We start from the raw sequence: 54,040 nt of genomic DNA on the forward strand, positions 1-54,040 counted from the left end.
ACGTCCAACACAGTAGTATACATAGCCAAGGGTTGGTTAGTACTTTTTTTAAAGAATGTACAGATAAAGAAAAAGGACAAATAGAGAATGATAGTAAGTCCTATATTAAGAAGTGAGGTAATGGCAGAAAAGATGGGCTTTTGGCCGATTCTTAAAGACAGCTACAGAGTCAGCAAATCATATCGCGACCGGCAGATCATTCCACAGTTGTGGAACAGCTCAAGAAGGTACTACGCACTAATGTTTTTTTAAAGGGGTCATAGCATGAAAATCTGACTTTTTTCATGTTTAAGTGCTATAATTGGGTCCCCAGTGCTTCTATCAACCTAAAAAATGTGATAAATATCAACCCAGTAACTTTGTTTGGGTAAGCCATTTACTGCAAGCATGTGAAAAATCGTTCAGATTTCACCTGTTTTGTGAGGTAGGTAGCAAGGCGAAATACAATAATACCGCCCCCTTTATATGCAATATCCAACCACAGGACTGTCATTTAGTGCAGAGAAAAATAGGGAAAAAGAAGGAATTGACAGCACATTTGAGTTTCAATTACAACAAACCACCATCATTGTGATTTGGATTTCATCAGCTCATTTGCATTTTAAATAACATACCCACAAATGGCACACTTTTGCTCAGGCCTACAAATTTGATAATTTTAACATGCTATAATAAATTTTCTTTGGAGTATTTTAAGTTAAAGACTTCACATACACACTCAACAAATGGGGACAACAAATACTTATTTTACATCTTAAAAAATCTCATAATATGACTCCTTTAATGTTTATCAATAGTTCTATTAATCAATATTTCTATTAAGCTTGTAGGGGCAGTTGAATTTGTGAATTGCTATACAGCACCAACACATCCTTTCAGTGTAAAGAAGATCCAAACTATTCATCACTTCTCAGCTCCTGCTTTAACTCCAACAGAGCGTTTCTTTTATGTTTAATATTAAAGATAACTGTACTGAAGCATTGATTACTATAAAAAAATGTAATGCTATAAAAAAAGAAAAAGAAGAACCCCTATATGATTGGCTTATTTTGCAGGCTGTAGTCATGTACTCATCATGTCACTACAATTGTATGTTTAAAGATATAATTAAGCTCCGATAGCTGTGATAAATCTGGCCACCACTATCGCAACACCAGCCCACAGTCCATGATTGCGTAATATGACACTATGGATTTGTGTTATTGAAAGAGTGTGCTGTGTTGCAAAACCACCAGTGACTCACTATGTCTATGCTTGTAAGCGAGTAACATGGACTAACAAGAGTGCAGAGCCAGCACGAGAGGCATATATATTTTGTGACTGATATGGGCCCTGAATACTCTACACCCATATGGATTACTGTGATTCACGTGCTTATGTGTGCTCAAGGCTGAAGTGATAGCACACATGAGTCAGAGCAAAATGCCATCTGAGTGTTGGAAATAATCAGCAAGCGCTGACTAGTACGTCTATAGGTGACAATGTCTCTGTCACGTGCCATGTTGGCCTGTCATTTGGATTTGACGGAGTTATAGAGACACTAATTAGTTTAGCTCGGAGGAAAGTGTTTCACGTGTGCCCCAGATGTTTAGACAGCCAAACAACTGTAGATTAATTTAATGCACAGATAGTAGGCATTTACCAGCAGCAATTGTGCATTTAAAATACGTCTAATAGTCGCCCAAACGCAGCACAGACGTCTACGCTGAAACAAGGCAAAATAGACTGTCAGTCTAACCAGCCCAAAAATGAATGAAATAAAATAAATAAAACCCCTGTCCTGCAAAGTTTAGTTCCAACCGTAACCAAACACACCGAAAAAATCTAATCACCCTACTGAAAAATTCAGAAAGATCAGCATAAGCTGGTTTTAGCTGGTTTAAGGTGGCAGTAGCTGGTCTAAGCTGGTCCTTCCAGCCTGGCAAAGTTGGTCAAGCTGGTGGGTCAGCTGGTCTTCCAGCCTGACTAGCTAAGTCCAGCTAGATCAGCTTAAAAAGTGACCAAAACACACCTAGACCAGCTTGCTACACCAGCAATACCAGCTAAAACCAAGCTCACGCTGGTCTTAGCTGGATTTTTCAGTAGGGCAAAGACTGAAGGATGACTTGAAAATGGCATTCAGGTGTGTTTGATTAGGGTTGGAGATAAACTTTGCAGGACAGTGGCCCTCCAGGACCAGGAATGCCCACCCCTATAGGGTAAAATGACGGCTATATGCTGGGTTACTATTGAGCGCCACCTGGTGGCGAAGACTTGCGATTGCGATTGATTGATAAATTCTATCTATATCTATCTATGTATCTATATATCTATCTAAATATCTATCTATCTTGGTGCTTCGATTTTACAATAAACTATTAGATGAAATGAACAGACACAAAACATTAATTATTGTTTAATAAACATACATAATATGTGGTTTAGTGACATTTGAAGTAGGCTACCAGTAAAAGCCATTTGTGCTTCATAAAAGTGAGTGTACAATGTACAATGGAGTTCAATTTTCTACATGCCGCCTTGTCACAGCGAGTTTACTGTAATATGAGGTGATGCAGGGCTTAACTTTGCTGTGGTGCTGTTGGGTGGGGTCTGAAAAGGAGTGGTCCAAGAAGGGTATTGAAGCTACAAGCACCCTTTAATCCACAGTTAAAACATTTTAAAACAAGTTTTGTGTACTATGAAAACTCTAAATATCCTATAAGGAAATAAGAAATGTAAAAATATAACTTAAGCAAACATGGTGGCTGAACAGTTTAGTCTATATGTATAAACACCTTACAGAGAACCTGAGGCAGACTACCACAGGATAGCATTGCTTTTATTTACACAAACATTAAACAATATGATTTTTGTGTCCGTATGATTTACTAAAAGAAAGAATTATCAGATATACGCTGAGGCAAAAGACTACAAGGCCTGTGGCTTGAAAATATTAATCATGGTTAGGCAGCGTTTATAAAACTGTGGAAACATTTCCAGTGTCTGCTAGTATAATTTAAGAGATTAAACAATACAGCACAGTTATAAATCACTAATGTATCACACAGCTATTTGGGCCGAGCTCCAACTCCTCATGAATGGAAGCAGAAACGGCAAAGGAAAACATCTGAGGTTGCTTGGCTCCAATGAGCGTTCACATCTATGTGTCTTCCAGGAAAATATTGACTAGCTGCGTGGCCGGTAGCCAAAATACTATGCCAGAGGATTGTCTTGCTCCTTTCAAGAGGTTATTACTGACATGCTGTTTGTTCAGACACCGCTAGGTGGCGGCAAGTGCCGACAATTGATGACAACCAAAGGTTAAACTCTCCCACCACTAAAAAGTCACAATATTTCCAATAATTAATCCAATATTACTAAAAGTAAAAAATTGAACATTTAACATCTTATCGTGCAACCTGTTAATGCAATCACACAGAAATAACATAATGAAGAAGTATAATCTTGACGTGTTGAGATCTTAATCATATGGAGCCACTTATTTCGGTAGTTATGATACTTTATCCTTGAGGGACTCTATGACAGGCCTGACATATTGCTTCAATAACACGACAGGATGAGAAAGAGGAACAGGGATCCATTTTAAGAAGGAATGCCCCCCACTCTGGTTTCACTGTGAGAGAGATGATGATGATGTAGCAGGTGATGATGAGAGATACATGGACGTGACAGGGCATGAGAATGGGGTTTAAAATTAGCTTTCAAATAGTGGGGTTCACACAGGGATGCAGTTTCAGGGGTGGGTGGGGAGGCGGTAACCCCACAATAATCAAAAGTAGTATTTACAACACACCTTATATTTATAAAAAAAATAATAATGAAAACATTGGTGCATTTGAGACTTCAACCCTTCATGTTCAAACCAATCTATGCCCTTGGGCTCGAATCTCATTAGTAAGTCATAAAACTGGATTTGGCATTAATTAAAGGTAATGAACCTTATTTAAATAATAGTTTAATTAATTACTTTTTTTTTAAACAACTTTGTATGTTCATCTTAAAGGATGTTTCATATTCTCAAGGACAACTTCACTCGTGCATATGATTTAATATTACACTACATCTTTTATATGTTAGCTTTGCATTGATGGATGCTGAAGTTTCATTCAATCATATCCATCAATATAATGCTCATATATTTCCTTTAAACCAAAAGTGAATTACAGTAGCCTATGTATTGATTTTTTTGGTCTTTGGGAAGAACTATATAGGTGATGATAATGCATATTTTCCAATGGAACATCATTTGTATCAACTTTATCAACTCAGTATATAACAATAATAAAAGTTAAAAAAAAAATCTCCAACAAGATACCAAACGTGTCTGTGTGTGCATATGAATGTATATGTGAGAATGTTTAGTAGCAACAAGGATGTTCAGCTGAGGTTGGTGAAAGTAAAACTGATGAGAAAATGTCTGGCTGTGTGTAGATGCCCAGTCATGGAGCCAGTCCGTCTGCCGGCCGACTGCCCTCCTGGAGGCTCGAGAACATCCGATCCTCCTGTGGAGAGAAAGAGAGAGAGAGAGTGAGTGAGACCAAAGGTGAGAAAATAGAGAGGGTACGGGCTGGGGGTGGATTGCATTCATAACACTTGCTGTATTTGGGATATTGCATTAAAACGAGACATGAATCACAATTCTTTAAATGTAAACATGCAAAGGAAAAATGAAATATTGGCATACTTTGAATAATGCATGTGCTAAAAATCATTTAAATAATGTATATTATTCAACGCAAACTTTAAAATAAAAGTAAAAATTCAACAATAAACATAAAACTACCAGATTTTGACAGTTAATAATCACTTTACTCATACATATGTACCTATTAGAAATAAACAATGGATTGTCTTTATTTTACTGTGGTCTGTCTGAGACAAAGTCTGATAAAGGCTGGAGCTGAACAGCAGGACTGTGTCTGGCTCAGTGGGGACCATATTGATTTCTCTGCTGCAGAGCTATTGACAGGAAATGCTGAACCGACTTCAGTGGCTTATTTCTGCACAAAATACACAACTCTTACTTGGAAAAATAAAGCTTAAGAAATGTAATGCTTAAAAATTATATGATAAAGCAAAAGCAAATATATAAAGGCAAAAAAGAAACCACCTTCACTTATCCAGCGGGTATGCTTTCAAATTTAAAATGGAGCAGGAAAAGATCTGCAGATAGGAGAGCAGAATAAGCAGAGAAGAGATGAGAAGAAGTGAAAGGGTAGGGAAATGGGTTTGAGTCACACAGGATTTGGGTCTAGCAGTGTTGCGTCTGAAGGATGTTTAAGGAGAGGTCTGTTCTGAACCAGCCTTTCATTCTCACTATAATTACTACAGTGGCTGACAGACATAGTGCTTAGAGAAACAAAACAGAGACAGGATTAGGAATAAACACCAATATGTCTACACGCCAAGGACTGGACACACAGAAACGTATACATCACAGACAGAAGAGAATTACATGCTTAGATACATGGACTTGAAATAATCGAATAGTTATACCGACTGGTGAGAGATTTAAATGGAAGGAAAAAGAGTGAAAGAAAATGAAGCCTAAATATTATATTTAGATAATTGCGTGGTGACAGAATGATTTATGTCACTGTCTATCCTAATTTCACCTAATATACTTCATATTTTTTAGACTATATGTGGAGAAATAAATCAGCTGTGATATGTACATAAATGTCCCATGAAGAAAGTCATAATAGTGGTAATTTGTTGGTATAGTGTGCTTTTGTTTTATTCCATTGAAAATTATAGGTATTCAGACCACCTTTCAGTTTTGCTCAGTTGCTTTGGAGTCATTCTTTAAAAAAGTGCATTTCTCAGAACAATTTGTACAAACTGCACGACATCATGGATTTCCTGTTCAAAATATTTTGTCTCTCAAAAGGAAATTTTTACATCATTGAACATGCCAGTCCCATCGAAATGGAAAATCCTTGTGTCATTGTTTATGAATGTGTTTAGCCATGTTGTCAATATAACAAGAGTACACAATTATAGATGTCATTATTTATTGATGTCAACTTTATGGCTTCAAGACAGTCAAAAGCCACTGAAAAAAAAACTGTAATTCATTTCAACAAGTAACACTAATTATACAAACAATAGACTGCTGATTGGCACTTGAAATTGATAATAATGACTGTAAAAAAAACATGGCTGCACTTTTTCAATTTCAACAGTATGAAGTTACTCAAATACTGAGTGGAAGAGATCAGACAGAATTCACATTTACACCTTTTCCTCAGTCCCTTTGGAGAATTTCACGAATCATTCTTACAATTGGCAAAATAATGCGTGCATTTCTCACAACAATTCGTACAAATGCACAAAATTCTTAGTTCCTAGTAAATTTTTACGTAATTGTTCATGAACAAGACAGTCAAATTGTTTAGCCATGTGGTCTATATACCAACACACTAATGTGTCAGTTTTTTCGAATGTAAACTGTAGATGAAAATCATATTTTACAGAACAAATAAAAATGACAAAAGTAGAAAGGTTCATTGTACACTGTAAGAAATGTCAAATTTTCTCTAACTCAAAATTTCAAGATTCACTTGAAAGCAAATTATCAATTCAGTTCACATTTACAAAAGACTAAAAAAACTTTGGAAAGCATGCTTACAGTAACGGATTACGACACAAAGGTCAACAATTTTGCATGCTTGAGGCTATTTTGGGGATTTCCGCCTGGATTTGGCCTACCCAATTTCAAAAGCTTCCCATACCCACATGCAGAGGTGTACATACAAAAGTTTGGTATCATTTTACAGAAAACCTTTTGGAATTTTATAAAACACTGTTGAAAGTGCTAAACATGGTTGTATGTGTTGTCAGTCCTCTAATAAACACAACAATAAATAGGTGCTTTTTGATGTTTTTTTTCTAAAGTCTGTATTTAAAAGTGTATAACTCTGGCCCTGAGTGGTAACGAAACCTGCAAACAGTTTTGTTTGATTCCAGCCAATGTCAGCGTACAGAGGAAAAAGGAATTTTTTTACTCTATCATAATCTATGCAAAAGTTATTTTACTCCAACTGATGGGAGGAATAATACCCTTTTTGTATACAATTTCTGCCTAAAAACATTTGAAGTGTTCCCATAACCACATACCGTAGAATAAATGCAATATCTTTATATCATTTTACAGAAAACCCTTTTTCGTAACATAAAAAGCTGTTGTTTGTGACAAATTTGGTTATTTATGTTGTTTTCCATATGATGAAACACCAAATTGTCTTTTTTTATGTTGTAAACACTGTTTCTGAGTGCTCTAGCAGACTGCAGACAGTTCTGGCTGTTACCAGCAGCAGACTGTAAACATCCAAAAAAGAATGAACTCTTAGCATGTCGAATTCAAAAGTTATTCTTATTTTACTGAAGGGAGTGAAAATACATTTTTCATATAAAAACATTCACATTTTTTGTTTTGCACATATAATAGCAAGGGATTATTCATGCACACAACCAAAGAAAATGCTGTGAATGGACTCGTTTTTTAGAATAGGACCTAAGATAAAAGATGGTGTATCATTTGTGGTTATCTGTGCTATCTAAGGCAGTTCACACTCAAGTTTTCAATATGTTTACTAAAGACGATTTATTACCTCATTATTCATTCGACGATTGTTGGATGAATGATGTATATGGTGATAATAGGACAAAAACGATGTAGCCTTATTCCTGAGAGTGAGAGCTTTCATTTGATATAAGACTTGCTTATGTTTATCATTCTTGAAAAATATGAAATATGTGAATATTAAATGATATAAAAATATGGGGGGGGGGGTGTGATAGTGTAAATTAAGTATACATAACTTTCTTACAGTAAAATATATCTCAAAGTGATGCATATCTGCAGAAAGTAGAGATTCTAAGCTTTCAAACAGTATCTCATATGTGGTGGGTCCATGACAGACCATTACAAAAATTAAAGGAATATTTTATATTAAGTCATAATAATTAATTTTCGACCCGGTACAGGGTCCACAGAGTTAAATGTTTTCAGGTGTAAGACTATTCAACAGAAACCCGTATAATGTATTTTGATAAAAATAACAAAAGCAAGTAACTGAACAACACATATTGTAGATAATCATCTGCATGATTGTACCAAGCGTTTGCAAGTTGTCCAAAACAATAAGAATTCGCTTTTATTTTGTGCACAACTGACTTGATTATGTGTAGATTGAACAAAGTGTTTTAAAAATTCATTTCTGATCTGGAAAAGCGACTGAGAAAAACTGTAATTCATTTTTAACAAGTAACACTAAATTTACAAACAATAGAATGCTGATTGGCACTTGCTATTTCACAATGATAGTAATAATTTAGTTTATCAACAAATGACTCAATGAAAATGACTTAATGGTTCTTTGCGGAACCAAAAATGGTTCTTATGGCATCTCTGTAAAGATCCTTTTGTAGCACCCTAATTTTTCAAACAGTGTATAAATTTTAAACCATATGCCCGTTAGAAGCAAATTAGCTGAAATTTCTTAAAGTCTCTTTTTCTTAAAGAAAAGTACGATGTTTGTCATGTACAAATAAAAGCGTCAGTCATTTAAAAAAATAATTGTGGTTTCTGCATTGTGAAATCTTCGCATTGGTTCTGCATTGTGAAATATGTTTTTGAAATAATATTGTTTTGAATCATTAATCTGTCTTTATGTTCAACTTGTAGCAGATTTATAACATATCACTATCAGAATGAGTTTTTAGAAGATTCTCAAGGAAATTGACTTATATACAAAAGGTCAAAGAGTCATCAAATGAATCCCGAACTAGTATGATCTGCTGTGGTTGAAAATGAATTAGAGCAGCATTGGCTGAGCCAAAATCACCACACTGAAATCCAGTTCACTGTGAGGTCAGCCCACCATGGAGTTAAAAACACCACAACCGAAACACAGCTGAAAACTATTGTGACAGAGATGCCGCTTCTACAATATGACAAACGAGAACAATTAAGAGACAAAAAACAAACAATAATGCTGAAGTTATATAGAAAAATAGACTTTAAAGAGCACATATTATGAAAATCCGACTTTTTTCCATGTTCAAGTGCTATAATTGTGTCCCCAGTCCTTCTATCAACTTAGAAAATGTGAAAAATAACAACCCAGTAACTTAGTTTTGGTAAACCATTCTCTGCAAGCATGTGAAATAATAGGCAATTGAAATTTAGCTCCCCTGGTGATGTCAGAAAGGGATAATATCGCCCCTTAATCTGCACTATCCAATCACGGCACTGCCATTTCGTGCAGAGATTAGCTAATTTGCATTTTAAAGGACACACCCAAAAACGACAGATTTTTGCTTACACCAACAAAGTGGCAATTTGAACATGTTATAATAAATTATCTATGGGGTATTTTGAGCTAAAACTTCACATATGTGCCACCAATGATTTATTTGACATCTTAAAAAACCTTGTGAAATGTCCCCTTTAAAACCATAATTGTATATGTCGATTATGCTGTTCTGTGCTTAATCACATTTACTGCTAAACCTAATAAAATGTAACTTTAATTTTAAAAAGTAAACATTCAATCTACCCAAAACCCTAACTCTTGGGGGACAAACATCCTAATGCAAATTTTCCAGATCACAGTAGCCAGATTTTCTTTCCGTCTCCCTGCACAGATACAAATGTTCAAATGTGTGAGTTTTTCTTCTCCGTCTCCACAGTCATAATATGTCATTCACAGCGCTGAAGAATGTGTCTGGAGCAGGGCGGCCGGGGCAGCATGGTGAAGGGATAATGTCTATGTTGCTTTCTGGGAGTCCTGTTTTAAACGGGATGAGGTGGGGCCAGACAGACTGCTGAGTAAGCTGGCCACTACGCGGTCGCCCTCTAGAACAAACAACGGCATCTAAAAGAAAGCTTCCCTAGACTCCAATACAAACAGTCTTGCATCACAACGGCAGACAGAGATGTGACTTTTAATGTATTGTGTAAAGACAGCAAAGCCAATTCGGTTATTCTAAAACGAAATGTAATTAAGATGCTTTATTCTGTCTAGAGATTTTGGACAACCCTCACGTCTTGTTCCACTGGAAAATAAAGTATGTGAGCTAAAGGGAACTTACAAATTATCTTTATTCGCATAACCTCACAAGCTTGACATGTAAAATATTCCACTGTGGCTTTGTAAGTGTTTTCATACTGTCTACACTAGTATTATTTATGAAAGTCGATTAAACCTTTGTCATCAAAGTCAATAGACCTACTAGAATTTGATCATCCACAATCATCTGCATAGACATTTATCTTCTATATATACATATGCATGAAAATTGATTATGCGATGTAATGTATACTACATTTACATATCAGATTACTGGCCATCATTTAAAGTGTTTATTAGAGGACTTAGTCCTATACTCATGCTATATGCATGTAATGCACAAACAGTGTTCACGGACTGTGACATTGAAGCAACTGTAAATTAATACATTTATCTGTATATGTGTACATATCCAGCATATTTTATATTACCAACACATAAGTTTTACAATAAGCAATTGTGTAGAAAAACTAAAACCATGTTTAATGAAAATTATTTTGTAAAAATTGGACATTTAACACACAAAAATCCAAAGTGCATTTCCTTAGTTTTTATTTCCTCTCTTCATCCATAAAGACACTGCACCATACATAAATAATTATGCTGTAAAAATGACTCAGTATTTACAAGTATTCCATATAATACGTTTATATAAAACTTTATATTAAATTTAGATAGATTACATTTGGGATCGTGGTTGTGAGTGCATGTACTGTAATGAACGTGTGCAGGATGTGGTACGGATAAACGGTTTGCAGTTTGTTCGCGTGTGCACCGTATGCTATCTGTGGTTGTTGAGCAAAATCTCTAGCCAGCATGGACACGATGTAATGAACTGTCTTGAGTAGCACGGTCCCCACCCCTTGGCGAAACTAATCCTCACGCTGTTCGGGTCATAGGGCCCTTCCGGGTGTGCCGAATCGCCGGGGGGTTGAATTTGGCACGACTTCTCATAGTCAAAAATTTTTATGGAGTAGCCCGGCATGACTCTCCTGACAGTCAGTGTGAGATAGGGGTGATGCTCTAGAGTCGGTGAATTCACAAATATGGGGTGCTGACTGCGGTTGTAGGCCCAAACACCATCGGGCTCTTTGCTGAGGAGGATGCCGTGGCCGATCTTGCTTCGGGTGCGCTGGACGGAGGTGGGACGGGACGGGAGGGGGAGCAGGCCCAAGCACAGGCCTGTACCCTGAGGTAGATCATAAAAGATGCTGAGAGAAAGGTCACGAACTGGGTACAGGCGGCCTACGCGCGTGCGGAGCTCCCAGTACGCCACGTTACACCAGTGGTTTTGTGCCAGGGAGGACAGAGACAGGCTGCCATCTGAAGAGAAAAAGAAAACATGGAAGAAATGTAAATTTCAAAAATACGAGACACAAGGCTAGGAACACAAACCGCATTTTCCAAGAAATTAGCGTGTAGCGCATTGGTAAACGTTAGGACAAAAGAATGCCATGGGATGTTGTAATAACTCTTTCCTAACAATATAGCAATATAAAAATATTTTATTGCATGGTTACATCAGACCTTGTGATTCTGAAAGCCAGCGCAGTCTATTTCAGTGTATTTCAAAAGAGTTTTACTGAACTAGTAATATCAATCTTTGTGCATATTCAACAGCATTCTCATTCTTATTGATGTTACACAGAGAGCATAATAATTCCCCAAATCTTAAATCGTATCAAAAGAGGATTTGAAACTAAAGAAGCAACATCCCCCACTAAAAGGCCCAAATCTGTCATCTCTGACTCCAACACCCCCGCTCCTGCCCCAGCATTCCTCTCTTCCCGCGCGGGGCCGACTGGGGCCTCCCACTCCCCCTCCGAGGGCCAGCATTCAGCTCTCTGACCACTCAGTGAAGGCTTGCGACCCCCTGACCCCCCAGCCGCCAGCCTATCCAGTCTGATTAACTCAAACACAGACTGATGGCATTATTTTGCTTCACAGGCTCTATTGAGAGAGAAGATCTAAAGCCCTGGGTCTGTGCCCCCATTCTGCTCAGTCTCAACCCTCCATGGCCTAAACAGACAGCGCAGGACACACTCTTAATGAAATTTTTGTTTAAGGAGGGAGACGGAAATACAAATCATTATCTATGATGTAAATCATCATCGATATGTAAAAGATGTGCAATGAATGGACAGAGATGTACAGCAGCAGAGTGAAGTGGATGATTAAGGTTTACAAAGAGATTCGAAGAGACTCTCTCTCTCTTTCTTGATTTAAAAACATCTTAGTTATCAGAAAAGATATGCGATAAATGATGTTTTATTAACAAGGTTCGGGAGGAGCACGATCAGATAATTAACTAATCAAGCACAGGTGCATCTAATTTGGTAATCAGCCAAACACTACATATACAGACTTCCTACCTACCTCAGTCTATCGTGATTGTTTTCGGATATACTGCTTCGAACTGCCAACATGTCTGAAGTCGAGCTTTACCCTTCTGACGACGAGTTCTACGCTCCACCGCATGCCACCGGCTCAAAACAAGCAGCTGGCTTCATGGCAATTCCTCCGACCGGCTCTAAGGAACTCCCGAGCCAACCCGGATCTTCTGCCGAACCACACGTCTCGGCTCGCGGCCGGAAGTCCAAAAGGCCCACCACCCGCACTCCTACACAGCGCAATCTCCGTTCACCTCCACCTTCTAGACAGCCTGTACAATCTCCAACATCTTCTTATGCCTCAGCTTCTCCATCCATCCCTCCCATCTCGAAATGGACCGTCGCGGGTTTGAGACAAGCTCTGACAAACTCTGAAGTTAAGTTCTCTCGCAAGTTGAGCAAAGCCCAACTTTACGAGCTTTATATTTCTTTGGGAAATGATTCACCCACCCCAAAAAAGGTAACAAAATCTCGCAAAACCAAAAGTCAACATTTCATTCTAACGTCATCTTCTTCCAGATCAAGTTCCGGTTCACCTCAAGCACCTAGACGCAACAGACCGTCAGCGAGTCTAGGCCACGCCCCAGACTCAGCCGTCTCTCACACTGCTCTGCCTCCCTCCTCCTCTCAACCAATCGCTGCAGCGAGCCAATCGGCTACAGCAGGCTTGGTTTCTCAACCCTTTATTTTTTCCCCGGCTGCAGACGCTGGCGTGAGGATGCCTCCGCCAGCCCCTCAAACTCAGCCTCTTCTACCTTTTCCTTCTGCTACTTTTCCCTACCAATGGCCAGCAGCCCCTGCTGGGGGTGCACAAGCAGCACACCATCAGCCTGCTACAGCGCACCGACCTTCTCCCTCTTTTCCATCCTCCGGGCTTCTCCAAGCTCCAGGGGTCAATCCGTGCGTGAGGCTGCCTCCGCAAACGGCTACGCCCCCCCTATTTTCTCAATTTCCTCCTACTCCTTTCTACGGGCTTCCCCAAGACCCAGGCGCTAATCCGTGCGTGAGGCTGCCTCCGCAAACGGTTTCAGCACCTCTTTATCTTCCTTCCAACTCATCTTTACAAGACAAACCTCGCTACACTCTTTTCACAGCAACCCCCCTACCTACCCCAGTGAATGCTGCCGCTCTGGAACCACCTCCCGTGCCTAACTCCATCAAAACGCAGATTCTGACAGGTGCAGACATCGATTTATCATCTCTCCTCTCTTTATTACCTCCCGCCGAATCTCACCGGCAAATAGATTGCGGAGATTTTTCCGTAACGTTAAAAAATGCATCTCACAATTCATCCCGTCCCCTTTCATTTTCGGAATTCACCATTGCATTTGGCCGCTACACCGAAGTAATCTGCACCGCTTTTCCCCATAGACGACGCGAACTCAATGATTATCTGGCGTTAATCGCGGATCTCGCGTTGTCTTATGGCGGAACCCATTTTTTCACATACCACAAGTTATTTTCGGCTAAATGTGCAGTTCGCGTCGCCCAGTGGAACCAGTGCCCCTATTGGGGCGCGCTGGACCCCGATCTGCATAATAAGGTATTTTTCAGTTGCCGCAATATTTCCTGTGCAGTATGCAGGTCAGTTTCTCACTCCACTACCTCATGCCCACAAATTAACCCAGCCATCATACCCTGCCCAGAACCAACGCAAGTAAAATCCACCAGCTACGTCCCTCGCCCCGCAACCTCTAACTCATCATCAGATAATCCATTTTCCAACAACCAACAAGTTTGTGGGAATTTTAACAGAGGGAAGTGCGTGAGACAACACTGCAAATATCTTCACGTATGCAATTATTGTGGTGGGGCTCATGCCCGTACAATATGCCCTGTCATGAAAGCTTCAAATAAAAAATCTAGAAATTACTTATCGACTCCAGTCAATTATTTGCGTCTTTCCTCTGAACTTGCACTTCACCCAGATACCAACTTTGCTAATTTTCTTTTATCCGGTCTCCAACAGGGGTTCAATCCCGGTACTAATTGTCCTCTGGCTCATAGTTTTATTTGCGACAATCTACAATCCGCGCTCGCAGAACCAGATACAGTAGATGAATTAATCAAAAAAGAAGTCGACTCGGGCTTCATGATCGGCCCTTTCGAGACCCCCCCCTTTAACATTTTTCGCATCAGTCCAATAGGAGTGGCTACCAGGAAATTTTCAGGGAAAAAGCGCTTGATAATCGATTTATCAGCTCCACATAATTGCCTGGTATCCAGCATAAATAGCCTCATACCCAGCGAAGAGTATTCTTTGCGCTACCATGATATAGACCAAGCGATCTCTATGATTAAAAATGTAGGTCGCGGCGCGTGGCTGGCTAAAGTAGACATCACTTCTGCATTCAAAGTGATGCCTATTCACCCAGACTCATGGCACTTATTCGGGATACGTTGGCACGGGAAGTTTTATTTCTCAGTACGCCTTACCTTCGGATGTAAAAGTAGTCCAAAAATTTTCGACATGTTGTCAGAAGCAATCTGTTGGATCCTGTCCAACAACTACGCAATTCCTCACATTATACACCTGCTTGATGACTTTCTTGTCATATCTCCTCCTGATGCCATTCCAGCTGAAAACATTACAAAAGTTCACAGGGTTTTTTCTGAATTGGGAATTCCCATCGCGCAAGAGAAGTCCTTAGGACCAACCCAATATATCGAATTTTTGGGCATCAATTTAGATTCAGTCAAATTCCAAGCTTCTCTGCCAAAGGAAAAAGTCGATAGGATAATCTTAATAGCCACCTCTCTGGCAGAAAGCCAAAACTGCTCCAAACGCGATCTCCTATCCGTGCTCGGTCATCTTAATTTCGCAATGCGCATAATTCCGCAAGGCCGCTCTTTCATCTCTCACCTCCTCGCACTGGCATCTTCCGTGCATGCATTAGATGACCAAATTGACATTAATCAAGCAATTCGGAACGAACTCGAATTATGGATTACTTTCCTGAAACAATGGAATGGTTTATCCTTTTTCTACAACGATCTGCTTTCTCTTCCCGGAGACATTCAATTATTTACCGACGCAGCCCCATCCGTCGGTTTCGGTGGATTTTTTCAGGGGCACTGGTTCGCGTCTACATGGCCCCCTCAAATGCTCAACTCTCCCCAGTCCTCCGCACTGTTTGAACTCTACCCAATAGTCGTTGCTGCTTTTCTATGGGGAAAAAACTGGTCAACGAGTAATATTCTGGTATACTGCGATAATGAAGCAACCGTACATTGTATAAATAAAGGCCGCTCTCATTCCATCGCTCTGATGCCACTAATAAGACGTCTATTTTGGATTTCAGCTTGTGATCAATTTATCATAACAGCTAAACATATTCCCGGATCCAAAAATCAAATAGCTGATTCTCTCTCTCGTTTTATGTTCCAGAAATTCAGAATGCTGGCTCCGGAGGCAGACCCATCACCAACCCCAGTACCTCATTATTCACAACTCATATTCCCATAACGCATCCTTTAAAAGCGCTCCTCGACGCGTCACTCGATTCTATTCTCCAAGCAGTTTCACCTAGAACCATTAATTCATATCTAACAGCATGGAGATGTTTTAAAACATTTCACCTTTCTTTTAACCTGCAATTTCCAGATTTTTCTCTCCTCACAATTACTTCATTTATTTCCTACCTCAATTCCGTTAAGAACCTCCAAGTAGGGTCTATTAAAGGATATTTAAGCGGCATCCAATTTTTTCATAAATTAATCTACGGTTTCCCCTCCCCCGAATTAAATAATTCTCAAACTTCTCTTCTAATTAAAGGAATCCAGCGCTCTCGTCCTTCAAAAATAGATTCAAGACAACCTATAACCCTGGACATCCTCACAAAATGTCTCCAAATTCTCCGCACTGGTTATCATTCGATCCATACAGCTCATACCCTCGATGCCATGTTTTTATTGTCTTTTTTCGGTTTCCTGAGATGCTCCGAAATTGCAATAAACTCAAAATTCAACCCGAAAATCCACCCGACTATCTCCGACTTGTCCATTCTCGATAGTGAAACAATCGCTTACTTCATCAAACAAAGTAAGACGGACCAAGAGAAGAAAGGCCATTATATATACATTTTTAATCTCCCATCCCCAATTCAACCGTATCAGGCTCTTTTGTCTTATTTAAAACTCAGGAATGCCCAGTCTAAATCCGCAATAGACCCTCTATTCGTCGACGACTCCAACCATCCCGTTACACGTTTTTGGTTCCAAAAACACTTAAAACAAATCATAGCTCTGACAGGTTTACCCGTGGAGCATTTTTCCAGCCACTCATTTCGCATTGGAGCAGCAACTACCGCAGCTCAAAAAGGTCTATCACAAAATCAGATACAAGCCCTCGGTCGATGGTCATCAGACGCTTTCAAAAGCTACATCAGGTATAATCATCTTCACATTAAAGAAGCACATGCAGCCCTGATCGGTTAAACATGTATTCCGTTCAACAGCCCATAAATTCATATACATAAGTCATAACTCATCTCATTATCATTCCATTATTTTTGTAAATCTTTCAGCATCGGACAGGGCTCCCCTCCTGGTGCAGCAGACCCACGGCTCCCTTCGGTCGCAGGGCGAACCCCCCGTCTGTCGTCTGAGCTATGCCATGTTCTGCGACGGATGGGGATCCCCCTGCCCGGTGCAGCAGAGCCGCTGGCTCCCTTCAGGCGCAGCAGGAGCCCTCCGTCCGACGCGTCAACCCCGCTTTAATTACATGCCTATTCAGCGTCGGACAGGGCTCCCCTTCCGGTGCAGCAGACCCACGGCTCCCTTCGGTCGCAGGGCGAACCCCCTGTCTGTCGCCTGAGCTATACCATGTTCTGCGATGGATAGGGATCCCCTGCCCGGTGCAGCAGAGCCGCTGGCTCCCTTCGGGCGCAGCAGGAGCCCTCCGTCCGACGCGTCAACCGCGCTTCAATTTTATGCCTATTCAGCATCGGACAGGGCTCCCCTTCCGGTGCAGCAGACCCACGGCTCCCTTCGGTCGCAGGGCGAACCCCCCGTCTGTCGCCTGAGCTATACCATGTTCTGCGATGGATGGGGATCCCCCTGCCCGGTGCAGCAGAGCCGCTGGCTCCCTTCGGGCGCAGCAGGAGCCCTCCGTCCGACGCGTCAACCCCGCTTTAATAATATGCCTATGCAGCATCAGACAGGGCTCCCCTCCCGGTGCAGCAGACCCACGGCTCCCTTCGGTCGCAGGGTGAACACCCCGTCTGTCGCCTGAACTATACCATGTTCTGCGATGGATGGGGATCCCCCTGCCCGGTGCAGCAGAGCCGCTGGCTCCCTTCGGGCGCAGCAGGAGCCCTCCGTCTGACGCGTCAGCCCCGATTTAATTTTATGCCTATTCAGCATCGGACAGGGCTCCCCTTCCGGTGCAGCAGACCCACGGCTCCCTTCGGTCGCAGGGCGAACCCCCCGTCTGTCGCCTGAGCTATACCATGTTCTGCGATGGATGGGGATCCCCCTGCCCGGTGCAGCAGAGCCGCTGGCTCCCTTCGGGCGCAGCAGGAGCCCTCCGTCTGACGCGTCAACCCCGATTTAATTTTATGCCTATTCAGCATCGGACAGGGCTCCCCTTCCGGTGCAGCAGACCCACGGCTCCCTTCGGTCGCAGGGCGAACCCCGTCTGTCGCCTGAGCTATACCATGTTCTGCGATGGATGGGGATCCCCCTGCCCGGTGCAGCAGAGCCGCTGGCTCCCTCCGGGCGCAGCAGGAGCCCTCCGTTCGACGCGCTAATTCACCCACAGCATTTATGCGCATCATATTCGTGCTCATTTTCTAGCCCTCACAGGGCTCATCAGGCCGAAGCTGCAAGCTTCAGTTCCTATTAAGAACCACTAAGCACTCCCGGTCAGCCGGCATATTTCTCAACACGCATATTTTGGGGGGGTGCAGAAATATTTTTCTCTCTGGCTGCTGTCCTATGCATCAAGCTTCCTTTGGGGAGTTCTCCGGGTTCGGGCCATACCCCGGATTCGGAGTTCGAGCTTCACTCCGGATCCTGAGCCCTCCCCCAGGACAGCACGCCAAAATATGCTTACTTTCGCAATCAGATTAGATGTAAGGGCGAACTCGTGAAATGATGTTTTATTAACAAGGTTCGGGAGGAGCACGATCAGATAATTAACTAATCAAGCACAGGTGCATCTAATTTGGTAATCAGCCAAACACTACATATACAGACTACCGACCTACCTCAGTCTATCGTGATTGTTTTCGGATATCCCTCCACCACCCCAACTCGCCACTCTAATCTGTTCTATCCCAGTTTGGGATGGGGGAGTTCTCCGGGTTCGGGCCATACCCCGGATTCGGAGTTCGAGCTTCACTCCGGATCCTGAGCCCTCCCCCAGGACAGCACGCCAAAATATGCTTACTTTCGCAATCAGATTAGATGTAAGGGCGAACTCGTGAATGTCAAATATAGAAGAATCCAAACACAAGCTAATAGCATATTTGGTATAAATCTAATCCAAGAAGTGCAAAAGTCATAATGCACAATTGTTAGTGTCTGCAAAAAGCATTCTTGGTGCGTATGTGCCTAGCCTAAACCAACACCACAAAATGAGAGGGGGAAGGAACGGATGGAGACCTGTCTGTCCTGCTGTGCCAAATATTAGATCTCTCTCCACATATTAGACCCTTCAACTGAGCCAGTGAGTGCTGAGGGAGCTTAAAGGGGTGATAATAGAAATGCCACAATGAGAACTGCCAGAGAGCTACAGTACATCTAAATTGTTAGGCTTCAAAACTATATGCCAACTTTATTTCTAAAACTATTTAAAAAAACACTTAAGCTTTAATCTTGAGTTAAATAATAAATGCTCGAATATGGTTCATTTAGTTGCATGATGAATTTGCGGTATGAGAACTGACTTCATATTGATCCCTATCTAAGATGAAGCTAACAGCCTGTGTCAGAATGAGAAAGCGCAATGACTTCTCCCTGTCACAACACTGAGAGTAATATTCATACGTATGGTTTCCTATATGCAGATAGACACAGGCATACATGCAACCACTGTAAAAAACGTAATATGCGTCCTTCAAAAACAGGAGCAAAGAGTCTTTGCAACAATTGATGGAGTCGTTCTTTGTCGACATCTGTAAAGAATCTCTGCAGAGACAGGCAGGGTTTCATTAGTTAAATTGCGTGTTGGCCTGCGCTCTGTCAGGAAGAGGGGAAGCCACAGCGAGGCCTGTAATTTAAACCTTCTTTTAAAATGCGACTGGCTGGCTGTGCCAGGACCTGCACTGGAAAACTCAGCAGGAAGCAACAACATGAAAATAATGGAGGAAAGAACGTATGTGACACACCAGAAGAGGATCTTGTTCCTTGTCTTTAGACCGCTAAATGCTGGGTAATCATCACAGTGCTGCGAGACATGGCGGGTTAAAGCACGGGAGGCCCTGAGCCCCCAGTCAGCATTCTGACAAAACTGCCCATTGTTGCTCATAATCTAATTTACAGAGAGTTTTGCCCTAGTGCTGAAATGTTGGTGGATATTTTTTAAGAATCTTTAGTTATTTATATATGCTACTTTGAGATATTTAGTTGACAACATTAAAACACCGATGGTAATGAAAGTGCATCATAAAGAAGCAGACACGTGTCAAAAGAGGATTTGTCAGCCCCACAAATAGCATACACAAAAGAAGGAAAACCAAGAAAAACAAATGTTTGCATGACTTGCATGAGTTGAGTACTCAATGTGTACATAGTAGAAAGTTTAGCGACCCAATGTTAAAAGGGGTCATATTATGAGATTTTTTTAAGATGTATAATATATCCTTGGCGTCCCCAGAGTACGTATGTGAAGTTTTAGCTCAAAATACTTCATAGATAATTAATTATAGCATATTAAACTAGCCACTGAGCAAAAGTGTGCCGTTTTTGGGTGTTTCCTTTAAAATGCAAATGAGCTGATGAACCACTGATCACAATGATGGTGGTTTGTGGCAATTGAAACTCAATTGGCTGTAGAGCTGCAACTAACGACTATTTCTTCTGTCGACTAATCTAGCGATTATTTTTCCGATTAGTCGACTAGTCTAACGACTATTTTTTATTATTAATACAGTGTTCTTTTTTGATTAGCTATTTAATCTGTTGGATAATCTGTTTTCTACTCTCTGTCTGATCTGACAGTTATTGTTTGTTTTATTGTATTTTAACACAACTGAATGCTATTTTCACATATTATCTGTTCTGTTGTCAGATATATAGGGGCAGTTTCCCAGACAGGGATTAGACTAGTCCTAGACTAAAATAAATATAAGAGCTGTCCAAACTGAAAACATCTTGCACTGACATATTTTAAAATACACCAGTGCCCTTAGTTTGGCCTCAAAATGCACACAAGTAATGTTTTTAGTAAAGCATGTTTGTTTAAACTAATTATATTTTTTAATTAAACCAAGGTGTAGTCCTAGCTTAAGCTAATGGAAACCACCCAGGGCCGGAGTGGGACTCATTTTCAGCCCATGGAGTTTCATGACTTAGACCGGCCCACTTTAGTTCATGACTGACTATATTAAAATAATACAGTTAAATCCTCAGTAGCATATACATAAGTGTGCAATAGTGAACTGTTTTCTGCATCCTTGCAATTCATTGTATTTTTTTAAATAGATAATTTCCAAATCAATGCAAATACAGTAAACAATTATGATTTTTGCTCTAATCTTGCAGCCCTAAGATAAGGTATTTTTATATTATTCAATTAAACATATTCAAAAGCTACTAAAAGGGAACAAATGTGTTTGTGTTTTCCCCTATATTTCTATTTTAAAAAAATGGTGGGTCTTGAGATTACCTGTTGGGTTGAAAAAGTTTAGAAACTCCTGATATACAGAATACACAAGCAAGATTTATCAAGTATGCAGAGGAACAGGAGGAAAAATAAAAAATCCTTATCTTAATTTTTAGTACTTGGATCATGTACATTGCCAAATACCTTCCATAAAAGAACAAATATTGAATGGACTTGTTTTACTTAAGAAAACATTATATTCATATGAAACGTTTTAAATAAACTGATGAGTTTTGCATCAAATAAGTTTTTGTTATCAGAAGACGATGAATAATATAACTATTCATAGATCATTCATTATTTGTCTCATTTTCATTTAAGTGGCCGTTCGTATCAGGTCGCGCATCTAGACGCGCGGCAAACGCCCTCAAATACAGACGCATCTGAATCTAAACTCGTGTTCACAGGCGAGCGCTTTGAAAAGCAACCCGTGCGTCTTGCGCTAACATTTTTAAAGCCGGCAAATTACGCGAGTGGGGCTGAATAAGTGCTGGCAGCAGCAACCTTCAACCCGGTGGCATGACAACTCACAATTCGGCGCAAATTAAAAAATTGCCATTACACAGAGTTACTACAGAAGGCATGCGCGGGCATAGGAGAGAGAGCTCGCGCACAAGCACATAACCTGTTTGTGTGGGAAAACACTGCTAATCTTTCATGATAAACTCGAATCGTCGAGTCGTCTTCTCTGCCAGTAACATCTGACGTTTACGTGAAAATGCAAGTACAAAACACAGCCAACTTTTAATTCTTTCATTCAGTGTCATGTATGAGAGGCGCTGTCTAGGGGCTTCACGCAGAGAAAGAGAGAGAGAGCGCGCGTGCACAAGAGAGGCACCACCGAGCGCGCACAACAATAAATGAAGCCGTTTTAAATGAAAATAAAAATGTAACGTTAAATGTTGCGGCCATTGTTGATTTTGTGGGGCACACAAACAAATCAATGTATGGATAACACTGCCAGGAGCAAAAGCCGCCATTAAGCGAAATGAATGTAAACAGCGACGCGTCGACGCATTTTACGCATGTCGACGTATTTTCATAGTCGACGTAATCGATGACGTCGACGCGTCGTTGCAGCACTAATTGGCTGTCAATTATTTTTTCTCTCTCTGCAATAAATGGCAGTGCCATGGTTGGATAGTGCAGATTAAGGGGCGGTATTATTGTAATTCGCTTTGCTACCTACCTCACAAAACAGGCAAAATCTGAACTACCTAATTTTTCACATGCTTGCACAGAATAGCTTACGCAAACAAAGTTACTGGGTTGTTCTTTTTCACGTTTTCTAGGTTGATAGAAGCGCTAGGGACCCAATTATAGCACTTAAAAATGGAAAAAGTCAGATTTTCATGCTATGACCCCTTTAAGTCCTATAGGAACAACCAATTTTAAAGGAATAGTCTACTCATTTTCAATATTAAAATATGTTATTACCTTAACCAAGAACTGTTGATACATCCCTCTATCATCTGTGTGCGTGCACGTAAGCGCTGGAGCACGCTGCGACACTTCGATAGCATTTAGCTTAGCCCCATTCATTCAATGGTACCAATCAGAGATAGAGTTAGAAGTGACCAAACACATCAACGTTTTTCCTATTCCTATTTGGTGGTACAAAATAAAACGTATCGCTTTTCTAAGCGGATTTAAAAGAGGAACTATATTTTATGGCGTAATAGCACTTTTGGGAGTACTTCGACTCGCCTGAAAAGTCCGCTCCCCTTCTCCCTCTCATAATTTATTTTGTACCACCAAACTTGCTCGTATAACTACTCGTCTTAAATAGGAAAAACGTTGATGTGTTTGGTCACTTCTAACTTTATCTCTGATTGGTAGCATTGAATGAATGGGGCTAAGCTAAATGCTATCGAAGCGTCGCAGCGCGCTCCAGCGCTTACGTGCATGCACACAGATGATAGAGGGATGTATCAACAATTCTTAGTTAAGGTAATAACATATTTTAATATTGAAAATGAGTAGACTATTCCTTTAACAGCCACTAAACTAAAGCATCACATTCTTTGTAGGAGCAATTATTACTAACATATTTTTGATATTCAAAGACTTAGCTTGTCTCTTTACTAAAACAACTTGCATGCCTACCTGAAAAATCCTGTGACATGCCATTAGGTGAATCTGTGGCTTCAGTTTCTATGTAAGGCAGCAACGGGAGGGAAGAATCTGCAAGAGACAGAGAATAACATCTTTATTATTATAACCTAAAACATAACATACCTCACAGATGACATGTAAAAAATTATTTAGATCATACAATGATTAAACATCTATTAAACTAAGGGTTTAAACATCATATGGACCAAGATTAACGCAATAAATCAACTGATAGTAAACTGTAGGAAAGTGCATTACTTACTCAGTGGCTTGTGTTCTGGTAGAGAAGAGAGATGGGAGTAGGGAGGAGGTGGCGTGTCTGAAAACAAGGAGATTAGTTTAGTGTCTCTGTTTAAAACTGAACACATTTCTGTCTGTTCATGTCAGACAAGTAACTGGAGATCTAATACTGAGTGTTTGTCACAGTAAATGAGAATGTTTCGAGCGTGGTATGAAAATTACAGGTGAAGAAGAGCATCCATCAAAAAGACAATGGACATGGCGTCATTTGCCAAGCATGCATGGAATCCAATCAAAATTGATCTGTTCTGAATGACAGGATTACAGCTACACATTTTTGTTGAAACTGTAAATGACAACTAAATTAACTTTGTTTAAAGTCCTCATGTAATGAAAATTTATCTTAAGGATATATATAAACTGGTATGGTCCATAACGCAAAATTTGAATAAAGAAACATAAGCACTAAAACGTACAGTTTGACATGTGCACTAAAAAATATCTAGAATTTTTATGACGTCATCCTACACTTCAGCTTCTTACCAAATTTCCTGTCCAATCAAATGCTCTCTAGACACTAAAGCGTCCCGCCCCTACATTGCGAAAACAATGCAAACAGTCCAAATATGCTTTTCATTGGGGTGAATAAATTCTGATATCACGTATGCAAGCCGCTACAACGCACACACATACAGGGTGCTCAAGGCCGGCTTAATAGCACAAAGTGGATCATATGTGCAAATCTACGCTAAAAATTTGGAGGAGATCAAATATCACAAACGGTTAGACAGCCTCAACATAAACAACACTGATGAGTTGAAGAAAAGACTAACTGCTACATACAAACAAACAATTTAAGCACAAAATAAGTGGATAACTATAAAATCTGCTTATTATAGAAACCAGTTTTTATACGTTTACATGCAAATCAATAAACAGAAAACTACAGAAAACTGCGTTTACATGGGATGAGATTTGTCTGGTTTCTCACAGGCAGTGACGTCACCGCCTATAGTACATAATATTCGTTCAAAAAGCCAATGTCTTAAGCTATACAGTTGTATCTCTTCTCATGTCTGCAGAACTTGTAAATGCAACATGAGCTTTCAAATTTCGCAGTTTCTCTGCCAACTGCTTGAGTCGAGCGCAGATTTTTATGCATTACTTTGCGCTTACTTCCGCCTGTGCCATTTATCTTTCACATGCGAAGACATGCGCACATGAACAAAACTGCAAGAAAGCCGATTAAGGTGTTTACATGCCACTCGAAATCGAGTTAATTAGCAAAAAACTACCTGTGACGATCGGTTTATGAATTTTCCCCGATAATTTTTTTTTAACGCTTTTACATGACCCCAAACATGATCAGTTTATTAAGCATAATCGGCATACGACTGTGCATGTAAACACACATGGGTGATTCTCACGAAACCATTGAAACACCACGGCACTTATGATTTTAGCGTTAAAATGTGTAATATAGTAACATTAAAAAGCATCAGAATTAACACAATACTGTGTTCTACCTTGCACAATGTGTGATTTCAACATAAGAATTTATAATTGGAAATTTTATCTCATTTTCTGCTGAAATTCTCATTACCGCAATGTCTCCGGCTGTGTTTGAACATGCGTTATGTTGTTATTTAATCAAATTAACACAAAAATATTAAGAAAAAAAATAAATGGATGTTTTGCTAGACTACTTTAGATGACATAAAAAATATTTACTGAATATTCATGTATAATAATAATGAAGAAAAATTAGGAAAATGATGTGTCCATGCCTGATGTTCTCATCCTCCTCAACACTTTTTGAGAACAGTTTAAGCACAAATACAGAATTTTAATAAAGTTTGATTTTGAGTGACCAAGCACATGGACCAGTTACTTCAAGATGGGTACCAGGTAAGATCATTTTTTTACAGTTAATTTGAAATATTGTCTTGTCAGAATGCTTACACGACATTTTGATTATCATTACCGCAACAGATGCTTATTAAATGTTAATTTAATTAATAGAAGCATAATACTTTGATCTTAAATGCATGTGCAGAATCTCTAAATTATGTTCTTTCAGGTTTGTCATGTCATTTTGAAAATATGTCAGTGTTGATGTTTTCTGACTGTTGCGGTAATGAGATTTTTTTAGGACTAATTTTTAAAAGTATGTTACAAAAAGTGTTAAATGATAAGTAAAAGTTTTTAAATTAATGTTCTCATTTACTCCAGACTTTGTTTTTCAATGTCTGGTGGGAAAAAAAGTAAATTTAAGCAATTTTTAAATTTTCATGCTTGACATTTTTAAAACCAAGTTTTCGTGAGAATCACCCACATAGTTTATATTAAATAATAACAGTTTCATTTTATATCTCTAATTAGACTTTGTTTTAATACTGTGGAGCTCACAAACTGTCAAATGTGGCTTTGCTAGACTGTGCCATAAACAAAATGCTATTGGTTCTTAAAAAACGAGGGAGGGTCTTCTCAATAGTTCCATAATGACTTCCTGTTTAAGTTAAAATGATGTCACGATCAAATAATGCTGTGCGTTTTAAGGCTCTTCAGTGGGCCTTTAAAACAAGTAGCTTAACCATTCACTAAAAGAACACTAGTGGTGGTGCTAATATACTGTGGTGACCTTTTGTCCAATAGATGGAACGTCTCTTGCAGAACTAAAGAGTGATTCACAATGCCAATATCATGAAATTAACATTTCCTTTAGCATTATGGTTGGGCAGTCACTATACCAGGTATGTCTATCTTATTCACATCACCTCTCTGTGGAAAATGTTTAAAAGAACAAGGGTTTTTTATTCATTCTCAGCAGTCAGGACATTTTAACCGTTCGATCAATTCTGTTCCTGAGCTCAACCCATTCGTATGAACAAAATGTTAGAGTAGTGTTTTTATGAATAGGGAGGGAGCAGAGAAATTGAGAATCCCAGTGGGACACTCGTTGGGAATTCCACTTCCTGAACAGGAGTATCACTGTCCAACTCTCCTCCCTATCATTAAGTGAATTCACCCACGTTTCAAGTACATCACATTTATAGTAGTATAAAGGATTTGATTTTGTGTATTTGATGCAAAACAGAACTGATTAAAAGCAGTGTTCTTATTGCACTTTATGACCAAACAAGACTTTAACCATAACTGTGACCCCACATAAAATAAAGGAATCGCTATCATTATAGTGAAATGATGGTTTAGCAATGACCATACAAAGTATTGCAAATATTCATAGTTCTTCCTTACCATCTTTAACTGGTCCACAGAGTTGGCTGTAGTGATAGGGGTTGCAGCAGCAGACAGTCTGGTCCTCGGCTCTGAAGCTCTGGCAGTAACACAGGGGTTTGAGGGCAGAGGAGAGCCGCAGCTCGGGCCAGCGGAACAACCTACATAGCAGGTACTTCGGAGACACCAGCTGACCACCAATCCTCACCTCAGTCTGTGATACCAGAACACATCCACTGAGCATCCCACCGTTAGAGTCCACAGCCTCCAGTAAAACCTCCAGAGACTTTTCTTTTAACTTCTTTAGAAAGGCATACGTGCACTTCTTGAGTTCTTGCTCTGTCACATGTTTCCGTTCCCTGGCACTCAAAGCGCAAGTGCTGTTGTTTCTATGCTCCACATGACAACTAAATCTGCTTTTGCCCTGACTGCCTCTTGAAAGGTCTTTAAACAAACAACATGTCACCGTCTTGCCCTCGCTCCCCTCGCTCTGGGGGCTTTGCGCACACATGCCCTCGCCGTCGTGTTCGCCCGGCTCCCCGCTTTCCCCTCCGCGTCTGCCGCAAAAGGCCCCGTTGTGTCCCGGTGCGTATTCCGTCCTGGAAATTTTCTCCGGGTTGCAGTCGCTCCAGTCATCCACACCTCCATCGTTCCCCGCGGTGATCAAACGGCTTCTCCAGAGTCGCCGAACCAGACCCGTGCGTCTCGTCCTGAACATACGACAGTTTAAGCAGTTTACATCCGTGTTTCCTATGTTTGGTCAGAACCGCGGAGACTCCGAACGGCCCTGCGCTCGCTGTCCGACATCAATGATCTGTGCTTACATGCACAGCCGAGCAGAGCCTGAGCGAAGCCCAACATTAGACTCCGATGCTACAAAATATCAACACTGTGGCAACAGGATAGCTGTAGAGATACCGCACGAGGTACGAAGCAGTGCACAAACTCTGCGAGCATTCTCCGTAAACATGAAGAACTTTGCGAAATGCGTAGAAATTTAAAAACAACGTCTACTTTTCGCATGCAATCTGCCAAAACAGACCTTTGTCAATTTCAAACAAACCTTCTGCAGCGCATGAATGGGTCGCAGTATAATCCTCATTCACATTTCACGCGCTTCTCGTGAAAGAAATGATTTTGTCGCGACGGAAAAGTGGTCGGACTAACGTAGCGTACATGGGATGGCCTGAGGTTTCCGCTCCGTTCTTTCTGCGTTTCGGAGGAGATTAATGGGATTCTTCGAGGGTTTCTTTTGCCGTTTCACTCTTTCTTCTTCAGAAACGCGCACACACACGGGGCCCCCGAGGAGTGCAGTGGAGCCATTGGTTGATTCCCATCATGTGCTCGTCTAGACACTTTGGCGGCTGCGAGCCGCGCTGATTGTTGCGCAAACACGGTATCAAGTTTCTGAACTCTTAAAGGAGCAACATGTACCTCTGTGAGAGTTGTGCCAACCATAGGACACCGAAATGTTACTGTTGCACGAATAAAACATTACGTTTATATATTTTAAGGTTTTCCAAAGTGACACAAGACCTTGAAGTGGTCATGGTTGCATTCGTAAACAGACATTATTTAATAAAATGACAACAAATCATGTTATTATTATTAATAACATTAGTTGTTGTTCTTTAATATTATAATATTTATTATTATAAATAATTATCATTGTCCCACAGTATGTCATTATTCAAAGGAAAAAAAACAAAAGCTTACATAGGTCTATTTAGGTTGTGTTGTAACTTAACAAGGATACTTGTTTTAAGTGCATAATCTGTTTTATGAAAGTTTTCAAAACATAGTTTTTAAAGTAAATGTAGCCCTTATATTAATATTATAACAATATCAGTTATATCAACAATATTTATTGTTTTCCAAAATAATATGATTTAAGTTTATTTGGGTAACTAAAACCAAACCCTTGTTTAATTTAACCATGGTCTTACTACAAATAAAAACGAAAAAACAAAACATGGTTATTAGTTAAAAGAAGATAACTACAAATGAATAAAGGTTTTGTTACAGTAAGCATAGTTTAAGCCGGTTGTTGTAGTGAAAACTACGATAATACAAATAGTATTCAAAACACCAATATAACACGGTACACTTTTCTAAAATAAAACCATGGTTGATTTTGATAAGGGAAGATCTAAAGTTTTAACGTCTGGGCTGTTACTGTTACGTGACTTTTATACAAATAATTATTTTTTTCTATTTATGCAATCTTATAAACATTATGTGGATCTTAGTGACCTAACAATATTTTTCATACATACAACAGATTTTTTTCAGCTATTATGTACATTTCGCAAACATTTGTGAACTGCCAGAACAAATTGCATTGTGGGTATCCACTCTATGTTAAGTGGAAGAATCCTTGGGCTTTTTCCCTTCACTTATCAGTGGGGTGATAACTGTGGTAACCTGGCGTCAGGCTAATAATTGCAGCTACTCCCATTAAGTCTCCTAGATACTCTATCAGAGGTTTGGAGCAGAGATGGGGAGACCAGCACCAAAATATCCCCAGTTTATCCAATCTTGACAACCATGGTAATGTTGATAGGGTCTAACAAGACCCAACAGGAATAGCATGTCATCAAGCTCCTTATTCCTTAATGGATCTTAGGGATCAAGAGAAGGCTGTACTAAGGAAAGGGGGGCACAAACGCTGTTCCCTGGTCCCATACTTTACAGAATAGTACTAATTAGGGCTGTAATTATTAACTGTGCAAATTGGCGTTTTCTCAATGAATTAAATTTAAAGGAAAACACCACAGTTTTCCAATAATTTACAATGTTCTTACCACATCTTAAGACAAATTAATACATACCTATCTTTTTTCAATGCGTGCATTTTTAATCATTACAGCACGTTGTGAATGTGTTAGCACTTAGCTTAGCCCCAATTTATTCCTATGGCTCCAAACAGGGATGAATTTAGAAGCCACCAAACACTTCCATGTTTTCCCTATTTAAAGACTGTTACATGTAGCCTAACGTTGTCATACTCAATTCTAGTCAGAATTTGAGTCTGATACTGCTCCATTGAACTAAAATTATGAGGCGTGTCTCAACCGAAAAATGCCTCTGCACTCAATTGGATAGACCTACGACCAATCAGAGCAACAGAGTGTGTGACGTATGTTGAAATGTCGTCTTTTGCAGTCTGACCGAACTACTAGTTATTTCGCTACAATGACACTAACATCATTGTGATTATACTAAGTCTGAGTTAGCGAACGTACATCAACACCTACTTTGTGTACAACATTTCATTTATATCACAACATTAAGTATTTACTAAGTCATACAGTAAGACTATCTCTTACCATTTGTACGTTAGGTGAACTTCATCCACGACGATAGCTACCCATTACGTTGGCTTGAAAAATATCGGAGCCTAGCATGTCCCTCCACTTATTCAGCAGTCACGATTCCGGGCTTCCGAAAAGAAGCTGGCAACGACCGCTAATTATATCCATCTCGTTCAGTTGCTTCTTTAACTTTGTCCTCCATAAGTGCGTCCAACTTTTGCCGAATCCCGTAGGAAGTACAGCAAAAACATAAACAAATGCCTTGATCGCGTTTCTCTGTTCCTCTTTTTAAATCAATGCTCTGTCGATATCTTTTAGAACAGACTCAATGTCAGAATCCACACATCTGAATTCTCCAGCGGCAGCCATTGTAAACAGATTCAACACACGCGCTCTTTGGGTGACGTGGTTGATACGTTACTGTTGATCATCTGTCCATTATCGTATAAAGCCCGCCCTCGCAATTTGATTCATCGACCAGCTTTGGGACTCGCATAGTAGCTCCTCAACGGAAAAACGCGAGACCGATCTTCCCGTTTTTCAAAATGTGGTGGGCGGGGCTAAGATCGGCTGGCACCCAGGCTATGTTACATGAGTAGTTACACGAGTAAGTATGGTTGCACAAAATAAAACTTTTGTTTGGAGCCATAGGAATTACGGTGAAATTCCAGCACACCCAGAAGCCAGAGGGTGTCTCGTGCAGAAACTTCAATTGTGCCACAGAAGAAGTACCATTACAAACACTATTCCAGGAAATGTCTATAAGAAAATTTATTTCTTTAAATTGTTTCAGGTATTTTCATGATGATAAAGAAAATTTCTAATGATTTTGTTTAATGAGTGTTGCTTTTTAAAATCCATGTTATAAACGACTCAAACCCATAATGATTTTAGATTAATAAGGACTTCTTACTGACCAAAACGCCATAGTACAGGCACAAGCTGCACATGAAACACAGAATTGATTTTAGGCTGGGACACGGGAATTATCGTTACAGCCCAAATTAATGTGTAGTCAGATATTGTGAAAATAACATTTGCAACTATTGTTGTAAACTATGGTAGAAGAAAGCTGTCTCCTGTGAATGGTTCTCAGAGTTAAAACACAATTTTGGCAAGAAAAAACAAATGTAAAGTATAGACAAGAATACCGCCAAAGCCCTAAATGAATGTCTACTGTCTAAATGTGATAGATGCCTCTACTTTGCAGGGGTGTGTGTGTATACCCCTGCAAAGTAATATTCTTACCAAAACCTTGAAAAAACTTTCAAGTCATTTCAACTTATTAATCTTGACAAGAGACGAGTTGCTACAACTATAAGTTATTACAACTCATCTTATAACAACTCATCTCTTGTCAAGATAAACAATAGTAAGTTAAACTTGTAAATCTAAATTGATTTAAATAATTTTTTACAGTGTATGTACTACTGAATCTGGTGCAGTAAAGTGCAAAAACAACTAAGGGTGTAACGATTTCGGTTTTAAATTGAAATAGAATGAAATTTTGTCACAACCTCGATCTTCGAATAAAAAAATGGAATCGTCGATGCTGCCACGCCATACTCGGTTGCGCTGTTGTTGATAACTGCAGAGGTAGATGGGGGAAGTTGAATAACTAGACCACCCGTTTGCTGCTGGATTGTGGGTTAATAGCGCTGACATATTCGTGTTGGCAAAGTTTTCGTTAATATCATAACAACTGGAGGAAAAAGCCACAGTGGTTCCTTCGTGTGCAGTTTGGATGTGTACCTCAAAAAGAGTCTCGGGAATTACCTTTCACAAGTAAAACTAAGCAGTTGTTTTTGGTTGTGTTAAGTCATTGTAGCATTACTGGAGGCAGCCTATTAATAGCTAGCAATATTGCTTTTAAGCCATGAATGTTGATACTTGAGAATTATCAGTGTTTACATGTTTTTTTTTTTTTAAATAAAATTGTATGAGTTAGGCTATATTAAATATCCGTCTTACTGTAGTTCGCTGGTTAGGGTTTCCTAAAGTGAAACATAGGAGGCATTGGGAGTTTGCTGAAAATACAGAATGGTTTTCATCAAATAAATCCTTAAATAATTAATCCTTATGTTCTTAATCAGTGATTTACATATGCTATATAAATTATAATGATATAATTATAGTGCTGGGGAATGCAGACTGTCACTCTTTGCAACACTGCCAAACTCCCCCCCCCCCAGGTTCAGAGATCTCCTGGATTTTCAAAACCAACTGTTGACAGGTATGGTCTGTGCCAGGACCGGTCGTTTCTCTGAACCGAGATGTGTTTAAGTTTCACAACAACTTATTTCAGTTGCTTAAGAGTTATGAAAACAGCATTAAAACATGACTTATTGGGTTATAGTCTCACAATCTCGTCTGACGGTAATAAAAGTGCGTTTTTACTGACAGAAATGTTCATCTGACAGAGAGTTTCGTTTTATAAGGTATGTGCGTGTACCATATTTTTCCACTGGCAGCACAACTAACATGGCAGGGCATCTCCAGGTTCAAGGTCAGATATTATATTTCATAAAAGTCTAGTCTAAAAATGGCATAGCATTTTTTGTGCTTTCAAAAAAAAAGTAAAAATCAAGAATCAAATCGAATAATGGCCTTAGAATCAAAAATGTAATCAAATCGAGGATTTGGAGAACCGTGACACCCCTAAAAACAACCCATCTGAGGGGTAATTCAAAGATGGCCTCCCTGTCCCTTGTTTCTGTAGTTACCATTCAAAGGCGATTCTTTCCATTCGTTCTGTGTGCTTTTCCAACATGTCTGTCAGCCTATGAGAGTGAAAAGAGAATATCGAAGAAACCGAGGAAGGAAATAGGCTGAAACCAGAGGAAACAGAGAGAAACTCTGTGAGATCAGGCCACACTGTTGCCATAGCTGATTGTAGTCTAGTGCCTGGCGCCTTCAGAGCAGACCATAAAGTTCTAGACAGCGAGATAGAGCTCATACTCTCACTTTTGCAAGTAAACAAAGAGTGTACTTCACTTAGCATGCACTTCACTTATGGCCTGTGTTGCATTTATGTAGCACAGTCAATGCAAATGAGGTTATCTTGTGCCTCGTCATCTCAGCGGCCAACAATTATCACAGTGGCATGCAAAACCAAAATGGTCGTAATAGGGGCGCGTGTTCTTTTGCGGACCTCTGCTGAAGAAAACAGAGAAAGAGAGATGAGCAAACAGAGACAGGGAGATATGAAGATTACAAGTGTTTGCGTTCATCAGTAAACCTGCATAACCAGAGACAGACATGTCCCGTCAACAGTAATAGACTTTGCGTGCATCTGTGCCAACCAGTGTTTACGTCAGTCGGTACAAAGACTCTATCTAATCTTGAGGAGAGAGACAAGGACAGACAGTGAAAGAGAGAGAGAGAGCGGAAGAAGGACAAGACTGGTGCCAGGAGCCCCGGGCTCCTCTGCTGAACTGGAAGGGAGAGAGATAGAGAAAGGGCGAGCGAGGGGGAAGGAGACTTACGAGAGCGAGAGGTGGGGAGACCGAGAAGAGAGAGTAAATCAATGGAGGAGATTTGAGACAGGAAGACTATGGCGTCAGTACAGGCTGGAGATAAGGGCTTCAGTTCCATACACAAACACACTTGTTCTCCCGGGCTGAGTAGCTACACATACTTTGTCTCTCTGTCAACTGACCAGACACCCACAGGGCCTCTCTGTTAATGCTTTTCATCAGCACTCATATAGACACGATTCCACCAAATTTATACTTCTTGTACTCCCTGACCCCTCATGCTAAAATTGCAATCCCAGTAATTATGTTAGAGTACATTTACGTTACATTCATGCATTTGGCAGACGCTTTTATCCGAAACGACTTACAGTGCATTCAAGTTATGTTTCATCAGTATGTGTGTTTCTTGGAAATCAAACCCACAAACATTTGCGCTGCTAACGCAATGCTTTACCAGTTCAGCTAAAAACAAGAAAAGACAACAAAGTTATAAGAAATGTTATATGATCTGCAATGAGAATTTAAATCTTTTTGGCAAACTATCCCTAAGGTTGCACTCTGGTCAAGAAAGAAACAATGGATTGGCTGAACTCACTTGTATTTCTTCCTTGAATCAGCAACATGCTCAAAGCTATAAGGCGATGAAACACAGGCCTGACTGAGAAACATCTGAGTCTAGCCAGGGGTCAGAGGGACTTTTCCTCCGAGATAAGCAGGAGATGGAGTGCAGAAAGGAGATTTAAAAAGAAAGACACTTTTGCTTTGAAAGTAAATAAAACTATATAACACTATATTACACTAATCACAAAAACAGAGGAATTCACAAAGATCACGTGTGCTTGTTTATTCACTGTCTTTTTATAATTTTTTAGTTTTAGTCTTCTCGTTGTTATGATCTTAATTCATCCAAAAACACTAACTAGCTGCATTCTGAGGCATTGAGGTACAAACTATTTCAGTACCACTCCAACCACTAAAATGTATTTGGACAGCTAATGAACATTGATCTGTGAGTAAACTGATCCTGTAGGGATGTGGATGTCTTTTTGTGTACTGTATCATAACACAGGACATCCTGAATATACTGAACAAATAATCTCTCTTATTGTAATGATACTGTTTGTACAATCAGTCTGTAAAACTGTGGCCATGATATTCACACAAAAAAAAGAAAGATTTTGACAAACCCAACCTTTGGATTAAACTAAAGGGAAAGTTCATCCAAAAATGAAAATTTTGTTAAACACAAAAGAAGATATGAAGAGTTTGGTTCCAAAATGCAATAAATCCATTTTGACTAATTTAGGTAAAAACTTGTAAATGACAAGATGAAAACCACTATTTTCTGTTACAAACTTTCACATAGCATCTTTAAGTTACAAAAACATAAAAAATTCAAATCCATAATTTGGTTTTCAAAGATTTATTATAAAAACGGATTATTTTTTCCACAAAATGCAAAGTTTTTTTCAAAATGCTTTAAATCTATTGAATCAATATATAAATGTGGATTCATCTTTGCCATGTTATATTCGTTTAGTTGACTAGTGGTATACACTGATTAAAACAAATAGACATTAATCAAAACACCTTGTCATATTAAGAACACTGTCATTGCTGCAGTTATACATGGGATGTCATTGCTGAACTTTTTTGACAACGATCAGCTGGAAAATGTTTTGGCCTGCTCGATTTTTATTAGCTTTGCGTAAAATAATGGGAAGTTTTTCATAAGAACCCCTGGGGTCAATGTGCTAGCATGACAGAAGTTTGATGCTGAAGGAGGAGTGGCGTTTATTGCGTTTTGGGGGAAAAATGATGAAAAGATGAAAGAATAACATGGCAGATATTTTGCATAAAATTAAGAATTTACTTTTAAATACTGACCTGATACTGATTTTGGCGGTAACTCGTTTTTTTTTTAAATGGCATTTATTGTGTTTTGGAACCAAACTCTTCATATTTTGATAAATGATGGTAAGCACAGTTGATGGTATTATACTGACTTCCATAGTATTTGTTTTTCCTACTATGGAAGTTTATGAGGGTAAATAAATTATGACAGAACTATTCCTTTAACCTAGATGAGTTGTTTCCACCCCAGAAGGCAGGGTTGTTTCAACCCATGAGTGGGTCAATTTTGAGAAGTTTATTTAACCCAGCAATTGGGTTTGTCCATATAATTCCCAACCATGGGATAAAACAACCCAACATTTTTTAAGTGTTTATAACTGCTGTTTTATTTAATCATCTAACATACTATTTTACAGACTGTCTGTTTTGTCCAGCTTTTCTTCTCTGGACTTCTCTTTTTTTTAACTTCTTTGATTGTTATGCTGTGGTCATCAGGGGAATACTTTACATTCCTTTTCTCCTGAGGAAGCTCTCCACTCCTTTTGCTTACTGGACTCAGAGACCTTTTACACACAACCTGGTCATCAAAGAGATAAGTCAGAGGTGTCAGACAATGGCCTGCCAAGACTACAACATAAACATTTCTTTGTCATGATTGAACAATCGTGTATGTCCATTATAGAAAAAATGGTTGTTGAATGTGATAAATATGTATTGTTTGTTTGAGCGTATTTGCTTGTGTGTTTATGTTAAAGGTAACGTGTGGAATGTTTTTATGGTGTTCATACAATTTCTACAGTAAATCTCTCACACTGTATTCTGTGTATTCAATTTCCAGGATTTGGCAAACCGTATACCCCGTACCAGTGTATAATATTTTTTGAGAAAAATGTAAGCTCTCGGTAAGAAAAGAAGAAAGAGAAAGAGAGAGGATGTGTTCATGGTGTGCTGAGTGCTTTTGAAGAATGTGGTTTATATCGCAAGTAATTGCATGTGATTCTCCTCGCAACATCAAAGCAAGAGGCTCTGCAGCTCAGGGTTGGGAGGCCAGACCACTACCAGATCATCTCCCAATTTCCTGTCCCTGCCTGGTCTGGGTAGAAAAGACTGGATTTGACTCAGAAAAGTGAGAAATACAGAAGAAAAGATTTCATTTACAAAACACTGACTGTTTGAGAAGACCTAAAAAATGTGAAAAAGATCAACCCAGTTACTTCATTTCTATGCAAGCATGTGAAAAAATAGCTAATTGAAATTTGATGGCAGAAGGGAATAACACGGCCCCTTTATCTACACTATCCAACCACGGTGCTGCCATTTAGGGAGCACTTATATTATCCAAACCAAACCATTCCCCAGCGCGATTTTACCCCCTCCCTACTCCCCCAGGTTCTCACACTATAGCCTTCCACACCTGAGCCCAAGTGAACCGCGCTCCAGCCCACCTCTGCAAGCTGGCCAGGGCGCGATTAACCAAACCGCGCCATTACACTCTCCAAACGAACCAGGCTTAGTGCAGAGATCAACTAATTTGCATTTAAAAGGACACACCCAAAAACGGCACAAAGTGGCAGTTTTAACATGCTATAATAAACAATCTATATGATATTTTGAGCTAAAATTTCACATACGTATTCTGGGGAAAGGTTTTTACGGAGGCAGATAAAGGTGAGTGGTCACGCAATTGACGTCTCTCGTTTTGAATTGCGCTATAGCCTTCCATATATTTAAGCAATATCGCTCGAGTAGGAGTGTGATATAGCTCTATATCATCACGGCTGTGATTAGGCCAGAGGCATGAGGCCGTAGGCCAAGTGCCGGAGGCAATCACAGCCGTGATGATATAGAGCTATATCACACGACTCCGAGAGTGATATTGCTTTTATACAACAGTTCGATGGCACACGTTTGAAAAACGAAAACTAGAAAACAACAACGGAGTTATTTTAAAAGCCTCTTTGTTTGAGAACTACTTCTTCCGCCACGGATTTGAGGGCGGCCAGAATGACAGGTAAAACTTTCGGCTGCTTTGAAGCTCATAACAACTCAATGGACGGAAAAGCCGTTACGTTTCTTGGTCACAAAGTGTAGTTTTAAGATTAGTTCAGTCGAGAATGTATATGTATTATATTTAAATCTGCAGTCGATTAGTAAAGATAGCGCCTGTTTGAACGTTTGCTTAGTGAGATTCGGTACGAATTAGAACCAAAGCATGAGAGGACGTCAGTGTTCACTCGCCCCGCTGACCACCGCCCTCTCTGGGCTACATCTCTGACAGGGATTCCCTGGCTCTCATGTTGGCCTTGTTTGTTTATGATCGTCAAAATGAGATCAAATCAGCAGTATTTGGTGTCATGATCAAACTATTACTTGTTTTTTTATTCATATTTAGAGTCTTTTGTGTTGTTATTGTTTTGGCGCGAGGTAAAAGTTAATAAAACTATACTTGTATAACGTTACTATTGCTTTCTCATTTATTCTTAACGCGATACGAGCACTCGATTATTATTATTAAACTTTGTTCTTGTCAGTACTATATAAAACGTTTTTTAATAAGTGTCAGAGAGATGTTTTTGCATGCTGCTTATAAATATACCAGTGGCGATATCTCATAACATGTTTTAATAGTCACGTCACGATAAAGTAAATGATCAATGTCCACATTTAAAAGCTGCGGTGCTTACCTGCAGTTCCACAGTGTTTTCGCGTTCTGATAAGAGATATAGCTCCAGAAAAAAACGAGTGTTTATATTCCTCTTTCCGAGTGTTAATCGTCCACACGATGTGACAAGACATTTCTCCCATTAACTTTAACGTAACATCCAAGAGCGCTGATCTTTGACGGAATAATAACTTCCGATTGGGGATTCACAGACTGATTTATGAGCTAGTAAACTAATGAGACACACGGAGAGTGATTCAAAACAGCGCGTCTGTGTTTTTCCATTCAGAGATGAGCCTGCTTAGGACCTCCATTCACTAGGTGGCGGAATGATACGAAAGGTGAAGCGGTTACAGTGCCGTTATCAGCACAATATCGCATAGCTCTTAGCCAATCAGATTCAAGAACCAGAAAGAACTGTTGTATAAATAATTTCAACAATGTTAAACACATTGCAATCTACACACCTCCGATGTACTAACCTGAACTTTCATCACGGTTAATGTATGAAAACGAACAGTATATTTCACATTTCCTTTTTTCAAGTCCATAAAAAAGGAACACATGTCCATAGACAAATAACCACATACATACATACATACACGTGTTAGTTAACTATTCTACATCACTAAAATTTTTCATTTCATGAACTGGCAAGTCTCAAGTGCCTGAGGTGGACTGTGTTTAGCTTTATTTACTGGACCTGTGTTTGACACACAATACGCACACACACACACAAGCTCTAGATTACAGCTTCATGGTCCCTCTCACAGTCCATAGCAAGAATTGGCAATGACAAGTGAATGCAGACCAGCTCTAATTTAAGCGTCCACATTTATACACCCATAATGGGTTCAGTATAAGAGCTTTTGAGCAGGTAAGAGACTGTCCAGAGCTCTCTTTCTAGAAGCAAGGCAACATATCATTGCTATAATGCATAGAAGACCTGCCGAAGTCAATGACATAAAAACATCAATTCAGCATCATATTCTGATACAGATCTTTCCAAAGCTGACTGTGCACCGCAAATATGTGTAGTCATCTAAAACATCAACGTGAGAAACTTCTGCAAGAAGTACAAAATGGAGGATCTTGAAATGGCCTGGTGGAGATCTATGCAGCCTGGCAGAAGGTTAAGGCATGCCTGTGTTATTGAGTAAACCACTTTGGCCTGTGTTTGTGTTTGATAGGATCAGGGGCTCAGTGGGTGGCGCAGGACTGAGAAGCGAGCCTTTTAAAAGTCCTTGCTGTTTTTTGAGCTTTTATGCAGCCCCGGCCTTCGAGCAGCCTGCACGCTGAAGAGAGGGACTGAAATGTAAACATCCAAACATGCTCGGTCCCTTTTGAAAGGCTGTTTTCCGTGCCTCTGCTCTTAATTGGAAACAGACATTGGCCTCCAATGTAGAGGTGGGGTTTAAGCTCAGATGCTATAGCCTGTCTCAAAAGAGACTGCAAATCCCACACAGAATCTTTGATGTGATGTCTCACTAAGATTCATTTTGAAAGATCTTATCTGTATGTTTGATCTTGGTCTCTCACTGTAAGATATACTGTATAGCATAACATACTACAATCTAAGGAAATGAATACAGTTATCAACTATAGTTTTAATGATTTCAAGCATATACGTATGTTTTATTTGATGTATATGAAAATGTATTGTTTTTAGACAGTGCATCTCAAGTGCACTGTAAAAAATGTATCATGAAGTTAAAACAACTTGGTTTTGCAAGTCAGTTTAAAGCAACACTAAAGAGTTTTTTTTTACCTTAAAATAACGTTTCCAAAAAAGTTTCAGTCGTTCATCCACTCGAAACAGGGTGAACGGCACTTTCACATTCGTTTTGCAGCCGTCTGGTCGCGGTCCTGTATTTCCAGTGAAAACTACAAAAACTTGCTTTACGGCAGACCTACAATCCAATCAGAGACAGTTTTGCTGCAGTAGGCTTTAAGGATTACTCCATTTTCTTAAAAGAAAAATCCAGATAATTTACTCAACACCATGTCATCCAAAATGTTGATGTCTTTCTTTGTTCAGTCGAGAAGAAATTATGTTTTTTGAGGAAAACATTGCAGGATTTTTCTAATTTTAATGGACTTTAATAGAGCCCAACATTTAATACTTAACTCAACACTTAACATTTTTTTTAACGGAGTTTCAAAGGACTATAAACAATCCCAAACGAGGCATAAGGGTCTTATCTAGAAAACGATTGTCATTTTTGACAAGAAAAATAACAAATATACACTTTTAAAGCACAACTTCTCGTCTAGATCCGGTCGTGATGCGCCAGCTGACCCCACTACGTCATGACGTCAAGAGGTCACAGAGGGCGAACGCGAAACTCCGCCCCAGTGTTTACAAGCGTCTTGAAAGAGGACCGTTCCTACGTTGTTGTATGTCAACTGATAGTAATTAATGTCTTTGTGTCAGTTTATTGTTTACAATGGTCCGCAAATGTGTGTTTTATATATGTAACACGTGACCTCCCTACGTCACTACGCATTTACGTTAGGTCACGCTGGACCGGATCTCGACGAGAAGTTGTGCTTTAAAAGTGCACATTTGTCATTTTTCCCGTCAAAAATGAAAATCGTCTCGCTAGACAAGACCCTTATGCCTCGTTTGGGATCGTTTATAGTCCTTTGAAACTCCGTTGAAAAAAACTGTTAAGTGTTGAGTTAAGTATTAAATGTTGGGCTCTATAAAGTCCATTAAAATGAGAAAAATCCTGCAATGTTTTTCTCAAAAAACATAATTTCTTCTCGACTGAACAAAGAAAGACATCAACATTTTGGATGACATGGTGTGAGTAAATTATCTGGATTTTTCTTTAAAGAAAATTGACTAATCCTTTAATTATTTACGACAGTGGTAATGGACAATTCCGCTTCCAACCTGTAGGGGGAGCAAAGAGCAAAAACTCTTTTGTGTTGCTTTAATTTCCTATTTTAAAGGCGACATTTCACAATACTTTTTTAAGATGTCAAATAAATCTTTGGTGTCTCCAGAGTACATATGTGAAGTTGTAACTCAAATACCAGATAATTTATTATAACATGTTAAAATTGCCACTTTGTAGGCATGAGCAAAAATTTGCTGTTTTGGGTGTCCTTTAAAATGCAAATGAGCGGATGAAATGCAAACACGAATCACAATGATGGTGGTTTGTTGAAATTAAGACTAAATTGTGCTGTCATTTATTTTTTTCTCTCTCTTTCTCTCTGCACTAAATAGCAGTGCCGTGATTGGATAGTGCAGATTAAGGGGTGGTATTATTGTAATAAGATCCCCTTCTAACATTACAAGCAGAGACAAATTTCAATGACCTCATTTTTCACATGCTTGCAGAGAATGGTTTACCAAAACTAAATTACTGGGTTGATCTTTTTCACATTTTCTAGGTTGATAGAAGCACTGGGCACCCAATTATAGCACTCAAACATGGAAAAACTCATTTCATAATATGAACTTTTGACTTATAAAAAACAAGTTGAAATGGTTTAACTTAATTTGTTAAGTTAAAGTAACAAACATATATGTTAATTTGATATGAATTTTACAGTGTGGTAAAACACTGGATAAGCAATGCAAGGTCATGACTTTGATTCAGGAAAAACACTGATATACAAATGAGGAGCTCAGAAATGGTTAATTTTAAAATGAGATATATTAACCGAATGTCCCCTGCACGTATTATACGCTCATCAAATACCTTCACTTAATCCCCACCTCAGGTCATTCAGAAATACAGGTTTGTTGGCACGGTGAACTCATGGGCATGCGTGTTACCTGTTCAGACATTATGTGACGTCAACCACTGTACTAGCTTGGCATGCACAACACAGTGTTTTTAGCCGTTTTCTGGTTCCGTGTGAACAGAATGGCATAGTACCGGTTTTAGTACATTGTTGTCGTGTAAACGTACCCTTGGACATCATTTGGTGTTTAAATGTTATTAGCAATTTAGATGTTCTTACAGTGTAGCAATTATCAGGTTTTTCTATATTGTGAAGACCGTTTTGTCCCTATTACATATAGCCAAAATTAAAATATGGATGCACACTGCTCAGAGAGTCATTATAGATGAGTGAGAGGAAAGTGAGAGAGTCAGTCCTGGCACTACTGCAAAGCGTTTAGTGCCGGCTGAATGGAGGTGAGTGCACGGGACGCCTAATTGCTCCAGCGCTTATTTGTTCGTATGTGTGAGCATTGGTGATAATTGTGGTTCACAGGTGGCCAGTATGTTGGCCTCACACAATCCTGCCCAAACTCTGAGTTCATATCAGGGCCTGGGACAAAAGACACAGATTCCAGAGCTCTTTGGTACTTACTGTAGAGACAATCCTCTGGTCTTTCTCTTCAGTTCCACATCCAGACTTTTGCTTCATGAGTCCTGAAAGTTCAAAAATGGCAAGAGTTAACCTAATGCAGAATAGTAAGCAGCAGATGGTAATTTATTATACAAAATTTTGAGTTTTATAGCTCTCAAACTTAAACCAGTAACAGCAAAACTAGAATGTTTAAATGTCTACAGATTTAGGGAATTTAATATAGTGCATAGCAGCGAAAATATCCCAGTAAAAAACCTCCACTGCCTCTTCCAATCAGATATTCTGGATCTGATAATGGAGGAATTCCTTCAAACACAGATATGCCCTTAACATTGAGCAAGCAGTCTCCCCAGGCATTTCCCTTCTTTGTTGACTAAAGGACCAAAAGCATGTCGTAACAAGACGCCACACAGCAAAGCGGCATGTAGCATCAAGATTTCCCTGATAATCATACTGAAATAGCTTGTCAGACATGAAGGCATTCACATTTAAGCCTAGCAGGTATTTTCTGGTCAGATCATCTGCATCGCCGTGCAACCCAAAAGAAAAACGACTGCGAGTACAAGAGAGATCATTCTGTCTTGACAGAGTAATGTCTATGTTGCAAACTAGTCAAAACATATGGCTCATGTTACTCATGCTATCTACAGCTATAAACTTACTTATTTAGCTGTCTTTTAATTTTGAATGGTTTTCCACAGTCTGTTATAAATAAAACGAATAATGAAAACGCAGTTAAAATCATTTTGTGTGATGTAAACAACATCCTGTAAAAATGTAACCTTGATATCTTTAATTGAAATCACACCTTGATGCTCCTTTAAAGGGATAGTTCACTTTAAAATGAAAATTCTGTCATCATTTACTCATCGTCATGTTGTTCTTAACCTGTATGAATTTTTTTCTGATGAACACAAAAGAAGATAAAATGATGGTAAACACACAGCAGTAAGTGACCATTGACATCCATAGTAGGAAAAAAATATTTTGGAAGTATTGTGATAAATGACTAAGAAAATATTTTGATAATTGATGGTATGCACACAGTTGACGGTACCCATTAAATTCCATCATATTTTTTTATTCCTACTATGGAAGTCTATGGGCAATTTTGTGTTCATGAGAAAAAAGAAATTCATACAGGTTTAAAACAACATGAGGACGAGTTAATGATGACAGAATTTTCATTTTAAAGTGAATTATCCTTTAACTTGGATTTTACAGACAGGGTCACTTATATGTTTCTGATGTTTGATTGCATTTCATTAATGCCACTGTTCGAGAGTGTGACTCAACAATCTTCCCATGTGTCTGATGAAGATCAAGGCTCACAGATAAAAGGTGTTTCATATAAGCACTAAACATTCACAAAATGTAATCAAAGCCCATAAGATGAGCTGTATTGTGATGTGTGTGCTCGTTTTGCACTACAATATGTCACAGAGTATTAGGTAATATGAGAACCGGTAATCCATGAGGTTTGGATTATAAAAGGTGCAGGACGCAACTCCCTGAGCTTAACTTAAAGTAAAAGGTAAACAAATAAAGAACAGCCGCACGAATTTCCTGGGATAAACAGTTAAATAAACAAAGTAATAGAATGTGAGGTTTAATGCTGATAGTTTGACATGCTTGTCATGGCTTACCGGTGCATCTAAGGTACTGACTGCATGTAGCTTTGGTTATTTTAATAAGATATGGTTGTATACAAAGAAGAGTAAGTACGGAAAAACAGACACAGAGAAAGCGGATCCACTGGCGCTGGATTTGCGGGTTGCTGTGTGGATGTATTTGTATGTGTTTGTGTGTGGGATAAAACTCAAGGGCACCAGGAATGCTGTGTTTGGGTGGTCAATCAGTTCAGCTGTGACCAACTGGCTTACAGCAAAGAAACATAGGACTTTTCCCATTCAACAATCCACGCCACCTCCAAAGCCAGACTCCGAGTGTGTTTGTTTGTGCGTGTGTGGTAGAAAAGGAAAGAACTTTGTGATGGGTTTCCAGCCCTGAGCTCCTCAAAAACACAAGATACACATTCGTATTATTCTGTTTAAATCATGAGACTATGTTAGAGCAAAACAGCTGTATCTGTCTATAATTTTCCATTGCTTACACTTTGACTGTCAGCATCATGTGTCAAGCAAAGGCGATCCTCTGTGTAATATTAATTTAGTTCATGAATTGTACACACTCATTTTATTTTATGTATATATATACAGTACTGTGCAAAAGTCTTAGGGCACCATGCCAGAATTAGATTGGTTGTTTTTGCAATGTTATAGTGATCATATATAATTGTATCTCAGTCTCTTTAATAGAAAACATCCAGAAAATACAGGAAATGTGTATGTAGTATTAAAAACTGTATAGAAATGTAAACTGATGTGTCAAGTTTTTAGCGTAAACTCCCCTTTCACTTGAACAATAGCAGGAAACTGAAAGATCTCTTCAACCGATATGAAATTAAATCCTAATTTCTAATTTTAAAGAAATTAATTTTTTACTTCATTCTGCTTAAAAACGCTCAAGATGTGTTTAGTGCCAAGAGAGGTCACACTAAACACAGACGATGCCTAAAAAAGACATTTACATTTTTTTGTACATATTTCCTGTATTTTCTGTTTGTATCTTAATAAAATAGATTGAAAAATAAATATGACTGGACATTAAAACTTCTAAAACAATAAGTCTGGTGGTGCTGGTCTAAGACTTTTGCACAATATATTTGATTATTTAAATTCTATATATAACCCTTATTGTTAACATTAAACCTATTGTGACCCTGTCTTTGATTTTGAGGTTAGGAGGATAAAGTTTATTTTCACTTATTGAGAATCTTCTTTACATTATGTAGGATGATTTTATGTAGTAAACAGTAAATCATAAAAAAAATGGTTTTCATCTTTCTCTGTGAATTATGTTTCATCGTTTCCTCTTTCTTTGATTTGCTTGTTATGCCCTGTTTTAGGATCTGTAAGCATTTATCAGCTACTTTGCTTTGATGTATATCCTTTTTTTGGAAAGCAGATAACTTATAAGAGTTAATGTATTGACAGAGTAATAAACTATATTATATATTAAAAATAACAGTAGCAGTATCTGCACTCAGAGGCGTCATGCCCATTCAAACTGAGGGGGCACGTGCCCCCTTGGTTTTTTTGAGCCAATGGATTTTGCATCCAACCTCAAAATCAAATAAGCGTCCATTAATCTGTTATTTGACTTTTAATCGGTTTAATATGCACAATATTATACATTCTGTGCTGCATCCTTGTCACTTTTCAGAGATTTTCGCCGTTTTGATAGTGTTTTGATCATGTTACATTACTTTTATTCTGGCGGCAGCTGGCGCTGCAGTCAGCGCAGTAGCAGACGTCATCAGCGTCTGGGCGCGCTCACGAGCTCTCTGCTGTTGCTGGCTTGCTGCTGCATTTGGCTATCTGAGGAATTAAAACGTGTTAGAAACGCTCACAACATTTCCAAACCCCAGTACGGTAATGTGCAGTTAACCTCCTCTGTGTAGAAAATGTATGGTTTTAAATGTGACCGTCTCAACGTTATATTAGTAGAGATTCATCTTCTTGGCACAACGCCAAAGTTCGCCAGAGTTCACGCGGGCGCGGAATCTCACATGCTCACATATAAATCCCTTCCTCTAATAATTTTATCTAAACATATTTTTTAAAATCATTATTGAACATTAAAATCAATCACGTGGCTATAGCTTATGTCATTTTCGTTGTTTATATTCTTTATGGATTTAAAATTACATAAATTTTATATGATGCAGTTGTTGTGCAAATGACACAATTAAACAAGCCATTAAGACTTAAATAAATAAAACATGCCGTTTCAGATGTAAATATGATGCAAATGTTTCATTATTCCGATTGAATAGTATTTGATATGAAAGTTAGTCATCACTTTTATTTTGGAGGTTTTTGCATTAAAAAGCAGAGGTTTTCAGATTGTTAGAAATGTAAGTGCCATGGAAAAGACTGAAAGCTCTATAATATTTCGTTTGATGTCTGTGTATGCACAAATTTCTATGAGCTGTTGACACTGTGCCTCCTTAAAAAAATTGGTGCATGACGCCCCTGTCTGCACTAATGGCTACACTGATGGAGACTCATTTTGCACGTAAACTGCCAGTAAGTATTGCAACGATTACGTGAAACATTTGTTTATAATTCCCATAATCCTACTTCCTTCTCTGTGAGGGATAATCCTTAAACGAGTTGCATTCTTTCCACCCCTCCACCTCTACTACAAATAATCGGTGGGCATCGGTGGATTCCGGCCTGCACCTCCAGACCGCTGTGTTGACCGTGAGAGAGATGTTGCACAATGTCATCATCCCGACAGGGACACAGCAACTGCCGCTCCCACGGCTCACAGAAATACCTCAATGGCCTTTCGAGAGCACGGTCGCATTTGTCTACGAGTCCAACACTGAGCTAAAGCCTGTGTGAATTCCTTAACGTATGCTCAGATATACACAGATGAGCTCCACAGCTGCTCTTTAAAGGATTTACATCATAGAAGAGAGTGCAAAGCAGTGAGCTCACAGTTCCTATTAGCATCCCATGTTAACGGATGCATCCCATCAGGGCAGTGGGAGAAAATTTGTTACTGGATGTTACGGGGCAGTACAGAAAATCCCTCTTTAAAAATGACTGTCGCCCAAGATGAAGATGATACCAGTACCCTGGATACAATCATTTATTTTAAACCTGTGTTTTCCCAGATCTCAGAATGACTACAGCTATTGTTATGATATTGACCTGGTCCTGGAACAGTGGTAAGTGTTTATCTGACGATCCCGATGGTTATGATATAAAGGTAACAGTACAGCACACTAACGTAAATGTGCATGCAGTTTCATTCACCACCACAAGAGGACAACATAACACTAATTTCTTCACATGAAACGCCCCTAAACCTTTAACACAAACCTTTTATTTTTGTCACTTCTAGTGAACTGTTTGATTTTCTGTTGAACAATTTAAGCACAAACAAATATATTTGTCTTTTTGACCAGTTTATTACTAAAATAGTTATTCTGTAGGGTTTGTTTTACTTTTCGCTGGCACATTGTTTGTATAAAGAGCTGACAGATATGTGTATTTTTTTAAGAGATGATTTTTTTTTCATTTAGTTGAAGCGGACTCTGCGGATAGAGGCGACTGTGCTGTTTTGAGCACCCCAGTCGGAGAAGTTGTTGTAGTCCTTCTTCTCCAACACATAGTGTGCTCCTCTGTAGTTTGGCTCCTGGTACACCACCCAGCTGTGGTCACACAGAGAGAAAAGAGAAGAGCAATTAACATCAAGTGACTGATGCTGTGCCTGAAATCGTTCACTCATGTATAAACACTTATTATATTTTAAATAAAAGGTATTGCATTTATTTTTTAGAAAAAGTAGAAAATAACTGACAACAAGAACTAGCAAAAGTTTATATATGTAAATTTGTGGGGTTTACTGTCAGCAGTATCCTTTAGCTGATTCCAGTCTCCCATTGTATCATGGGAAATATTGAGTGAGGAGTGTACATCGAATGTACCCTTAAAGTCAGAGTGCATTGTGGGTAAAAAGTAGTGAACTAATAGATTGTTGTTTCGGACTAGGGATGCATAATGATTCATCGCAATTAATCTATAGACGGTTTCATCGGGCACATGTGCGATGACGCGATACGTGCTGGTCCGAACTTTACTTCAGGTTTCAGTTTTTTAATGGTTTGACAACTCTTGAACAAATACCTCGTCGTGTTTTGGTTTCCTAGGTAATATATGTGTTGTTTATTTTGATTGTTATATAAATAAACTACATTAAAAGTACTTTGTTGTTCTTTATTCTTAGCGGAGTTTACCGGAAGTTACGTGTTGGCCACGTATGCTGCTTGTTTATGTTGTTACTGCTGAAACCGTCTATAGCAGAATAAAAGATTTTGTTTACATAATATATATGTGTGTGAACTGTGTATAATAACTTTGTATAGATAAATGCACACACATGCATGCATATATTTAAGAAATGTTTACATGTGTATATACATTTGTATATTTATGTATAATTTATATGCTATTTAAATATAAATACTTAATAAATAAATAAATATAAATATATATCAAAACAAACCAACTGCAGTTGAATTGATATTAATTGGAATGCACAACCCAAAAACGAGATTTCTGAAAAAAAAACCTGAGTTATTATATATATATTATATATATGAAGAGTTTTGTCTTAAAATTATACATGCATGTGTGCATATTTATATATACATAATTATTATATACAGTTTACACACACATATACGATGTAAATAAAAACGGTTATTCTGCTATAGATTAATGGTGGTTAATCGCTATGCATCCCTATTTCGGACACTACTACAAAATTGTGGACGTCAAATATAGTGCACTATATAGGAGATAAGGAGCAGTTTCGGATACAGTTTTGAGACTTATGGGCACAAAGTGTAGAAAATATACAGAACAGATAGAATATCCAAGTACTTTAACATAAGTAGGCATGTACTCAGCTTCCACCCATTATTCTGATGGATGAGACTCTGTTTAGACTGAAGCGACTCATCAGGTTGGGAATATCATCATAAAACTCTGTCTTTTTGCCAGAGAAACCGGCCCTCTCAAACAGCTGTACACGGGGAGTGTTGTTGTCCTTATACACCATACAGTACATACAGCAACACAAGCAAAGACATTTAGATCTCAGGTTCATGTAGTAGGGATGGCTTGCAGAGCCATGTCTGTCACATGTTATTACAATAGCACAATTTTGCACTGTTGCAAAGCAGCTTTACAGCAAATACATATCATGAACACAGGCAGCAGACATATAGAAAAACAGAAGCTTATGCAATATATAGAATAAATGACATTAACACATTCAGATTAGTGATACTAACTGAGATACTATTTATTAGCATATTTGTTATTGGACCATTATATTCATAGTGCTATTATAAGTATACTGTATGTATCAAATTAATTGTCTGTAATTGTCTGAATAATTGTTTCAGTAAATTTGCATTGATAATAAAAATTGATTGATTTTATTGTACGAATAATGCTTTCAGGGATTTTTTGGTAATATCTCCTTACCGGTTTGATGGCACGGACAGAGGAAATGTGGTCACCCTGTGCACACCACTTTTCAGAGCAGTTGTACTCTCCTCTGTCAGACATGTCCCAAAGGTACTGACGACCCCTGAAGTTCTCATGTTCATAACCCACCCATCTGCACATGATCACAGAATCCATTAAATGCTTAAAATCAAATTATGAATGAATGTGGGATAATCATTAACGTATTCTGTCTTGTGTACTTACGCTCCACTCTCCACCTGGACAGAGTTGCATCTGTCAGGAAAGTTCTTGTCACTGAGCTTCTGACAGTCAGAGGTCAGGTCCAGTCGTCGACCCGAAAAGTTCCTCTGCTCGAAAAGGGTCACCTGACAAAACCCACAAACTAACGCTATAAAATTTACACTTACATACAGCTTTTATGCTTACATCATGTCTTTCATAAAGAGAGTGTGGTATAAAAATATTTTGAGCATACAGTACTCTCCACTGTATAGCTCAAGATTATGGACTTTTCCAAATAGGTTTTCAGAGCAAAAAATTATGCTAACTGATATTATTTTGGCTGTTGCAACTCTATACATAGACATTACACAAGGAAAGATAGTGTCAAGAAAAAAAACTCTCTCTTACCTTCCCACTGGACCCGTAAAAGGCACGTTGGACCACAGACCCCAGCTTGCTAAAAAAAAAGGAAAATAGTCTTACTGTATTTTCACAGAGAGAACATTTTAGCATAGCTTTACACATCAATCAAATAATGCCTTATGGCACAAAAATATGTGTCTTATCTCCCTATATAGGTTTGACATATAAGATTTAAATTTAAGTTGAACTTTATTTGAACTGCAAGGTAAATTTGTGTGATCAAATCAATTTTCAAGCATACAAGTATGCTAGTTTTCAGTTTGTGGAAATGTTAAATCCTTTCCACAAATCTGTGATGTTAAGCTGTAAACATCCCAAATTATCATTCTTAGCTATTTAAAGTCATCAAATTTTCAAACAATGCTTATTCTGCATTGAGAGGTGCAGATTCGGCTGAAACTCAAACAAATAACAGTAATTTTGCACTACATACCTGGTTTGTTGGGCTAGTCCTGGGACTTTAGTAAATATGTTCATGTCAGCTCGTGTTGCCCACTAAGATGGTCCTTAAATACGGCGGGTACATAGGAACAGGGTTTGCTAGAATGCTCATACTGTTTCTGCTGCACTCTCTCTGTAGTCTGTCTCTGTATTGATATGCTAAACACATATAGTATGCTAAGTTTTTGTCAAAGCCCTAGCTTTATGTGTGTACAAAAACTCAAATGCAGCTCATACACAGATTATTGGCAAAGGAACATATTAGAACATGTGTACACAAAACAACATACATTGAAAATATAACCTTGATATCTTTAATATTGACTGAGTAAGGCCATTTCAAAGATTGAAATCAATGATGCTCCTAATCTCAGAATTAGATTAGGAGACTTCACAGACAGGTTCACACTTTTCCATATATCCTAAACAATTCAGCATTTCACTGAAAAAAATGATTCATTGAATTTAATACATTTTTTTAAGGTAAGTGGTTGCAATCAATTTATTTAAGATACATTTAAACAAAAGTTTTATATTTTATTTTACTTTACTAATCTTTTTTGTTTAAATGTAGCTTAAATAAATTGATTGCAACCACTTAAGTTAAAGTTCAAACATGTTGCTTTGGATTTATATTCTAATAGACTGTAACTGTAATAAAACTAGTGTCCCCATGAACAAAGCCCAAAGTGCAAATGGACCAACAGCAAAATCAACTTTGCTTACAGAGTCAAATCTCTAATTCTATAAAACATGTTAGAAACAGCACTTTCCCCTCTCGGCCCATTGAATTTGAATAATGGGTATTTGGGCATGTGTGTGAGGCTCACAGCGCTTTTGAATGGAGCTCAGATCTACTGGATGCTTCGCTACGGTTTTGCACCTGTAGCACCACAGCACCGGGCAGCTTTTTGTGAGTGAAGTTCAGAAGCTTTGGTGACATTCTAGTGGATTCCAGTAAAGACAAATGGTGGGCCGAGAGCAGGTATACATGTATATGTGTATGACTTTGACTTTAGACTGAGAGAGAGAGAGAGAGAGAGAGACGTCAGACAGAAACCACTAGTTCCTGCAAATTGAAGCAAGTGACTACATCCTCTCCCTTTCACATAGAAACTCTCTCTCTCTTCAGGATAAGATGTATTTCATATTGGCAGCTCTTGACAAACTGGCTTATTTTTTGTCTCTGATAGCCTTTTGTGTCGGCGTGTCTTACAGCTGGGTGAAATGAGAGCTGACACTTCTGATCTGGCTTCGAAAAATAAATAGATTTTTTGCATTTTTGCTGATCGCACATGGATTGCTAGAGCTTTTCAGTTTGGACACATCATTGATTTGCCTCAGGTCTGAATATTTTTAATCTAACCATTCTGAGTATGTTTTTCAGATGCAATAATAAAATAGTTTAGATCTATAATTTTTTTATAAAAGTTTGTTTCATCTTGTTCAGTGCATTTTTATAGGTGTTACTGTTGAAAATGAACCTCTGTAAGATGCCTTCACTCATTGTGTTGAGGGTTTGCCACTTGCTGCTGTTGGCACTGTGCATATTTGCTAGTGAAGACTTTGACTGGACCAGAAACGAAAAAGGATCATTTCACTATGGCATATTTCCTTCAGGTAAATTATAGAAATTAAGTTATTAGAAACAAATTTCCATATAGACCCAGTATGGAAATCTCAATTAGAAACAAATATAAATTGATTAAAAAAAATAACCGGGCAAGTATGCATACATTTTTTTAGGATTCTCTTGGGGTGTTGGCAGTTCAGCATATCAAACAGAAGGAGCATGGGATAAAGATGGAAAAGGAAAAAGTATCTGGGATGTGTTCTCGCATAAAAAAGGAAGAATTCACCTAAATGATACTGGTGACTCTTCCTGTGAAGGCTACTACAAAGTCAAGGTGCAATGAGTTAGTGATGACACCTAGAAATAAATCATGACACCCAGAAAAAAACACTTTGGTTCTATAAATAATTTTCATGTTTTATCAATGTTTTAGGATGATATCTCTTTGATGAAAGACATGAAGCTGAACCACTATCTTTTCTCCATCTCCTGGCCAAGGATTCTGCCCAGTGGGATTAAGAGTAATTCAAATAATAATGCCAAAATGTAAAAACATTGCAGCATTAGTTATAATCTAAAAGATGTTGTGATTATCTTTCAGCTGAATACATAAATGAGAAAGGGATAGAGCATTATAATAACCTGATTAATATGCTGATTGAGAACAAGATCACACCCATTGTGACACTTTATCACTGGGACTTACCTCAGGTAAAATAAAGCGCTTACAAACCATGACTCTATAAAATAATCTTATATGCCATACCTCATTAAACCTTTAAAATGCAGGTTCTGGAGGAGAAATATGGAGGTTGGCAAAATGCAAGTATGGTCAACTACTTCAATGATTTTGCCAACCTGTGCTTTGAGAGATTTGGCAACCGAGTCAAATACTGGATAACCTTCAATAATCCTTGGGTAAGAGTTGAAAAATATCTATTACAATTTTAGTATGGTAACACATAGACATCATTTTTAACAAAGTGCTAAAGTTTTGCTTGCTCTACAATATTAGTGAGTAAATTAAAGTTCCCTTTGAAGTGTAAAGGCTAAAAACATTACATTTAGTTAACTATAATGAGTTGATTAACTAAATCTAAGTGCAGTACAAGTAAAAGATAACCTTTATGTTTCTAGTCTGTTGCTGTGGAGGGTTATGAGACTGGAGAACATGCTCCTGGTCTGAAGCTGAGGGGTACTGGTGTCTATAATGCTGCCCACAACATCATTAAGGTGATCAATAAAAAAAATTCAGCATGATAAACATGTAAAGTGAATTGCAAAACAATCCACAATAATTTTTTATTGGCAATGCTTTACAGTAAGGTTGTATATGTTAACAATTCCTTAAACGGACAATGTGTAGTTTTTAAAGTATTTTATTAGTTAAAATCAATGCCTTATTCATAAATATGTCCTCATTGGTGTCAAATGACCTTTGCCAATGATCTGACTTTTCTTTGTAAGCTTAGAATTTCTTCCCTTTATTTACATTGAAAGGGTAAGTCCAAGGAGGCTTTCATGTATTGAAAAACTATAATAGCAGAGAGGGACAAAAAGAACTAGCCTACCGCAACGCGTTTCCACAACGAGTTTTCGGTCAGAACACGTGAACCAGCTGAAACGGACAAGGAGATCAGTGATCATAACGGCTACTGTAGTTGCAACACACATTTGGAAAAGCGAGGCGCTAGAGAGCAATATTCGTTTGAATGCAAAATACAATTTTAACAATAGATG

The 54,040-nt window shown here is 38.8% G+C and overlaps 4 protein-coding genes and 1 long non-coding RNA gene across 8 annotated transcripts in view; 3 read left to right on the forward strand and 2 right to left on the reverse strand.

Annotated features, from left to right (window-relative positions):
• The first annotated feature begins 4,396 nt into the window (after window positions 1-4,396).
• On the forward strand, window positions 4,397-10,230 carry LOC129444104 (uncharacterized). The gene is made up of 2 exons (XR_012359955.1): window positions 4,397-4,543; window positions 9,697-10,230. It is a non-coding gene; the product is annotated as an uncharacterized lncRNA (long non-coding RNA).
• Window positions 10,231-10,611: 381 nt separating this feature from the next.
• On the reverse strand, window positions 10,612-28,275 carry smad6a (SMAD family member 6a). The gene is made up of 4 exons (XM_055204468.2): window positions 26,907-28,275; window positions 23,671-23,727; window positions 23,400-23,477; window positions 10,612-11,399 (listed from the first exon to the last, which is right to left on the reverse strand). Exons 1-4 carry the CDS (start codon window positions 27,601-27,603, stop codon window positions 10,858-10,860), a joined length of 1,374 nt encoding a protein of 457 aa, XP_055060443.2. The 5' UTR covers window positions 27,604-28,275; the 3' UTR covers window positions 10,612-10,857.
• LOC129425544 (uncharacterized) lies at window positions 12,339-18,656 on the forward strand. Its single transcript, XM_055181581.2, has 2 exons — window positions 12,339-13,644; window positions 15,855-18,656. Exons 1-2 carry the CDS (start codon window positions 12,501-12,503, stop codon window positions 16,901-16,903), a joined length of 2,193 nt encoding a protein of 730 aa, XP_055037556.2. The 5' UTR covers window positions 12,339-12,500; the 3' UTR covers window positions 16,904-18,656.
• A 19,190-nt stretch (window positions 28,276-47,465) lies between the features above and the next one.
• On the reverse strand, window positions 47,466-50,912 carry crybgx (crystallin beta gamma X). The gene is made up of 6 exons (XM_073859011.1): window positions 50,720-50,912; window positions 50,272-50,320; window positions 49,885-50,006; window positions 49,657-49,792; window positions 49,071-49,213; window positions 47,466-47,810 (listed from the first exon to the last, which is right to left on the reverse strand). Exons 1-6 carry the CDS (start codon window positions 50,761-50,763, stop codon window positions 47,681-47,683), a joined length of 624 nt encoding a protein of 207 aa, XP_073715112.1. The 5' UTR covers window positions 50,764-50,912; the 3' UTR covers window positions 47,466-47,680.
• A 643-nt stretch (window positions 50,913-51,555) lies between these two features.
• The window catches only part of lctla (lactase-like a), a 5,140-nt gene continuing 2,655 nt past the window's right edge, over window positions 51,556-54,040 (forward strand). For 2 of the 4 annotated variants that reach the window (XM_055204428.2, XM_055204455.2), the window contains exons 1-7: window positions 51,745-52,071; window positions 52,178-52,347; window positions 52,474-52,634; window positions 52,734-52,821; window positions 52,902-53,011; window positions 53,090-53,218; window positions 53,438-53,533. In XM_055204428.2, the coding sequence (XP_055060403.1) occupies window positions 52,206-52,347; window positions 52,474-52,634; window positions 52,734-52,821; window positions 52,902-53,011; window positions 53,090-53,218; window positions 53,438-53,533 (726 nt within the window). In that variant the 5' untranslated portion in view covers window positions 51,745-52,071; window positions 52,178-52,205. Of the gene's footprint in view, window positions 51,713-51,744; window positions 52,072-52,177; window positions 52,348-52,473; window positions 52,635-52,733; window positions 52,822-52,901; window positions 53,012-53,089; window positions 53,219-53,437; window positions 53,534-54,040 lie in introns of those variants that run through there. The other 2 variants (XM_055204445.2, XM_055204435.2) reach the window with 2 other exon arrangements.

This window comes from Misgurnus anguillicaudatus, chromosome 21 (genome assembly GCF_027580225.2).
Source record: "Misgurnus anguillicaudatus chromosome 21, ASM2758022v2, whole genome shotgun sequence".
Classification (NCBI taxonomy): Eukaryota; Metazoa; Chordata; class Actinopteri; order Cypriniformes; family Cobitidae; genus Misgurnus; species Misgurnus anguillicaudatus.

Excerpts from the sequence above, each read along its gene's own strand:
- LOC129425544 (XM_055181581.2), top strand. The coding sequence starts at position 12,501 with ATGTCTGAAGTCGAGCTTTACCCTTCTGACGACGAGTTCTACGCTCCA. Across the intron at positions 13,645-15,854 it reads CAAAACGCAGATTCTGACAG|AAATTCAGAATGCTGGCTCC; the intron begins GTGCAGACATCG and ends TTTATGTTCCAG.
- crybgx (XM_073859011.1), bottom strand. The coding sequence starts at position 50,763 with ATGAACATATTTACTAAAGTCCCAGGACTAGCCCAACAAACCAG. Across the intron at positions 50,007-50,271 it reads TTTACGGGTCCAGTGGGAAG|GTGACCCTTTTCGAGCAGAG; the intron begins GTAAGAGAGAGT and ends GGGTTTTGTCAG. Across the intron at positions 49,214-49,656 it reads CTGTCCGTGCCATCAAACCG|GACAACAACACTCCCCGTGT; the intron begins GTAAGGAGATAT and ends ATGGTGTATAAG.
- smad6a (XM_055204468.2), bottom strand. The coding sequence starts at position 27,603 with ATGTTCAGGACGAGACGCACGGGTCTGGTTCGGCGACTCTGGAGAAGC. Across the intron at positions 23,728-26,906 it reads CTGTGGACCAGTTAAAGATG|ACACGCCACCTCCTCCCTAC; the intron begins GTAAGGAAGAAC and ends CCTTGTTTTCAG. Across the intron at positions 11,400-23,399 it reads CATGTCACAGGATTTTTCAG|ATGGCAGCCTGTCTCTGTCC; the intron begins GTAGGCATGCAA and ends TTTTCTCTTCAG.